The sequence below is a fragment of the Pinus tabuliformis genome, chromosome 1_1, assembly GCF_031772625.1.
Source record: "Pinus tabuliformis cultivar Carrire ecotype Pingquan chromosome 1_1, CPIR1, whole genome shotgun sequence".
Taxonomy (NCBI): domain Eukaryota; kingdom Viridiplantae; phylum Streptophyta; class Pinopsida; order Pinales; family Pinaceae; genus Pinus; species Pinus tabuliformis.
The window spans coordinates 878,944,010-879,016,098 of record NC_142297.1 but is presented as its reverse complement, the minus strand read 5'-3'; the positions used below and the strand labels follow the sequence as shown (position 1 = coordinate 879,016,098).

At 34.6% G+C, this 72,089-nt stretch overlaps 4 pseudogenes; all 4 read right to left on the bottom strand.

The window, feature by feature from the left end:
• Positions 1 to 22,671: 22,671 nt before the first annotated feature.
• Positions 22,672 to 24,025, bottom strand: LOC149217145 (E3 ubiquitin-protein ligase RZF1-like; annotated as a pseudogene).
• Positions 24,026 to 42,466: 18,441 nt separating this feature from the next.
• On the bottom strand, positions 42,467 to 43,437 carry LOC149217144 (signal peptide peptidase-like 1 pseudogene; annotated as a pseudogene).
• A 1,342-nt stretch (positions 43,438 to 44,779) lies between these two features.
• Positions 44,780 to 46,678, bottom strand: LOC149217143 (putative receptor-like protein kinase At1g11050 pseudogene; annotated as a pseudogene).
• Positions 46,679 to 64,725: 18,047 nt separating this feature from the next.
• LOC149217142 (putative receptor-like protein kinase At1g11050 pseudogene) lies at positions 64,726 to 65,148 on the bottom strand (annotated as a pseudogene).
• Between the last annotated feature and the right edge of the window lie 6,941 nt (positions 65,149 to 72,089).

The following is a 72,089-nucleotide window of genomic DNA, read 5'->3' as shown; positions in this document are numbered from 1 at the left end:
ATTCTAGACAAGAACAAGTGTTCGCGATTCAAGCCACTGCCTACACAATTATCTAATTTATATTTATGACAAGAACAACTATCAACTTCTCTAGAGCCCATCATTGAGTTTGCAAATCAACCTTTGGTGGTAGGCATCATAATATACCTAACCAATAAATGATCTCAAACTCTTGTTTGCAGCGGATGTACTCTGATTTTTATATGACAACCAAAAAGGGACATGACATTTTGTTCATGAAAGGTCCAGTGTGATGTGTCAGTTGTGTTATGACTAGACATGGTTAAATGTATGGGCCATTATGAATATAGGTTGTGTCTACATATATATCTTATTTTAACAACTACTTTCAAAGATGGTTGCTGGAAGCATCCTATATTTTTACATACATGCAACCATGTATAAAACGCTTCTCCAAATGAAATATTGAACTAACTGACTCTGTGGCTACTGCAAGGACATTTTATTATTCTAGACAACTTTACAAGAAATAAAGTGGTTCAAAACTTACACACCATATTACTTTTGCAAACTTATTTTTGCCTGTCACAAGGATTAGACAAGTAGTCAAAACCTATAAACTAATGCCTTCTTTACCTATATCAAATGACGTTGCAATTTATAGCCATTTTTTATCTTCATGACCCTATCTTTCTTCCTTTATTATAATATTGTTGTGTTGTCGATGTTATCAAAGTTTAAGAACACTGGTTTTCCAAAAATAAGTTGATTAATGACCTAAGGAACTAGTGACAACCAACAATTGTAGCCAATAAAAAGACAGGAGGGAAAAAGAAAATCCCCTTTAAAATGAAATGAACAATGAGTACAAGAGCAACATGAAATGAGATAAACATAGATGTACAAGAGTGTTGTCCCAAGAAGGAAACCCTAGAAAGTGAAGAAGGTGTAGTAAAAGAAGCATTGCTTGAACTAAGGTGTCACTATCACTAGAGGAGGTAGATAGTCCTTCTCATCATCCAACTTAATGGTATGGACATCAACACCATGTGTCTGCTAAATAATTTCCTCTAGAAACATGCATGGACTAATAGGGTTGTGGTGAGTAATCCTGACCGACATCAAACTAGTCTTGATTGCTGGTTGAAGTGGAGGCGGAAGAAGAAGTAGAACCACTCCTCACATATAGGGTTGAAGAACTCCTACTAGATGGGGATAAACGGGTAATGCTTCTTTGAGTAAGCGCTATGCTGTGGTGATGCTTTTGAGAAGCTTTGTTTCTCATAGGGGCCTTTAACGTGGCATAGTCTGGAGCCTCGATGTTGCAAGCCAAGGAGTAATCTTGGATGATTCTTGCATTGTCCAACCAAGTTTCATGAAAAAATTAAATCCCCCATTGTCCTGGATCTTATGAAAAGAGGAGGCGTTGCAGGTAGCTGCTCTGTAATTTCTCTGAAATAGGCACAATCTGAGAGAAAATGTAGCTCTAATTTTCAGGGCGTTGCTGATTGAATTGTTTGAAGAATGTTGATAAAATTATGCCCAATTCCATGTAGATGCAATAAAACCTCCCTCTTATCTCATCTATATTGTATTTTAAACATAAAGTGCTCCTTAGACTCTACGTCACGCAAAGAGCAAAGTCTGCAAATCATTTCTGCCAAGGGAAGATGGTGATATGACTCAACCCTCAACTGATGTGAGCACATCTGAAGCTGCCAAGAGGAAATGGAAGCCCAACAGATGGAACTTGAGATAGTATGGCCAAACAAAGGAGAGAATTGCGTCTTCTATTGTTTAGTTTTTGTCCCATATTTCTGACAAATAAGTGATTAAAGATGTATAAAGGAGATAACTATAAATGTTTATATTAACTTCTTGTTCCATATTCCCAACTCATTCCTGGTTGAGAAAGACATTTATTATGTCTCATGATTACCCTAATAATCATGACTGTGATGGTTCATTAGTGCCACCATACCTAAGCATTCTTTCTGTTGTCTGTTATAAGTTATGATTTGGTTTCAGTTGATGGGGCCCCCATCTCATGGGTTGTTGAAACTGAATTTGCATTCATTGTCCACTCATTTTCTATAAGATCCATCAGAAATGATAGGCTATCCACTTTTTCCTCTATGCCAACTTTACCTCTAATGCGCACATCCCCCATTGGGCATCAATGTCCACGCTAGTATGTGGCATTTTCCAACTAGTGCCTGGATATGAATGAACTATGATCTATGTGATATACCTTGCAACTCTGTTTGAGTGTCTTGTTTTTTTTATTTGATAAAAATTTGGATGGATTATTTTCTTTTCCCTTGTTACCCTCTCTCTTTTCCATAGCATTGAATGCATTGGAGAAGCTTCTAGACTGCGAATGAGATTTTTTGTAGCCCATAAGGAAAAATGAGAATGCTACTTGTTGATGACACTGAAGATAAACATAATAAGAAAGACTTTCTAGAGAAGAACAAGTGTTTGAGATTCAAGCCACTACCTACACAATTATCTAAGTAATATTTATGTCAGGAACAACTATCAATACTCTAGACCCCATCATTGAGTTTGCAAATCAATTTTTGGTTGTAGGCATCATAATATTCCTAACCAATAAATGATATCAAACTCTTGTTTGCAGCAGATGTACTCTGATTTTTATATGACAACCAAAAAGGGACATGACATTTTGTTCATGAAAGGTCCAGTGTGATGTGTCAATTGTGTTATGACTAGACATGGTTAAATGTATGGGCCATTATGACTATAGGTTGTGTCTGCATATATATCTTATTTTAACAACTACTTTCAAAGATGGTTGGTGGAAGCATCCTGTCTTTTTACATACATGCAACCATGTATAAAATTATGCTCCAAATGAAACATTGAACTAACTGACTCTGGGGCTACTGCATGGACATTTTATTATTCTGGACAACTTTACAAGAAATAAAGTGGTTCAAAACCTACACACCAGATTACTCTTGCAAACTTAGTTTTGACTGTCATGAGGATTAGACAAGTAGTCAAAACCTGTAAAATAATTCCTCCTTTACCTATATCAAATGACGCTACAATTTACTACCCTTTGTTATCTGCATGACCCTATCTTTCTTCCTTTTTGATAATATTGTTGTGTTGTTGGTGTTATCAAAGTTTAAGAACATTGGTTTTCCAAAAATAAGTTGATTAATGACCTAAGGAACTAGTGACAACCAACAATTGTAGCCAAACAAAAGATATGAGGGAAAAATAAAATCCCCTTTAAAATGAAATGAACAATGAGTACAAGAGAAACATGAAATGAGATAAACATAGATGTACAAGAGTGTTTTCCCAAGAAGGAAAACCCTAGAAAGTGAAGAAGGGGCAGTAAAAGAAGTGTTGCTTGAACTAAGGTGCCACTACCACTAGAGGAGGTAGACAGTCCTTCTCATCATCCAAATTAATGGTATGGACATCAACACCATGTGTCTACCAAATAATTTCCTCTAGAAAGATGCCTGGACTAATAGGGTTGTGGTGAGTAATCCTGGCTGACATTAAACTGCTCTTGATTATTGGTTGAAGTGGAGGCGGAAGAAGTAGAACCACTACTCACATATAAGTTTGAAGAACTCCTACTAGGTGGGGAGAAACTGGGAATGCTTCTCTGAGTAGGCATTCTACAATGGTGGTGCCTCTAAGAAGCCTTGTTTCTCATAGGTTCCCTCAACATGGCATAGTCTGGTACCTTGGTGGTGCAGGCCAGGGAGAAATGTTGGATGGTTCTTTCATTGTCCAACCAAGTGTCATGAAGAATTTTAATCCCCCATTGTCCTAGATCTGATGAAAATAGGAGGTGCACATGGTTACAAAAGGATAATAGTGACCTCGTTATTTGCAATAAATTAAAAACTATTTCCTTAGCATGCCCAACTTTCTCGATCTTATCCTTATCTCTCTAACACAGATCTTCTTTGGTATCCAATCTCACATATTCGAAATATATTATTTCTCTAATACAGTTTTGGGAGATAAAGTTAGCAGATCAAGAAACAGTGTGATACCTGATTGTGCAAAAATAACCTATAAAGGAAATAGAATAAGAAAGATGAACCTAGAAAGACCAACTTAGTTACATTTTCCAACATCATGGTGTCTGTCCACATATTTTAGTTTTAAAGGGGAAATCAAAACAATTCCAAAGAAAAAAGAATATTAATAAAATAATTTGGAAGATACGGAGGGAAAGTTTTAAAGGGGAAATTGCAAGGAAATGAGTAAATCATTTCATAGCACTATTTCAAGACCCTTTAGAAACTAACAGAGCAGAAATCCTAAAGGTCATAACCCTCTTATCCTAGATTTCTTGAGAAACAAAAAATTGAAGACTTGAGTGTTGAGGTAAGTAAAGAGAAGCTTAAAGTAGTCGTACAATCGTTTAATAAAGCAAAGAGTCCACATCCAGATGGATGTAATGTATATTTTTACTTGGGGTTTTAAGATTTTTTGTAAGATGAACAACTAAGGGTTATTGAAGAGTCAAGAACATTAGGGAAGGTAATGGGGGCTCCAAATAATACTTTTACAGCTTAAATCCCAAGAAAAATAACCTTGGAACTTATGATGATTATAGGCCCATTTCATTGTGTAACTCTATACTAGCCAACAAACTAAAAGGGGTCTTTCTAGAATATATATCAAAAGAATAATTTGGCCTTTTGCACAATACAAAAATTCATGATATAGTGGGAACAATCTGAGAAGGATTTCATTCAGTAAATGTTAAAAAGTTCCCAGAAATGGTGATGAAATTGGACCTAGAAAAGACTTACAATAAAGTCAATCAGTTGTATCTGAGACAACTGATTATTCAAATAGAAATGAAAGTCCAAGTATTGGACTGGATGGGTCTCTGTGATAAGCCAGTTTTGTAGTATTGATAAATTGCCACCTTCAACATTCTTCTATGCTACAATGGGGCTAAGGCAAGGGTGTCCCATGTCTCCTTTTCTTTTTTACTGATCACTATAGTGCTAAACAGGATGATAAAATATTGTAAGAGAGAGGGTTATGTTATAGGTATATGGGAACCAGATAATTTTAACCCTCTTATAGTTATTACTTGTAGATAAGATCATACTATTTTGTACAGGACTAGTAAAATAAGCAAATATATTTAAGGAAATTCAGGGGTTGTTGAGTAAATCGACAATGATGGAGGTGAATGTCTATTGTTTTGTTTAATGGAATTGAAGATAATATAGAAAGAGAGTCTCAACAGATTTTCTCTTTCCCACCAATCCCCTTTCACCAGAGTCTAATATACTTGGGTTTCTATCTAAAACCTATGTTTGTCAATTTAGTGTCCTAAATTGCTCTACATAAATTATCAATCCAGGTATCATAAATTGATGAAGTGTAGTGCACTATATGTGCTAGATGACCCTTCTTACTTCATTATTTTTGAGTTTTATGTTGTTTTGGGGGTTTTTGATCCTTTAATCCCTAATGATTTACAATGTACTTAACAAAATCTTAAATCTAACTTCTGTAAAGACTGTTAAAAACCTAAAGAAATGAGAACTAAAAAGAGCTTAAGTAAGATTTGGAAGCAAAGTTTAATCAAGAAATGAACTAACAGGTAAAATTGCAACTATTATCTATTCAATTACAAAAATAGGATTAAATGAAATACCGAAAACTGAAAGTGAAATTGCAACTATCTATTATGGAAACAAAACTAAATGAAGTGCTTAAAGACTAGTGAAACAGTAAATAAAACAAACTACATTACACTACTGAATTTCAACTTCCAACCGCTGATAAAAACTAGAAAGAAATTAAGCAAAAAGAAGCTATTCTATACTAGAAGAAGCTATTCTACATTAGTAACAAAATGATAAAGATTGCATTATAAACAGGGTTAGTATGAAAAATGGTTATGAACACTATGGAAGAAATGATGAATTTACAGTTAACTAGACAAGATAAAACAAAATGAAATGAAACCTTAGTCAACGTAGGGGCCCTCTATAACTGATCAAGTTATGCGTACTGAATCAAGACTCCAAGAAACTCCTTCACATATACATGAAACTTGTTGTCTTTATATTTAAAAAACACAGGAAATGAGTTTTCAAAATTACAGAGCAATAGTCTAAGCTTAATATATTAAGAAATTCGAACTGGTTCTGAGTTCTTTACACAGGTATTTATAAGAAAATTATGCAACTATTTATGGAGAAAAATAAGCTACAGCCAGAAACACGTAGCAGACAGGCAGATGAAATTTTCTTCCTTGGCTATTGGAGACATAAATCTAAGATGATGGTTGTTGGATTTGGTTGCAAAGATGGCTATTGGATTTAGTGGGTTCAAGAAGTTGTTTCGGATCCCATCACTGTGAAATGTGTTGATTATCCACAAAACAGAGCCCTGTTGCCTTTGGTATCTACATTTGACTTCTCCATTGACCGGAGTCTTGAGCTGGTTTCTTTGTCGATTTGGGCTAGTTGAATAAGATAGGATCCATTTCGTGACCATTCTAGAGATGCCCATGTGGCCTGTTCCTCGTTTGACACTTGTAACCTGTCGAAGCATGAAGATAGCTCTGGAACAACCAATTAGCTACAAAATGGGCTGCGTTCCGTAGCTAAAAGACAAAAACTTATTCAAATAGAAAAACATAAAATCATAACATGTAAATCACTAAAATGTTCTCCTTAAGGCAATGTATATTGGTTATTGATGATAGGTATGCATTTTCTTCATGGAAAAACAAAGAAAAGGGATGAGAAAAGTTGCTAAGGAAAGGGTAGTTTTGAGGCTCAACATACCCCCACTACAAAACCATTGCAAGTCCCCATGTAATCAAAATTGTGAGCTTCCTCCTCCTATTACATTTGTTCTGATACTTCAGCCAACACATCCAACTTCCTCTTCTTGCTTTTCTTTGCACTGACTGCCATCCTTGGCTTCCTCATAAGAAATCTATATTTGAGATTAATAAGTGTCCTGTTCAGCTTCTTATTTTTCCTTTTCAGTTTCCTGTTCTTTTTGTACCATAATCCCAAGTGTAGCATTGTGTTGTCATGAATAGCTCTATCCAGCTTATTCTGTTCCCTTAAAGTTTCATTTTCTTTTTGGATGTGCCTGTTCAGAATTTCTAGCTCATAGATCTCCTGTTTGAGGGAGCTAGTTAGAGTTTCTTGTGAGGTGACAGGCTACTCTGGATTAGTTGAAGTCCCTGGGTCTACTGAGGTACTCTTTTTCTCTAATGACTCTATGTAGTCATAGATTTTCTGTTGTATTAGATCAATGCCAGGAGAAGCTCTACTTGGGCTGCCTTCAAAATTTTGTGGAGGAGAGTTCTGTGGACTTTGTTCATATGGAATATTGTCGGGGGACTGAACTGGAGTTTCTTCCTCTAAATCTATAAACTGGGCTTCTTTTGATTTCACCTTCCTCACCTTGCCTCAGAGTCTAGAGCTCCTCCTCAAGTTTTGGAAGCTTATGGTTTCTTCTTTTGTGTCCTTTTTCCTCTTTCCTTTCTCCTTATTTTTCTTGATTTTCTCTTTGATCTTGGTTAGTCTTTCAGAAAGCAGTTGTTCATATTCTTGAGGTGATGAAGGTTCAAGAATGTCCTCACTGATTTCTTCAGCCCTCTCTTTTATTTTCTTTTGTTTGGTCTGCTTCCTAACCTTTTGTTTAGGAGCTATCTCTGCATCATCTTTTTGTGAGGAGCTTTTAATGCTGATATTTCTTCTTCTGCTTCTTTTAACATGACTTCCCTCAAATAAATTTGGAGCATCTTGGAAGAAATTCCTTACCAAGAAGTCCTCCCATGTATCCCCTACACTTCTCAAATGAAATTCAACTAAAATCTTCACTAATCCATGGTGATATAAAGTTGTTTCTATTGATTCAACTTTCTTTTGGACATTAGTTTCCATTCTTCTCAGACTATTCAGAAGGAAAAAGGGAAGATTGAGGGTTCCATTCTCTAGAAAATTCATTAACAATCTTATATGATAAACATACATAGACCCAAACCTTCCTTCACACGTAATGAATTTTTGCAGTATTAACAACATGCTACTCCATTTGTTTTTGAGTGCAGAAATTGGAATCCATTTTCTAAAGACTGAAACATCCATACCTGGGTTTTTAAGAATCACCTTCCAAGATTCATCATGAAACTCTTTGTTTTTGAACCACCTTTCTCCTAGCCTTGGGAGTTCTGTTGCTTTTGCTATGAAGGACTCAGTAACTGCAAATTTGATGTCCCCTATTTCCACTTCCATGCCATCAAATGACCTAGCAAAGGATTTAGTGATTTCCTTATGGTAGCCATTAAATTTTTCAATAAAACATAGCCAACCTGCCTTCTGTAACATTCCCTTCAGCTGCGGATACCCCTCCATGTATTTTACCCCTACGAGCTTAGTTCTAACAATAAGCCCCATATCCTCTGTTCTTGGTTACCCTTCAAAACTACTCTCACTGTTTAAGAAATGGAATGACTGCATATATGGTAATGGAGTGACTGGGTATATAGAAACAGAATGATTATGGAAACAGGATGACACGGTATATGGAAATAGAATGACTTTGAATTATGGAAACAGAACGATTGTATATACAAAATATATGGAAACAGAGTGACTGTATACACAAAATGGTTGTGTAAATATGAGAGAAAAACTTAAGAGTTGGCATATAATAAATAAATAGTCAGGGTTTGAAGAGTCGTATATAGGTAGGTCACGTCATTAACTTAACCGTTAACAAATGTAGCTATAGAGGACCGGTTAAGTACAAGTTATGGAGTTTAAAATGGAGATCAGTTATGAAGGAATCATTGACCATTTGTCATTGAAGGCGGAAGATATGGCGGAGACATCGTGGTAGCCAAATCATATAATGATTAATTAAGGAGACATGTGATCATACATGTTATATAAGCTTATGTTTTTGAATTGATTTTTGAAATAAATTTTTGTATTTTACCTGTGGAACCTTTACCTTCTACTCGTTAATATTTTGATGATTTCTCCATAGGTAATTTAGGCATGATTGGTCTTCAAAGTTGATTTTTCTTCAATTACCTGCCTACAAGATTTTATTATGAGCTTGACACTTGTGCTTGTATTGATAATCAAATTGTTGTTGCAGAATCAGATTAGCTGCAGAACACGATCAGCTACAGAACAGAATTAGCTGTAGAATGTGGAAACAGTTGTAGAATGTGAAAACAACTGCAAAATGTGAAACAGAGTGTAAAATATGGCTTATGAATGAATGAAATGGAAATGGATGTGTAAGTGAAAATAAGATATAGTGATAAATGAAGAATGGATATGAAAGAAATACTGGGAAAGGGAAAACTTTATTGGTGAAATATGGCAATGCAAAGAAGTGAACTATAAAAGTAAAACAGAATGAAATGAAATGAGAAAATGAATTTTGCAGAAAGCAAAGTGACTGTGGTTTTTTGTCACCACTTTTTTTTAGAAAGGAAATGGAAGATATAGGGTGTCAGAAACTTTTGATTTTCACCCTGTATTTTCTGTATAAGCGTGCCAATCAATGATTGGTTTTAAACCTTATACAATTTATTTATTTTTTTTATTTTATTTTTTTTAGATAGGAAAAATAAAGACTAAGTTGGTGGAGAAGAAGGAATCTTCTTCACTAACTTCATTTCAGAATTGTTCTAGAAGATCTTGATGAACTCGTCCTTTGAAATTGGTTTCTGGTATATTTTCAATCTATGACCATTCACAAGAAGAGAAGTTTGAATTTCATCTATTTTTCTGATTCTCACTGCTCCATTATTAAAAACTTTTTCAATCTCATATGGCCCAAGCTAATGAGTTTGAAACTTCCCTTGAAAATCTTTAAACTTTGAATCAAATAACAATGCCCAATCTCCCTCTTGAAACCTCTTATCCTTGATGTATTTGTCATGCCATTTAGCCCTCTGTTGTTGAACTATACCAGTCCTTTGAACTACTTTTTGCCTAATTTCATCAAGTTCATTTAATTTCTCCAGCCTATGTTTTTGAGCCTTTGATAAATCCATCCCCAACTGGAGTGCCATCTTGAAAGTTCTAATTTGGAACTCTATAGGGAACATGACTTGTTTACCATAAACAAGTTCATAGGGTGTATGTCCCGTTGTGTTCCTCCATGTAGTTCTATAGGCCCATAAGGCTTCAGGAAGCCTTCTGCCCAATCTCTTCTATGTAGATGCACAGTCTTAGTGAGGGTTCCTTCGATCACTTTATTTGTAGACTCCACTTGACCATTTTCTTGTGGATGATAGGGAGTATATTTCTTATGCTTGATCTTGTACTCCTCCATAAGCCTTTCCATCATGTTGGATGTGAATTGAGATCCCTGATTCGTCACAATTTCTCTTGGAACACCAAAACGAGTGAAGATGTCCTCAAAAAGAAAATTAACTACAGATTTTTCATTAGCAAAGAGTAATGCTTTGGCTTCTACCCATTTGGTGACATAATTAGTACATACCAATATATACTTTTTCTTCTTAGATGGAGGATTAATCTGTCTAATAAAGTCTAAAGCCCACTTTTCAAAGGGCTCAATAAGTACCTGAGTTTGTAATGGCATTTCATTTGAAGGAGCAGGTTTCCCTACCCTTTGGCAGCTGTCGCACCTCCTGACATATTCTTTAGCATATTTGAAGATGGATGGCCAATAATATCCTAAAGAAAGGATTTTATAGGCTGTTCTCTTGTCAGCAAAGTGTCCACCACATGGCTCATCATGACATGCTTTGAGAATATCAGGCATTTCATCTTCCCTGACGCACCTTCTGATCATAAGATTTGGCCCTGTTTTATACAATTTGTTAGTGATCCATGAATATCTTGCACTTTCTTGAATAATTTTTATTTTCTCTCTAGGAAACAAATGTGAAGGTAACTTCCCTGTAACCAAGTAATTAGTGACATCTACAAACCAAGGAGTTTGAGTAGTTACTACAAAATGGTATTCATCAGGAAACTTATCTTCAACCGGAGAGTCTTCTTTGATATTCTGAATCCTGGACAAGAAATCAGCAACTATGTTTTTTTTTCCAGGTCTATCTAGCACAGTAATGTTGAATTCTTGCAAAAGTAAAAGCCATCTTGTAACTCTGTCATTAGTAATAGGTTTATTCATCAAATATCTAATTGCAGGGTGATCTGTATGAACAAAGGTTTCATAGCCTGTTATATAGTGTCTGAACTTGTTAATTGCATGAACAACAACTAAAAATTCTTTTTCACTCATAGTATAATTCAACTCAGTGGGAGTCAAATTCTTGCTTATATAGTAAATGGCATAAGGAATCAAATATTTTTGTTCCAATATAGCTCCCAGAGTTTTATTTGAAGCATCTGTGGAAATATGGAAAGGAAGTTTCCAATTTGGACCTCTTAAAATAGGTGCTTCAGAAATTTTTGCTTTCAAGGTTTCAAATGCTAGTTGGCAATCAGGATTCCAACTGAATTCACGATCTTTTGTAAGCAATTTGAAAAGTGGAGATGCTATTTTAGTGAAGTTTTCTATAAACCTTCTATAGTATCCTGTAAATCCTAGAAAACTTCTAACATCCTTTTGGCAATTTGGAATTGACAACTTAGAGATGACTTCAACTTTAGATTTGTCAACTTTAATCCCATCTCCTGAAATGTGATGTCCTAAAACAATACCTTCTGTAAACATCATAAAACATTTTTCATGGCTTATTGAAAGGTTTGTTTCTTTACATCTTTTAAGAACTTTTTCCAAATTTTCCAAAGCTTCTTCAAATGTGTTTCCATAGACTATAAAATCATCCATATATACCTCTACAGAATCATGTATTAGATCAAAAAAAATTCCTAGTACTACTCTTTGGAATGTTGTAGGTGCATTACACAATCCAAAAGGAGGTACTCGGTAGGAAAAATTTCCCCATGGACAAGTAAATGTGGTTTTATCCTGATCTTCAGGTGCTACCTGAATTTGATTATAACCACTAAAACCATCCAAGAGCGAGAAATACTTCTTACCTGTTAATGTATCTAACACTTGATCTATAAAGGGCAAAGGAAAGTGATCTTTAAGGGTTGCTTTATTCAATTCTCGGTAATAAATGCACACCCTCCATTTACCATTCTTTTTAGGCAAAATTACAAAAGGAGAAATCCATTAACTATCTGAAATTGGGTAAATGAAGTTTACATTGAGTAATTTTTGGAGCTTTTCTTTTACAATTTCCCTAAGATTTGGATTTATTCTTCTCTGAGGTTGTTTGATTGGTCTACTGTTTTCCTCAATATAGATATGATGGATACAAGTCTTAGGATCAATGCCTTTCATGTCGATGTACTCCCATGCAAATGCAGCAGAATGTTTTTGTAATGTTTTGGTTAGCTCTTCTTGTTGTAGTTTCTTCAAGTTTTTGTTTATGTTCAATGTCATACCTGGAAAAATTTCAATTGTAGAGCTATCAAACTCTTTCATAGAATAGAGAGACATCTGCCTACATGACAAGTATTTAACATTAGATTTTTCTTGAAATATCATATTCTGAAGATGTTTCAAAATTTTCCAATGTATGCAAAATTTGACTATCTTCACTAATTTTTGAAATAGTAAAGAGAGGCTGAATATCGTCTTCATCATCAATCCATTCCTTGTCATCTATTTTTGTGATTTATTTTGCTAGAGGATACAAAGTAAATTTCTTTCTTGAATTACCATCAGAAATATACATGTCACCAGATCTACAACTAATAAAAGCATCAGGTGTGGCCAGCCAAGGTATTCATAATATGAGTGGGTGTCCTCCTAGATTATTCTTGGGAGTTAAGATGATGAAATCAATAGGATATTCCCAAGAATCTAAGGAGACTGAAATATCTTCTAGTACACCATCCAGTTTGATTACTGATCTATCTGCAAGTTGCAGTAAGGTAGGTGTGTAAAGAAGATTAGGAAGTTTAAGCTGCTCCATAGTTTGTCTACTCATGATGTTTATTGTTGCCTCGAAGTCAATCAATGTATTTGGAATTTCAATTCCATTTATATGTGTCTTGACAATTGGACTCCCTAGATCCACATACTTCTGTATGGAAAATTTTCCCATCATTATGTCTGCTATCTTTCCTACCAAGTGAATTCTTTTTGTTTCTTTTGCTTTTCTTCCTAGTCCTTTGATGCTCAACTCCTTTATTGTTATGGCTAGAATTGGAATTTCTCTAATGGCTTGTAGCAAAGGAATTTTGATACAAACATTCTTCAATTCATCTAGAAAATCATAGTTGGGCAACAAGATCTGTTTTTCTACTCCTCTATCAAGTTGTACTCTCTCAGGAAAAGGAGGTGTAGAAGTAGATGTTGGTTGCTAAATGATAGGAGATGTGTTCACTGATTTTTTTTGTTTTCCTTTTTCAATGTTTTGGTTTTGAAGAGATGTTTCCTCAAAACTTTTATTGACTTTTAGAGAATCTTCCTCGGAGGTGTCTTTTTCTTGAATAACTACAGAAGGTTTTTCTAATATCCTACTAGATCTTAGTTAAACATCATTAAGATCTAGAGGAGTAATCATGTAAGTTAGAAATTGTTGGCCTTCTACCATGTAAGCATTCTGAGGGTTTTTATTGTTGGGGTTTGGTAATGGTTGGGCAGGTAGTTGATTTGGTTTCTGTTGAAATGGTAGTAAGAGTTGAGGATTTTGACTTTGTTATGGGGCTTGTTGTGGAAATGGAAATGAAAGTTGAGGGTTCTAATTTTGAAGTTGTGGCTGCTGATTTGGTTGCTGATTTTGTGGGGGAGGATAATGATAGGAATAGGATGGAGGATATTGATAATATTGAGTAAATCTTCCATAAGTATTTTGTACCCCTTGTGCCCACGGTTGAGATTGATACTGAGATTGAGGTTGAGGTTGAGGTTGAGGCCAAGGTTGCTGCCAAGAATTCCAGTTTGGTGGGGATTGAAGATACATTTAATTGTTAAATCCCTGATTTTGTGGCCCCTGCCAAGGTCTTCTTGTAACAAAACAAAGAGATTCTGTAGAATTTGGGACTGTTTCCTCTTGAAAGACAGCTTTGAGACCTAGGATTGAAGGACAACCCTTGGTTTCATGGCTTTCCTAACAGATCATACAAGTTTCTACAATTTTTGCATCTAAAGGGCATTCCCTTAGAGCATGTTTATTTCTGCATTTTGGACAAAAAATGGCTAAAGCATTAGCCTCTGTTTTCTGCTTGTTTTGAATTTTAAGGGTGTCTAGTTACTCACTAAGGCTCCCTAAAATGTCAATTTTAAACTGATCAAGCATATTGCCAATTTCTACCTTGCTTACAGATCTAGTTGTATATTTGTTTGTTCTAACAAGAGAAAGATCTCTCGGCCCTTTCCCTATTTTAGATTTCCCTCTCGAGAGATGAACACACAGTTCTCCTATGTCACTCAATGGAAGTTGAGAGATATCTCCCTTCCCCATCATGTTAAGGATATCTATCCACTCATCTCTAACAGCTTTTAACAAAATAGCTTTCAAAGTTTCTTCATCTAAATTGTTCATCTTTGCTCTTTTCAAATTATAGTTGAATCTCTCAATCAAATCTTCTAAGTTTTCATCCTCTCTTTGCATCATTTTGAACACCTCATCTTTATGATTAGTAGGCATACAATAATCCAAGCATCTATTCAAAAATGCCTTTTTCATGTCATTCCATGTTCTAATCGATTGAGTAACTAACCTCATGAACCATTTCAAAGCAGCCCCTTTCAATGTTGAAGGAAACAATTTAAGTTTTTGAGAGTCTTCTAGATAGTCATAAATTTTGCACAAGACTTCAAACTCAAACAAAAATGTTTCAGGGTCCTCACTTCTCAACCCATAGAAGTTTGGGAGGACAGAATGTGAGATATTTTTCATTGTGGTATGTGTTACCAATCCACTATAGGGAATCCAAAAGAGTTATCTACTTCCATATTTCCTCTGCCTTGTCCATTATTTCATCTACCTCCTCCATTATCTCCTCTACCTCTCCCTCTACCCCCTCCTCCAAACAGTGAGAATTCTCCATCTTGTTCTTCCTCTGCCATTATAGTTTCTTTAGAGTCAGTATAGGGTTCAACTTGCAAGGTTATTCCCTCCTCCTCTGGTTCTTCTATTAATGGATTATGGGAGAGAGTTTCTACTTCTTCTTCCTCACCAGGTATTCCTAATTCTTCAACTACAATAGGCTCTCCTGTGGAGGTGAAAAAGGTTATCCCTGCTGTTGGAGATTCAAAATTTTTCTCTCCTAAGACTGTCTTGATAGATGAAGTAGGAGATTCTTCTGATTGAGTTTCTGCCCCTTGAATTCCAGGAATCCTATGGCTGGGAGTATGAGTCTGGGATGGAGGTGTGCCTTTTCTTACTCTTGGTGGAGTAGGTGGAGTTGTGGGAATTGAACTTCTGCCCCTAGCTATAAATCTACCCCTAGAGTCTCTTTCTCTATGCATGTCATTTTTTTATTTTATTTTATTTTTAATGTAAGAGATAAGGCTACCTAGTTACACCTCCCTGGCAACGGTGCCAAAATGTTTGGTCAATGTAGTATCCTAAATTGCTCTACATAAATTATCAATCCGGGTATCGTAAACTGATAAAGTGTAGTGCATTATATGTGCTAGATGACCCTTCTTACTTCATTGTTTTTTAGTTTTATGTTGTTTTGGGGGTTTTTGATCCTTTAATCCCTAATGACTTACAATGTACTTAACAAAATTTTAAATCTAACTTTTGTACAAACTACTAAAAACCTAAAGAAATGAGAACTAAAAAGATCTTAAGTAAGATTTGGAAGCAAAGTTTAATCAAGAAATGAAAACAAAGTTTCTATTTCTAATCACATCATTATTTCCAAATCATGAGCTACAAACTAATAGGTAAAATTACAACTACTGTCTATTCAATTAAAAAAACAAGACTAAATGAAATACCGAAAACTGAAAGTGAAATGCAACTATCTATTATGGAAACAAAACTAAATGAAGTGCTTAGTTACTCTTCCTCTCAATTTTGGGAGAAAAACCTCCTTGTGATGACATTTTGAGGAATTACATACTTTATTATTCTAAGAGAAGATAAATACAAAAATGCAGAAAAGACTCATTGCATGAATGAAGTATTCAACCACTCAGTTTAAGATGAGTTATCAACTAGAAGGGCTCTTTAGAAACATTCATCTACACCATGAGTCAATAAACTAGTAACAAAATGGCAAGAACTGTAATGGCACTGATCAGTCTAATTGAAAACTTAAAGACTAGTGAAACAGTAAATAAAACAAACTACATTACACTACTGAATTTCAACTTCCAACTGCTAATAAAAACTAGAAAGAAATTAAGCAAAAAGAAGCTATTTTGTACTGGAAGAAGTTATTCTGCATTAGTAACAAAATGATAAAGATTGCATTATAAATAGGGTTAGTATGAAAAATGGTTATGAACACTATGGAAGTAATGATGAACTTACAATTAACTAGAAAAGATAAAACAAAATGAAATGAAACCTTAGTCAGCGTAGGGGCCCTCTACAAATGATCAGGTTATGCGTACTTAATCAAGACTCCAAGAAACTCCTTCACATATCCATGAAACTTGCAGTGTTCATATTAAAAGAACACAGGATATGAGTTTTCAAAACTACAGAGCAGTAGTCTGAGCTTAATACATTAGGAAATTCGAACTGGTTCTGAGTTCTTTACACAGGTAATTATAAGAAAATTATGCAACTATTTATGGAGAAAAATAAGCTACATCCAAAAACACGTAGCGGATAGGCACACCGAATTTTCTTCCTCGGCTGCTGGAGACATAAATCTAATATGATGGCTGTTGGATTTGGTTGCATAGATGTCTGTTGGATTCCCTGGGTTCAGGAATTTGTTTCGGATCCCATCACTATGAAACGTGTTGATTATCCACAAAATAGAGTCTTGTTGCCTTCGGTCTCTACATTTGACTTCTCCATTGACCGGAGTCTTGAGCTAGTTTCTTTGTTGATTTGGGTTGATTGAATAGGATAGGATCCATGTCGTGACCATTCTCGAGATGCCCATGTGGCCGGTTTCCTCATTTGACACATGTAACATGTCGAAGCATGAACATAGCTGCGGAACAGCTGATTAGCTGCAGAATGGGTTGCGTTCCGTAGCTAAAAGACAAAAACTTATTCAAAAATTAAAACATAAAAGCATAACATGTAAATCACTAAAATTTTCTCATTAAGGCAATGTATACTGGTTATTGATGATAGGGATGCATTTTCTTCATGGAAAAACAAAGAAAATGGATGAGAAAATTTGATAAGGAAAGGGCAGTTTTGAGGCTCAACAACCTAATCATTGCAAGTTAGGATATTGGCTTTGGTTCTATGAGAAAATTTACAAAAAAGTGACAAACTAGTGCCATAGATGAAAAAGGTTGAGACTCTGAAACCAATATTGGAAGGATTCCAAGCCTATTGGTTATCCTTAGCTCATAAAGAAATGTTGGAAAATATTATAAAGAAGTGTTTAAGTTTTTTGAGAACAAGGAAGAGAGAGAAAGAAGGTATCCCTCTATGAAAGAGGGGGGAAATAATAATTAGCATTGCTAAAAGAAGCTGGAGTGTAATGACCCACTTATAGTAAATTAAAATTTATGAATTTAAATAAAATTAATAAAATTATAAATTAAAAATTAAATAAATTAAAAATTAAATCATTAAAATAAATAACTAAATTTTATTTCAAATTAAGATATTCAAATAAAATAAAATAAAATTTTCTTTATAAAAATCAACACGTATCATAATTTTGACACGGTGATGGAGGATGTCGGTAAATGGCAACTTATAGGAAGGAAGGGATGGTTGGAGACCAGGGGGAGAAAGGAAGAGGAAAGTTTATACAAAGAGAGTTTGTTTATCATCAGGAACAGTTGTGCCTTGATTGTTCTGAGGTTTCTAGGCATGGGGGAACAGTCTGCTTCAACTGAGAAGTTTACTGGACTGAGTAGCAAGGTTATGCTCAGTTTGGTTGGGTGGTTTCGGTCTTTTGGTAACCGAAGCAGGAGTAGTTTGAGGCATTATCGACCGTAGGATTACAGGTAAATACTTTCATTGATTCTGTCAATTAAATTTATAATATTCAGGAATTTTTATCACAAGATCATGATGTGTAATTTTAGAAGCCTTTACTGTCTCTGCAATGGATGTAATATTATGTTATTTCATATTCTATTCATAGGGAATAGTTGTTTAAATTATTCACAGTTCTTACATGGAGGGTTGGGAAGTAAAAATATCTGTCTATTTGGGCAAGCTCTAATTATAAATAGTATGTGGATATTGATGCATAATGAAGGATTGTGGGTAAGGTGATGATAGAAAAATATATATCTCCTAGACCTTTGAAGCGCTGGATCAAAAAGGAAGTAAAAGGCCATGGTGGGGCTTTTGTAGTTCAGAAAGAAATGAATGCTTTTCTATTGGTGGGAAAGTGGTCAGTATGGAAAATAGGATGAGGTAACAAAGTGAAAATAAGGGAGGGCCCCTAATCATGGGGGCCTCAAAGATGGTTATAGACTCAGAAAAGGGTATCAACAAGTTGGAGAGCTTGCTGCTTTCCCCAATCATGGAAAAAAAATGAGGTAAGGAACAGGCTTGAAGAGGTCTTCTTTCAGCATGAATATAGAGAACTTAATGAGAAAGCTGATAAGCTTTCAACAGAATCCCTAACTCTACAAGAATGCCTATGAGTGTTATCTCAAATTGATGAAAGGGGTCCTCTTCCTGAAGAGGCCAAATCTCTATATTTAGATGAAGCTGATTGAAAGAATGTTTTTTTGTCATTTTTTCTTTAAAAGAAAAATTTGCTTTTTTGTTGTGATATTTTGTAAACTGGAAAAGCAAGCTTAAACCTTTGAAGTGGACTGTATTTTCAGACATCATTGGACTTTAAATGGTGTAACAGGCACTTTATGCCTAAGAGAAGGCCAAGGTATAACTAGAAGACTATCATAACGTACTCTCTTTAGATAGGTTTCAGATTTTTGTTTGAAAAACTAGTAGAGTAATCAGATCCTCTATGGTTTCAAGGCATAATGGCATGTATCTTTTTATTTCTCCTTGAAATATCAAATATACAGTTTTTTCCATCGATAAAAAAATCATAATGTCAATCAAGAGTAAAGGGACATCTTTCCCATCGTATTCTTATAACAAGAAGTTGTTCTTTAAATAAATTATAAAAGGATGCTTAAATTCCAACATATGCCTGTAAAATATCTAGCCATTGGACACTAGAAACAGTAAACTTTCCAATTACATAACACCAACCAAATTACCAGCTAGTTCATACATGCTAGAAAATAAAGTACTTAATAAATAATTTTGTAATGTCCATCAAGATTTAACAGATGGAAATGGTCATAGATGAATAACTTACTTAACGCAGTTGAATCCCAAAAAAGGATATCTAATATAATGCACTATGAAAACCCCTATACTTAAATTCAAAAGAGTGAAGGGAACTCTACTTGAATGATTCATGAGGCATAATACTTGCCAAGGTTTTGCAAATGGGGTAGCAAGCTAAGTGGGCTTGATTGTGGGGAAAACTCCACAGTTAAGCGTGCTTGAGCCAGAGGCGATATGGGATGGGTGACCTCCCGGGAAGTCCTGGTTACCGAGTGCAAGCCTCAGAAGTGATGATTGATGCTATGTGATTCATTTCACTAGTTTCAATCCCACTTCTTCACCCCGTGAGCATCACCCGATGTAATGAGTGCTAAGTGGACTACTCAAAAAATCATGAGAAATTAGTCAGTTATGACTACCTCTCATGGAAATGGTAATAGATGAGTGACTAAATTAACGCAGTTGAATCCCAAAAATGATATCTAATATAATGCACTGCAAAAACCCCTATACTTAAATTGAAAAGATATTATGCCCTTCACATTCTAGAAACAACTGAAAACTGGGCCTTCAAGAAGAAAATAAAAAAAAAAATCCCAAAAATTGCAAATGACTAATCATTCATTAAGGGAAACTAAAAATATATACAGAAACAAAGAACAAAAGGATAATAGTGACCTGGTCCCCTGCATATGTGATTGTGTCTGCAATAAATTAAAAACCATTTCCTGAGCATGCCCAACTTTCTTGGTCTTTTCCTTAGCTTTCTCACACAGATCTTCTTTGGTCTCCAATATCACAGATTCCAAATATCTTATTTCTCTAATACAAGTTTGGGAGATAAATTTATAAGAACAAGAAATAGTGTGATGCCTGATTGTGCAAAAATAACCTATAAAGGAACTAGAATAAGAAATACGAACCTAGAAAGACCGAACCTAGTTACATGTTCTAACATCATGGTGTTTGCCCACATACTGTAGTTTTCTGCACCTGAAATTTTCTCTGTCAAATCATTTGACACACCATGGATAAGGGATGATGCCATTTGCACACAATTTCACAATTTCAATTGTGTCAGTTGAACTCAACACCAATTTAACTCTGATTTGTTACCAAATGTTAGTTTTCTACAGAGACATAACTGGAAAAATCATGGAAAACTATAATAAAAATCAATCAATCAAAAGAATACATAACACACTAATGTTGGGTATCATATACCCTATAAGCGCTTTTCTTAACTTAACTTTGCTTCTATTGATAAAAAATATTTCCTGAGCATGCCCAACTTTCTCGGTCTCATCCTTAGCTCTCTGACACAGATCTTCTTTGGTCTCCAATCTCAGAGATTCCAAATATATTATTTCTCTAATACAATTTTGGGAGATAAAGTTAGCAGATCAAGAAACAGTGTGATTCTTGATTGTCCAAAAATAACCTATAAAGGAACTAGAATAAGAAACATGAGTGGAAAGTCACATTAGTTCTTTATGCCGGGTGATTCTTTGTTGATCAATTTGCTCAACAAATGAAAATTTTAGAAAAAAAAAAAAATCTCATATTTCAATAAGAATCATTGTTTCTAGATACACAAGATCTTTGAATGAGATTTGGCATTTTGGTCCTTAGGCGAAACCCACTAAGGGAGACTCCAATTACAACCCTCTAGAGGAGACTCACATAGCTTTACTTCTTTGCTCTAATTTACAGAACTTAAGAGTTTCCTCACTTACGAGATCGAGTATATCTCTCATCAACTCTTTGTTGATGGCACAATTCTCCTTGGACAAAATCTGCAAACAAACGCTAAACGATGTCCTTATAAAAGCAGGATGGAGTTGATTGATAGAAAATGCCACTATCTATGCCTGAAATAATCTCCATTTCTAGGAGAGAACCTTGCAACTTTGGGATTTCTATTTAAATAAGGCCTCGAGACCTTTTAGATCTCTAGGAATGCCTATCTGAAACAAAGTAAAAATAACTGGGAAGCAATAGCAAAGAAAAAAGAATCAAGGAATCAACCCTTACAAAAGAGATGACTATACCAGGGAAGGATCCTCCATCTCTTGAATGCATATTTTGGTGCATGCTTTATCTTTTGTTGGAGAATCCCGGTACCTATAAATGTGTTCTTCAAGAGATAAGAAAGGTTATCAAAGAAGATGCCCCTTTTAAATTGGTGTAGAATTTAATAGGAGGAAATAGTAATCCATCATTTAACAACAACTAAGAATGTTTGGGAGTATAATGGACCATTCAGTATCTAATTGTACATGAGGGTAAAGGCTTGTGTTCTATTGGAGTTGAGGTTAGGAAGAAGGTACTTGAAAGTCTAACTTCCCCAAACACCACAAGCTATGTTGAAGTGTAGTTCCATATAAGATCTTTCATACACACATTATAATTCTAAGTGAGTCCCTGGAAACTAAATTTTGTAGAAGAATGCTTACCTGAACATATATTTATGTTAAAGGCTTGGAGTTCAACGGTTCATATGATGAAATTCCATCTTGCTACATTCCCATAAAATATTTATTTTCGTTTTTTCTAATTGATATTGACAGAAAGTCTTAAGAAAGTAATTCATATTCCATAAAAGAATTATAGAGATGATTGAACTAGGTTGCAAGAAGTCATAGTTCATTCCATTGATCAAAAGAACAACTTCTTAAGGAGGCATGGAAAAATTTCATGCTTAGAATTGGTGTGTGGGATCATCTAGGTAGCAAAGGTGCTTACATTCAATTTTTGATATTGGAAAGTTTAACCAAACTAGATTCTCAATTAAAATCAAAGAATTATCACCATTATGTTGTCATCATTTGCTATTGTCATTTCTCATGACTGAATTATTTTTCCATATTTAGAACAATATATTTTTGTTATTGTAATTCTCTGTGCTTTAACGGTTTTGCAAAGAAAGACGCATTGATCTAATGACATGTAAAATTTTCCTAAAAGTTACCTTAAAATCCCTTAACAGTAGAGAATTAGCATCATTCATCGAAAAATAACTTGATCTATTGATCGTCATTGCAACCTATTCACTGTAGTAGTATTCCACAATAACGAAAACTAAGGTGATGAATAAAATTGCCCAAGATGTAAATAACTTTTCCGTGTGGGGAAAGGAAAATATCTGAACTATTCCTTATTTCATTCTTTACATGGAATTATTGAATGGCCTGAAAATCATACCTTTAAAAAAGTTGAACTCTAGCTAGCCACAGTTGTGTGATATAAGTTACAAACCATCATTCAAAGTCTCCATTTCTTACTTTAGACATAAGAGTATCACCATCATACTCTGCCCTCACAGTAGCTAATTTGTTACCCTAAACATCATTTCCCTTGTCTAGTCTACTAGAAACAATCTCTCCACTGTTTACATGACCAGAGCTTGTTTCAGCTTGAACTTGTTGAATTGTTGAAAAGGAAGCCTTGAATGGCCCTGCAAGAGACACCTCGAAGTTCCTTCTTGTCCCTCTACCACTACCATTGACATTAGCTACTTCATGGGTAGGAAATATAACAACAGAACCACCACCAGAAGCTTCTCGTTGATTTGGGGAAATATTACTATTACCAACCATGGTATTTCCAGAGCTCATTTTAGGCCAAAAAAGATTCATTATTATTTTTATTTGATGTTCCCAAAATACCCCATGAATAAAACCCATCAAGATTTCCATCTTTCCCATTTGATGTGCTGCCAGAATTCTAAACCCAAGGAGAGCTCTTCCCACGGGAGGGAGCAGGATCATACTCTACATCATCTATGGCAATATCATATCGACAAACTAGAGAATAATTATGTTGTTCAAGCCACAAAAGAATGAAAACATAAGGGTACATGTGTTTACAGGGAATTTGTCTTACTTCGCTGCCCACTTCAAATTCATCCTTGCATACTGAACACTGTGTAGACTCAATAACAAGAAGTTCTTGGGTAATTGTAATGGTGGGCATAGTTCCTATGGAAGCTTTGGAGTCTGGAGTTGTACCATACTTGTTGGGGTCATTTTCTACGAGTTGCTAAATAAGCTTACCCAAACCAGGTCCAAGGAAATAATCCCCAAAGTTACCATGTAATCTGGTTATCATGCCCCTGTGCTGTCATCAACAAAGAATTCCACATTCCCCCTACCCAGACCCATCAAATTATTCATCATTTGACCATGAGTAAACATCATAGGATTGAACCCACTAGGATCCATCCAAATTTGTACCCTTCCTCCTCTCCCTCTCTGCTCCTCATCATTGGTATTACTATTGTTGTTGTTGTCATCATTTTTCCCATGTTGGAAGAAAGCAGCAAGGGATTCCATCATTTGGGTTATGCCATGATCAGCTGTAAGAATTGTAGAACAATCCCGGCAAGACCTAGTCTAACTTTCCATGGCTGGAATCGCAATCCCCCTTGCTCCTGCCCCTACCCTCACCTGGGTGTATATGGGTGATACCTAACATTGGGTGTTATTCTCTGCGTTTTCTCAACAAATCCTCCACTGAAATGGGGAAAATGAGGCCCTCCTCTCGCACATCAGTTCTGATGCTCCTCTCGCATTGATGACACCAATAACTCTGCCCTTCTCTTTTGGATGACATCCTTATCTATATCCCACCCAATTACTCCCTTCCTCCTCCCCTTGTTGTTTCTTAGAGCATGTCATCCAATAGCATTTTCCTGCTGGTGACATGCATCATCATGACTCTAGCAAAATGATACGCATCGAAATTATTTATTTAGTCCACTAAAAATGGACCCAATGCACCTTGATACCTTGAATCTCAAGTCTGATTATATCTGTTCCCGTGTGATCTGCTTCCTAAGAAGCACAAAAATTGCTCAGCTTTCCACCTGAACACGTGACTGCTGGACATGAACGAGCTTGAGGGCCAAAGCATCTAGGTGCTTCTCTTTGCCGATGTTTAATAATACCTCTTCCTAGCCTCTCTGCTCATTTTCTGCACTCATGAGATACATTATTAGGGATCAACATCACAGAAGGGTTTTTATAAACTCTCTTGCAATATTAAATATCTATTAACTTCCCACTTAAATCTCATTAACATTTTATCCCAATGACTGTAATTTCTTTTTCTTTGTTTTGGGTTTGGTTTGGTTTTTTCTGTTCATAGTGTAAGCCCTAAAAGTTGTTTGGGTCTTATTTTTTTCTCGACATAAAATGGGGCTTAAAATAACATTTAGTTTTTAATACATATTAAATCAACTGAAAGATATTTGTATTTAAAGGTGCAAAGGAAAATAAAGCAATCCACTCTCATATTCTTATGGTACATCTTTTTCAATCTTTGTGATGATTTATTAAAGCATACTTTCGTAAATCTAACTTTTTAGTTATAATATAATTATATTTTTTTAAGAATTTAAATAATATTTAACTTTTAATATATTATCTTATGATAATATATTTTAAATGAGATTGGATATGATAATATACTATAGATGAAATTGGATTAGAGTTAATGTATTTTTGTAGAAATGAATATTGATTATGTAAAATATGTATAAATTTTACTTTCAAATATTAATGGTGTTTTTTTTAACTATGTAAGCCAATAGGTGGTTTAGAGATTCAAGTATTTAAAATAAATGCACATTTTTTAAAGAATTTGTGTAAAATATTTTTAACATAAAGAATGTATTTTTAGTATTTTTTAATAATAAAAATATTATGATATTTTTTTATTATAATTTTTTTTTTATATATTTTCAAGTTTGTTAGAAATTTTTTAAAGAGTTGTATAATGTTTGTGGATGATTGTTGTTTTTCATAGTTTTACATAATTTTTTAATCTTATTCCATTATCCTTATGGTGCTAAATCCATAATTGGGTGGAGTAATTTGCAACTACTACTATAACAACAAGAGTATATCCAACAACCAATAAACTATATATACCAAGAATTTATCCGACAGGCATGACAAAGTCTCCCAACAATCCTCAACAACAGTATTCAGTTGATAACAATGGCAATCGTGAGAATCAGGCAAATGTAATGTGTGTACATCAGGACAAATGTCAAATGGATATGAAAAGGGTATTAGACAATGCTTAGCCTTACCAATTTCAGAAAGGGACACCTTTGATGTAATTAAGTATTTTCATATACAATGGATTAAAGTAGGGAGGGGAGATTATGGTATTGAACCAATTATTTTTAATTAAAATTTATAATCATGTAAATAGAAGAAAAATATCTAAAATAATTAGTGGTAATTTATGTCCATGGGGCATAAAATAGATGATGACAAGGTGTATTCTTAAGGCATTCCGTGGTGTTAAAGTCACCGATTTGAAACTTCATAGGTAAAAAGTTGGTCATGTTAAGGGCAAGTGTGGTCTAGGCTAGGTGGTCATGTCGTGTTGCAAAGGGAGGTGTTGACCCACTCCCATTTTCGATAATTTTTTAACCTTTGAATTTAATTCCCCGTGAATGTGATCAAATAATATAACCTTAAAGATTATAATAAGCTCCATAATTATAATCATCCTCTGATCCAATAAAGAAGTGTATAAAGAAGTACAATGTTTCATCCACTCTGTAAAAGCCTTCGAATCCCCTATCACTTGTAAGTTTATATTGTTGAAGTGACACAATTAAAATGACAGACATAAACGACTAATTCATATTATTGTAGTTCTTGTTAGGTAGTCATATTTTTGTTCCTAGACTAAATTAGTCATTCACATTAGTCATTTTCAGTAGTATTACTTAGTAGCTAGTCATATATTTTAACTCAAGACTAAATCAGTCATTTATTTTAGTCGTTTTTAGTTGGGTCTCTTAATATTTCTAATTTTTGGTAGTATTTCACTTGGAAAATTTCTGGTGACTAATTTTTTTAGTCACTTAGTCACTAATTTCAACATTTTCTACTAGTGATAATTCAACCTAGTCAAATTTATTTCTATACTCCTGTAGTGTTGTTGCACAAGAAGGATGGATCATGGCATATGTTTCTAGATTATAGTGAGCTCAAAAAGCTCACTATTAAAGATAAATTTCTCATTCGTATGATTGATGAATTGTTAGATGAATTCCATGGAGAAATTTACTTCACCAAGTTGGATCTTCGTTCAGGATATCATCAAATTAGAATGAAGACTGAATACTTTCCAAAAACATTATTCAGAACTCATGAGGGTCATTATGAATTTTTTATCATGCCTTTTGGCCTTACTAATCCACCTTCCACATTTCAAAGTTTGATGAATTCCATTTTCAAACTCTTCCTTAGAAAATTTATGTTAGTATATTTTAATGATATACTAATTTACAACAATCCTTGTAAAGGTCATGTTCAACATGTTGATTGGGTGCTCAAACTATTGGAGGAGAAACAATTATATGCAACAAACTCCAAATGTTTCTTTGGAGTACAAGAGGTGGAATATTTGGGTCATATTGTATTTGATGAGGGTGTTAAGGTAGGCCCTAACAAAATTAAAGCCATTAAGGAATGGAAAATCCCCACAGCCATAAAGCATATTTGAGGATTTCTTAGGTTGACAAGGCGTTATCACAAGATTGTTAAGAATTGTGGGAGAATAACAGCTCCTCTAACAACATTATTGAAGAATGATGCATATTCTTGGACTGTAGAAGTGACTAAGGCCTTTGAACATCTTAAAGAGGCAATGTGCCAATCACTAGTCTTAGCTACACCAAACTTCATAAAAACCTTTATTGTAGAATGTGATGCCTCGGTAAATGGAATTGCTGCTATCTTTAAAGTCATCCAATAAAAGGAAATTATTTACACAAACCAATTTATGAGAAGGAAATGTTTGAAATACTACATGCACTAAAGCAATTGTGACCTTACTTAATGGGAAGACACTTCAAGGTAAAAATAGATCATGACAGTCTTAAATAATTGTTGGAACAAAGATTATCTTCAAAAGAGCACAAAAAATGGGTCACAAAGATGTTGGGTTATGAATTTGAAATCATCTACAAAAAGGGAAGAAAAATGTTGTTGTAGATGCACTTTGAAGAAAGGATGAAGATGTGCAAGCATTTCTTTGTGCCATTTCTATTATCCAACCTGATTGGATAACCGAAGCAAGGGATGAATGGAAGAATGATGAAGAGGTGTTGACACTCATTCAAAAGTTGCAACAATATCCTAGTACATTTGATACATTTCGCCAGAAAAATGATTCGTTACGGTATAAAGATCGCTTATATCTTTGTAATAAATCCAAACTCAAGAAAAATATTCTTTTGGAATTGCATACCTCCCTCTTAGGAGGGAACTTAGTATTTTTTAAAACTTACTGTAGGGTCAAGAAGGAATTTTTTTGGGATGGCCTTAAATCTAATATTCAAAATTTTATGATAGAATGTTTGGTTTTCCAACAAAATAAATTTGAGATAATTCAAACTTTGAGTTTGTTACAACCTTTAGCCATTCCAAGTCAACGTTGGCAAGAGGTCTCAATGGATTTTATCACAGGTTTACCTAAGTCTGAAGGAAAGAGTTTCATTATGGTAGTAGTTGGTAGACTTACCAAGTATGCACACTTTTGTGCATTATCTCATCTTTTTAAATCCAGTATAGTTGCTACTGCATTTATGGAAACAATTCAAAAGCTACATGGAAACCCAAATATTATTGTAAGTGACAAATATCCCATTTTCATTGGAAATTTTTGGATAAAATTATTTTCTTGTCTTGGTACTCAATTAGCTCATAGCTCATTTTATCATCCTCAATCTGATGGGAAAACTAAGACAGTAAATAAATGTTTGGAAGGATATATCCACTGTTTTGTATCTGATAAATAAACACAATGGGTCAAGTGGTTACCTCTAGTTGAATGGTGGTGTAACACTTCCTTCCATACTGCAACAAAAATGACCCCATTTACGGAACTTTATGGATATCATCCACCATCCATCACATCATCTTTAAGATAAAATTCTAAGGTTCAAGTAGTGGAAGATCACATTGTGCATCAACAAGTTCTCCAACTCTTAAAGGATAACTTCACTCTAATGCATAATCAAATGAAACAACAAGAATATTAGCATCGCAGTGAAAGAAGTTTTGATGTAGGTGACTAGGTATTTTTGCTGCTACAACCATACAAACAAATGTCCCTTGAGCAAGCTAAAAAGGATAATAAATTATCACCTAACTACTATGGTCCTTACAAGGTGTTACAAAATATTGGTACTATGGCATACAAATTGGAGCTTCCTGCATCTTCCTAAGTATACTCAATTTTCCATGTTTCATGCTTAATGAAGGTTATCAGTGACAAGATCTCAGTTCAAACAGTGTTTCCATAACTTGACGAAGAAGGAAAAATCATATTTGAGCCTGAAGTAGTCACAGAAAAAATAACTCGGTAAGTACGAAATCAATTAATTTTAAATTACCTAATTAAGGGGAAGAAATTATCCATTGGAGATTCCACATGGGAGGATGAGCATTTTATATAGAAGCATCTGAAACTACTCAAGCGTTGAGGACAACATTTTTTTTAGGGAGAGGGGCATGTTAGGCCCCTATAATACTAGTGTGTCCCCCTTATTGTTATTGTTAATGTAGCCCCCTATTGCTATTGTTATGCCCATGTATCCCCCATGTTGTTATTGTTGTGCCACGTAGAAGCCCACTATTTTTATTGTTGTGCCCTTACATTATTATTGTTATGTAGGCTTTGATTATATTATGACCCCTTAGACTCCTATATATACCGAGGAGGAATTATCATTTATCTCATCCAATAATTGTTCATTTATGTGATGTAAAGGAGGTTTCCCCCTTGAAGAGGATATTTCTCAGGTTTTTGATATATCTTTTCTTCTATTTTGTGAGTTGGTTGCATAAAAAATAAGAAAACAAGGAAAACTGGAAAATTCTTTAATAGTCTTAATTGAGAACCAAGACCTTAAAGAGTTGGCCAAGCTCTAAGCAATCCAAATAACATTGCAGTTGAGTTCATGCTAGATGATCCCGACCACATGGGAAGCATAAGCACACCAAATGAAAAGATGACTTGAAGATTCCTCCTAGAATTTACACAATGAACACTTACTAGGACTAATCCAACCACGTTTGAGACTAACCTCCCACGTTAGCAATTTTTTTTATTGAGGTCTAACAAAATAATATTTTGGACTTTAGAGGTGCACAAATATTCTAGATTAGACTCCACCACCATTTGTTATGTTCTTCAAATTTTTCTTCAAACTAGACTTTGTACCCTAGCTTGACAATAAATTTTGTAATACAAGATTTCTTTTACCAACACAAAGAATCATAAAACAAACACAAAAAATGTATTATCAACATTAACTTAAAAAAAATACATAACACACGAGGCATAGAATATATTGTGACAGGGTATTTTGTTAAGACACTTGGTGGTGAAAAGGTCATCGGTTCGAAACCCAATGGGTAAAAATCTAGCCATGGTAATGGTTGGTGTGACCGCGTCCATGTGTGATTCTCGAGTGATTTTGATGGCTTATATGCCCCTGGGTCACAACTACTCAAGCCACATGTCAGGCGTGCTAGTCATCTCAGGACTCAGATTACCTAACAAAAAAAATCAATACAATTCAAAATGATGTCAACCATAAGTTTACTTACATCTTTATAGTTTTAATTAAATCTTAAGTGTATGCACTCTAACTAAGTTCCGCATCTATTAAGTAAATATGTAACGACATTACTCTAAACTAGATTAAAAATTAGTTTTCATTTTTTGCCTTTAAGAATGAATATCTCTTATTTTATTATTGCTTGTATTTAGGGAAATTGGTAATTAGGGAAAGCTCATACTTGTGTGAAATGAGATTGATTCCATTTTTTATCGCTATAACCTACAAGTGTACCCATGTTGCACCAAAAGTGGCAAACCTCCAAGTCTACATATGTTATCCCACATAAAACACATAAAGCTACTCAAAATTTGGATGAAGAATATATAATACAATACCTTGACAATGCACTCTATCACCAAATAATTTACACTCCCAAAAACATATTATTATTTCAACAATTATTTAACTATTTTCAATTAAAAAATTCACCTTCAAATTTATAATTTTTAATCTAAACTTTATATTCATTTAACATCCCTATTTTATTATTATTATCTCATATTCTATCTATTACATAAATTTTTATTCTTTATTTCTTCAAAATCAATAAAATTATTATTGGAGAATGTATCATTCTTAACTTGTAGTTTTTATTAATATGTTTTTCTTTTTTCCTTTTTACATTATAATTACACCGGAAGGTTTGGCTAGGTAAATCTAGCCAATGACATCTTTCAATTTTTGTCCTCCATCCAATAAATTTTTACAATGTGGCATTCTGATAGCGCTTGATCCAACATGGTTCTGAGGGTTGGTTAGTGTGACAGAGCTCAACTTCAACTATTGGTTCAAGTTCAGGTTTTAGTCGTGCGGGTATCTAGGTGAGGGCTTCGAAAGAATCTGTGGGTTTGGCTTTGGTACATGGATTTGAAACAAAGAGCGCATTGTCGGTGAATGTGTTGTCTCTGTACTCAGCTTCTGAAGGGAAAATATGGGTTGTCGCTACCAAGTTCAATGAAGAGTAAGGGACTTCAAAAGTGTTGTGTCGTTGATTGCAATGACCCTATTTACTCAATTTGGCTTTCACTTCAACATATGTTGTTGAGGCAGGACAATGGGGTCAGAGTTTGGCCCCTGAGGTCTCTGGTAAGGGCAAGGAGAAGAAAATTGTCCACGACAGGGTTTCCATGTGCAAAGGGAGCATAGGTGAATTTTTGATGAATCCAAGAAGAGTTGGGGATTTGGATGAGAGTAATTTGTAGTTGATTTTGACAAAAATTGTGACAAAGAGCATCAAGGGCGAGACCAAAGGCACTAAATTGCAAGGGGATGTTGTTCTGAAAAAAATGAATAGTGTCCCAGATGATATAATTTTGTTGAGTGGCCAGTGGCAATGAAATGGTTGTTGCTGATATTGTAAAAGGTGTAGAGTTTAGCAATGCCTGCAAAAAATAGATCAATGGTTCAGCGTTTGTAGATCGTTCGAAGAATAGTTTGGACAAGGGGGCTCGATGATGGTGAAAGAGGGCCAAATTTGAATGGGTGAGCTTGAAATGGAATGATAAGAAGTGTCAATGGAAGCGCTGTTTTCAAAAACAATGGCGAAATATGGTCAAATTTCGCAGGGTCCTTGTTTTCGTCATTATTTTTCTCATCGTCCTCAACGTCACTCTTTGTGCAGCTTCTGCCAACACATCTCTCGCGGACAAAGACGATCGGACCAGGCTTCGCACTATACGCCCGCCACACAGTCACATATTAGAAAATTTGGCTCACAAGCTTTGACAATGCCATGCCACCAGAAAAATTGCACTGTGAAGTTTGTCATCGCAGTCCCAACAGAGACTCGCTTTATCCAACTCACGATACAATCTCGCAGGAAATTCACATACCTCACATTCCTTCAATGATTCAGCCATTTTCAGATCTATGAGAGACCCCCCAAATTATCTAAGACAAACAAACCCTATATTTCTTCCCTCATTGTGTTGATGATGTGTGGAATCAACATAAAAAAATTATAGAAGCAAAGGAGATTTTCTTGTCAAAGCCTCAATAATAATCCTGATAACTTAGTTCTAGTCATTTTATTCCAAATCAAAAACGATAACCAAAATTTAACAGTGCAATGATCATTATAGTCCACCCTATTAAACAAAAATATATCCATCCTAGTATACAGAGACATGTTTTGGTATTTCCAATATTTTTGGTGTTGCCTTCAGATGCTTTGGTATTTATAATATTTTTGGTGTTGCCTTCAGTCGACTTTTTGGTTAGTTTAAGCTCTGGCTTCTGTGCTTTGTTGGGAATTTCTGATGATTCCAAAACCAAAAAAAAATGAACTGAACAGAGAATAGTGCTCTGTTTTTATCATAGGATTTTAACACAGGGAAGCAAAATTATGTTTTGGGAGAATAGAGTTTTACACACACAAAACAAACTTTGCATTCATTAATAAAAGAACTTTTGTTACAAAGATCTTCCTCTCTCAGAGGGATTACACCAGGAACACTTCAGTTCCACAAAAAAAAATTATTCTGTCTCCTTGCAAATTTACTCTGTCTCTGCTTTGAAATTTTACACTGTTGTGTGTAAAAATTTCTCACATACGCGCTGCTGAATGCTACGTATTACATTTCATGTTCAACAAAAAACAGAACATTCACATTGCTGTGTGTAAAAATAAATTTCTTACATTCGCTCTTCTACGCTGCTGCGTATTCTTTGCATTACAACAAACAACAAAACTTTTCTTTTTTCGTTGTTGCATGCTCCCCCTCACATATGCAATCAATAACAAAAAAAACATAACAACACTATATCCTATGCCCATACTTCCCGTGAATTAAAAAACTAATAAAATTAAAAGCTTTTACCAACGTTTACCATTCACATTAAATTTCATTAATGTTTCTTTTCTGACAAAGCTGACGGTCAACAAGAATTGCACTTCACGTCAAGTCATGGTGCAGGCATGTATCAACCATTGATCTCATCGGACGGTTGACAAATCATATCGTGCGGCCTTTTCTGTTGAAGTTTACGCTCCGGGAAAAAACTTCTTTGGCAAAACTGTTGTTCATGTGTCTGCTGCTGGGTGTTATTGCTGCCCCTCCGGAAAATACCACTGTCTCATGAAAAGCGGTGCGATGAACACTGGTGCTTTTCTGGAATATAACGCGGCAATGGAAATTACATTTCAACACTCCCCTTTAATTTTAACTGCTGGGTTATCAGTCATACCCAGACATTTCCTTAAAAACTCAAAACTTTTCTGCTTATTCGTATCAGCTTTCCTTTCATCACTTTTACTACTATGCCCAGGCACTCCAATCAATCCCGAGCCACAAAACTATGTCTAGTTACTGTTCTGGAGAATAAGAGTACTGTCTTTGCAGTTGGCTATATCCATTGGGGCATGATCTGCACTTGTGCTTTCTGGGAAAATCAGTGGGTCATTTGCTCTCAATTCCTTAGATGTTCCTTCAGATAACATAGCAGCAGCAAAAATATTCTGATCATCATGTAATATCCTCTTTATCTCTGCCTCAAACAAGATTTCCAATATTTGCATCTCCAAGCTATCCTGCAACCTTTTCTTCTCTGCTCTTATGGCAGATTTAATTCCATATCTCTCCCCTATAAGAAGATCTTCAAAGGACTTCAATTCCTTTCTCCCATTCATGGGAAGAATGACTTCCTTTCCTTTTGGTAGTTCAACTAAATCCCATGTCTTGTTTCTTTCTATGGCGTTGATCTCCTCATCCATAGCTTCTATCCATTTCCTATCCTTAATTGCTTCTTCGAAATGAACAGGGTCATCAACATGACAATATAAAGCAAACAAAGAATTCATACCTTCATTTGTTGCCTCTTGTTCATAAATGTCACTTAAATTTCTGAACTTCTTACCTCTTTCATTTGGTGTACAAGTGCTTGAAGAAGCACTTGAATTTCCTCCTTGTGGTGTGCTTGTAGAAGCACTTTCATTTCTCCTCAAGGGTGTCCCTTGCTGTCCTTGTGTTGGTGTTGTTGTTTGGGGGATGTATTTCAACCGTCTCCTCATCATTTTAATCATGTGAAAAAGAGTTTTTAACATTCATTGTTTTCTCTATGCTTCCATCCCAAACTTCCTCCTCAATGAACTGAACATCTCTACTCACAATAAGCTTCTTGGTGGATGGGTTATACAACCTATAAGCTTTGGATTCCTCACTGTATCCAATAAAAATACGTTTCTCCCCTTTGCTGTCCAACATCTTCCTTAGTTGATCTGGAATGTGTGCATAGGCCACACATCAAAAAACTTTCATGTGGGTGACTCCTTGCTTTGTCCCACTCCATGATTCTTCTGGCACTCTGTTCATGACTGCTTTTGTAGGGAATCTATTCAAAATGTACGCTGCACAGTGTACAGCTTCAGCCCAATAATCATTTGGCAAATGCTTTGCCTTTAACATACTCCTCGCCATATCCATGATTATCCTATTCTTCCTTTCGGCAACTTCATTTTGCTGCCGAGTGTACCTATTGGTAAACTGCTTATGAATTCCATTTTCTCTACAAAAGCGTAGAAATTCTTTGGAGATATACTCACCTCCTCTATCAATTCTTAAAACTTTGATATGCAGCCCACTTTGGTTTTCTACAAGTGCTTTGAAATTGCAAAATCTTTCAAACACTTCACTTTTGTTCTTCAGGAAATAAACCCAAGTTTTTCTAGTGAAATCATCAATAAATATTAGTATATAGTGGCTGCCTGCAAGTGATGGAGTTTGCATCGGTCCACATAAATCTGAGTGGACAATCTCTAAGGGTGTTTTTGCCCTTATACTTTTTTCAAATGGAAAAATTTCTCTGTGTTATTTTCCCAAGATACAACCTTCACAAAGGCTGTCTGGTTTCTCTATCAATGGTAATCCTCTTACCATTCCTTTTCTACTCAACAAGTTAAGACCTCCGAAGTTGAGATGTCCAAATCTCAAGTACCACAACCAATTTTCATCTTTTGGTTCGCTTTGGAAAGCCTCTTGTGTCACTGCTGCTATTACTTCTTTATTTTTCAAATTTGCTTTCATTCTGAGAGGGAATATCATGTTCCTTGTCATCTTTACTTCAGCAATACATCGTTTTCTAGGTGCTTTATCCATGATGGTGCATACATCATTCACAAAGAAAACATTGTACCCCTTTTGAACAAGCTGTCCAATACTTAAGAGGTTACATTTCATTCCAGGAACATAATAAACATCTGCTATGGTTTTCTTTTCACCTTTCTTTGTTAAGACTTTTACTTCTCCTTTTCCCATAACAGAAACATTGTTATCAGTCCCTAGTGTGACTTGTGACTTCACATTCTGATGTAACATAGAAAACAGGGCTATGTTTCCTGTCATATGGTTGCTGCAACCGGAGTCTAGGAACCATACATCTTCACTCTTTTCTTCAGCCATATTACAAACTAAAAACAAATTATCTTAGCTGATATTTTCTCTAGCGAAATTTGCACTAGTTCTATTACTCATATCATGTTGCTTCTTCCTACATTCATTTGCAAAATGCCCATATTTTTTACAATAGTGACATTGGACATTGGATTTATCATACCTTTGTCCTTGAGCATGATGTTGTCCACTTTGTTGGCTGCTGCCTTGGCCTTGGTTCTGATTTGGATTGCTGCCTCTTCCTTTCTTATTTCCTCTGCCTTTACCTCTTCCTCTTCCAAAGAACATCTGGGTCTTGAAGGCATGTTCAAGAGATGAGTTTTCATTTCTACTCAATCTCTGCTCATGTGTTATCAGTGATGCATGTAGCTCATCAACTGAGAAGTTTGTGAGATCCTTTGTCTCTTCTATGGTGGTGACAATCACATCAAACGTTGAGGGTAGGATCCTCAATAGTTTCTCCACAATCCTTCTTTCTTCAAGAATTTCTCCATGAGACCTTATCTATGTGACCAGACAAATCACATGTGTGAAGAATGATTCAATATTATCTGACTCCTTCATGCAAAGATTCTTAAAATATCTCCTCAGCAACTGTAGTTTTGCTCTCTTAACTTTCTCCATGCCTTGATAGACTGTCTTGAGAGTTTCCCATGCTTCTTTGGATCTCTTAGCTGCTGCTATCCTTGGAAACACACTCTCATGCACTGCTTGATACAAGAAGTAGAGGGCTTTAGAATCCTTCTTCTTATTGCTCTTCAACAGATCTTTCTCTTCCTGAGTTAAACTATTAAACTCATTTTCATCTGCTGGTTCTTCAAAACCATCTTCAACAAATTCCCATGAGCCTTGGGAAGCAAGCAAAGCTTTCATAGTTATTGCCCAATAGTCATAGTTTTTTCCATTAAATTGTGGGAGCTGAGTATTACAAATACCCATGCTAGTGCTGGCTCCAGTCATTCTTGCACTCTTAACTATGCTTCAAAATACTTGAATGTGTATTTAAAATAACAGATTGTCCTCAGCAATAACACAAAAAACTAACTTGAGAAATACCTTGGATTCTTTCTTAACTGAGTCTTCACTCTGCTGGAGAAGCTGCTGCAGCAAGAAATCTTTCCTTCAACTTCTTTGACACCTTCAAAGAGCCTAGACAAACTCTGATACCATGTTGGGAATTTCTAATGATTCCAGAACAAAAAGAAAATGAACTGAACAGAGAATAGTGCTCTGTTTTTATCACAGGATCTTAACATAGGGAAGCAAAATTATGTTTTGGGAGAACAGAGTTTTACACACACACAAAACAAACTTTGTATTCATTAATAAAACAAATGTTGTTACAAAGATCTTCCTCTCTCAGAAGGATTACACCAGGAACACTTCAGTTCCACAAAAAAAAATTACTCTGTCTCTGCTTTGAAATTTTACACTGTTGTGTGTAAAAATTTCTCACATACGCGCCGCTGAATGTTGTGTATTACATTTCATATTCAACAACAAATAGAACATTCACACTGCTGTGTGTAAAAATAAATTTCTTACATTCGCTCTTCTACACTGCTGCGTATTCTTTTCATTACAACGAACAACAAAACTTTTCTTTTTTCGCTACGCTCCCCCTCACATATGCAATCAATAACAAAAAAAACATAACAATATTATATCCTATGCCCGTACTTCCCGTGAATTAAAAATCTAATAAAATTAAAAGTTTTTACCAACGTTTACCATTCACATTAAATTTCATTAATGTTTCTTTTCTGACAAAGCTGGCGGTCAACGAGAATTGCACTTCACGTCAAGTCATGGTGCAGGCATGAATTGCACTTCACGTCAAGTCATGGTGCAGGCATGTATCAACCGTTGATCTCATCGGACGGTTGACAAATCATATCGTGCAGCCTTTTTTGCTGAAGTTTACGCTCCGGGAAAAAACTGCTTTGGAAAAACTGCTATCCACGTGTCTGCTGCTGGGTGTTATCGCTGCCCCTCCGGAAAATACCACCGTCTCATAAAAAGCGGTGCGATGAACACTGGTGGTTTTCTGGAATATAATGCGGTAGTGGAAATTACATTTCAACATGCTTCTTCTTCATTGGAATGTGGGCATCAAAACTTTGGTGAAAATTTCCATTAAATCTCTACTGTGTATTTTCAAGTATTGTATTGTCTACTTTCAAGTATTGTATTGTCTACGTCATGGACTTGCTTTCCTCTACCAACGTATCCATCCTCCCAATAATCTATTGAACCTGCTCATCATGGAAAATACGGTCAAATACAGAAAAATGAAAGTCATGTCCTACTATACAATTATCATTATTCTCATCATCTTCTTCCATGAATTTAGGTTGAGATGAAGCATGAGCAGCCTGATGTGAGACTTCACTGGTATTTGATCCTTTGTCTGTTATCAAAATGCAACATTTCTTATTCATGTTCAGATTTACAATGTCATATTCTTTTGATTTTTCATAATTCGTACTTTCTTTGTCTCCCATCTTACAATATCGCAAATAAATATCTCTACATGCCCAGCGCTCTTCTTCTCATTAGTAGATTCCAGTAATGGAATTAAGAAGGCATGGTCATTTACTACCTCCTTAACCTGAAAAAATTCATCAACGGGCCACAGTGATTTGATCTCATGATTTGGACAACACCCAACTGCTTCAAATATTGAATCTCAGATTCTTCGGTATTTTCATTCATCATAACCTTATGCATCCAACCCATTTCTATTGCTGCAATTTCACTTATTGCATTGATGCTTTTTTGAATTCAAATTTAGGAAGCACTCACTCTTTGGCATAATTATTTAATTTATTTACCATTATTATTAATAATAGCATAATAATATTGACAAATATATTCTTTGTCATAATGATTTAATCTATTTATCATTATTATTAAAAATATTTTTTGTCATTTACCTAATAATTATTAATAATTATATTAAAATTTTAAAAACTTTATCTCAAAATAAACACACTTATTAATATAATTAAAAATTATTATTTACTTAAATTAAAAATACATAATTTAAATTTCAGCCATGGTTGACCATTGTTAACCATGATCAAGGTCTCTATGGTTAAACATGGTCAACCATGATCCAACATGGTCAACCATGGTTATCTTTTAACAACAATAGTCAACCTAGAACATTAATGGCCAACCATGGTTAGAATGGTAGGACATGGTCAACCACTCCTAATGGCCAACCATGGTTAGAATGACAGGACATGGTCAACCATGGTCTCTATGGTTGAATATGGTCAACCATAATGGTTAATCAAGATCTCTATGTTTGAATATGGTAAATAATGGTTAACCCTCTTCAACCATGATCAACCTTGATCAACCTCATCAACCATGGTCAATAAATCCATCTGATCCACGTAACTAGCACAACCACATTTACTTGTGTAATTAATTTATGCCTATGCGCAGCATATCAATATATGAAAATAACATCATATGTATTAATCATATTAATAAATAAAATTGTCCTAGTTTAAATTTGAATGCACATATAAACAAATGTCATATGCAATGTTGTTGCTTAATAATTGATAGTTAATTTAGATTAATTTAAATGTTTAGAGTTTTAAATCTCCAAAACCATGTAATTGATAGTTATTTTAGATTAATTTAAATATTTACAAAGTTAAAAACATCCAAAACCATGTTTATATAAAGTATGCTATATAATAATCATAAACCTCAATCTAAAACAGTCTTACATATAATATCAAATTTACATCTCTTAAATGTAAATTATTATTATTATTATGTAAACAATTGTATTAAAAATGTATAAATTTTGAAATGCAACATCAATATTTTTCATATAAAAACATAAAAAAATAAATAAATTAAACACCGTGTAAATAAATAAATTATATTTAAAAAGAAATCTAAATGGTTTATGCAAATAAATTAATTTAAATGAATGCTCTAACTAAAAATACGTTGTTATTTATTTTTTTATATTAAGTTGGTTATCCAATTATTAATTAAAAAAATTTGAAAAGTCAAGTTAAAAATAATATGATATATATGAATGACTATATTTACATTTTTATTAGCAAAATTATATAGTAAAAATAAATATTAAAAAAGTGAGGTGTAAAAATAAATTACTAAGCATAAATATTTAGATTTGATATGTGTACTTTTTATTAAATGTTATGACAAGTGGCTTGGTACTTTATATAATGACAATTCATTTTAATAAATATTTAGATTTCATAGGTGTATTTTGTATTAAATGTTATGACACTTGATTGTATATAAGAATTTTTTTTAATTTTTTGTGTTTTAAATCATTTTTTTTTTAAATTCAATTTTAAACACCATAAAATTAGTGATTGTATATAAGAATTTTTTTTTATTTTTTGTGTTTTAAATCATTTTATTTTTTAAATTCAATTTTAAACGCCATAGAATTAGTCATTCTATATAAATGAACCAATCAAAAAATAAAAATTCATAAATAATTTTTAATTTTCAAAATATTTATTTTTGAATAAAAACAAAAACAATATAACTTACTTTCAACCCATTTAAGAAAATTGTCAGAATTTAAATTTGAAAGCACCTTATATTTAAAATTCAATTCTATGACCCTCAAAATTTCATGTCCAATGTCAAATATTAAATCACGTTACAACGTACAATAAGATAGAAAAGGACGATTTGAAGTGCGAAAAGAAATTTCGGAGAATCTTCAATTTTTAGCAAGCGTGTGCCTATGTGTTTTATCGATTAAGTGATTTTTTTTTTAATTTGATAAGTCAGTGCTCAAAATTTATTTAATTTATTTATTTTGCAATTTCGCAATTTTGACTCTGAATACATTCAGAAGGAAAAATTAAAACATGCAGTTATAAAAGGACGGATTTATATCTTTTGCTTTTCTAAACTACAATTTCAAATTTAATAAAAAAATATTTAAACTGACCTTGTCTATATATATATTTTGGATTTGCTAATTTGAATGAGTTACAGTGTTTTGGCAGGTTAAGAATGAAAAATATCTTTTAAAATTTAAAATTAAAGTATGAGACATTTAGGTTTGATTGATAAAATTGATAACATCTTACAAATAAAAAATCATTTTTGTTTATATAATTTTTCCCTTTTTAATTAAAAAAATTGAGAATAAAGAGCTTAAAATTATTATTTGAAATATCTAAATTTAATTAACTTTTATTATAAAAATTATTTCTTAAATAACAAAAATAATACGTTATTCTTTTATCTAATATTAAAATAAATTCATATACTTAATTAACAATATTAATTAAATAACCATCAATTATTACTAACAACATTTTTACATTATTTCTTTAAATACTGGGTACTGTCAGTCTGCCGTCACGAAAGCATAAAATTCGTGAGGAATATTATTTTTACATTATTTCTTTAAATACCGGGCACTGTCAGTCTGCCGTCACGAAAGCATAAATTTCGTGAGGAATATTATGTCCTGAGCGATAGTTTTTACCCATTATATTATATATTGATTTTGACCGACAAATCCGCTGAAATACTGGGCGACTGTAAATCTGCCGTCCGTCACAAATTTGTGAACACGGTGGGAACACTGTAAATTTATTGACTATAATACAAAAGAGTGAGCATACGACTAGTAATTGTCTTAGTGGTAAAGGTACAAAGAGAGGTAGTCAGATTTATGAAATTGGAATTGTTGAATTTTTATAAAAGGTCGGTCATTTTCTGGGTTGCTATTGATATTGTACAGCGTATTAAATCTGAAATAGAGTAAAAGATATATGAGACAGAACAGACTGGAAATGTAAATCCTTTATACTGGAAGCGAAAAAGAAAATAGAGCAGCATGTAAACGCAGAAGAACATAAAGAAAACCACAAACTTTCTTGTTCAACATGTGTTTATTGGGATCCAGATTCATTCACATGTATTTAAAAATGCTGACATGCTTAAACCAAAAAAAAGAAAATTTGAAAATTTCATGTAAATGTATTTTAATTTAAAAACAAACAATTAACCCCTCTATACATGTCATCGCAGAAGCCCATGTCATTACAGAAGATAGTTACATGCTTTGCAATGTATTTCTTGAAATTCTACATATAGTCTACACATAGAGATATGTTTGGTAGATAGTAACTAAACATATATACAATGAAAGTATTCTTTGGCTTCTAAACATATGTACAATAAGCGCATTCTATTACATATAGATGTAATTGACAATGAGTAGCTAATCATATATGCATGATGGGGCATGGCATCGGCAACGCCAATTAATGTTTATTGTGGTGCCAATCTGTGCGAGTTGTTCCTGCAATTGACTGCCGCATTTTCTTGTGTGCGTCCCTCTCATGGATGTGAATTGTTATCTTGATCACTGATATGTAGACTTCTAGTAGGCAAGTGGCCCAATAGTTCATAGCCTCATTGATAATGTATTTTGCTGCCTCATTGAAGATAGTCCATAGCCTCATTGATAATGTATTGTATGCAGTGCCATTTTGATATGTTCAACCTTACATGGCATATAGATAAGCAAATTTTGCATATTTTGTCTCTAATGATTTAGAATCGTGGTTTTAAATCTTAAAATTAATTATTTTCATCCCAAAAAAAATAAATTCATATATACTTTTCTGGTTCATTGAAATCTGACATGTCCAGTTTTTTCGGTTCTGATTCAATAACCGGTTTGATAGGTGGACTGGACGGGGCCGGTTCCCTGTTCCGGTTTCAAAACTATGTGAATAATACAAAAAACGAGTGACCACTGACCAGACATATCCCAAACAAAATTCCAACATCTTATAAGGAAAAATTCATGACAGAGGTGGTGAAAAAAAAATCAGTCTTGTCACAGTTGCAGCAGCTAAGAAAAAGCCCAATTATACTTAAACACTAGAACAGTCAAAACAGACACCAATCATACCGAATTCTGACCATAAAACAATATCTTAGGCATTGACGTATGAAAGATTCCAGAGAGTTCCATCAGATTGAGAAAAAAATACAAACCATGTCACCGAGGCCCAACATCATGAATTCTATTGCAGTATTTCCAGGCACCATACCACCTAGCAAATTTCTTGGGAAGACAAGTTTAACAGGAAGCTCCAACTTCTTGGTTATTGATCGCAAGCCCGGAAGATTAAGCGTGTTTGCAACTGTGTGAACTGGATTTGAAGCCTGCTGTGTGGCAACTGAAACCATTACATTGGTTCCAAAAAATCGCTCTGAAAAGAACACCCAGAAAATGTCGTACACAAATAAACAGACGAGAAGCAGCGAGCAGATTTTGATATTTGGCAACCGAACATGGCTAACAAATGCGATACATATAGAAATGCCCAAAAGGTTGTTTAATATCCAGTGTCCGGATACAAGCCAGGCAATCACTAAAGCTGAGCTCACCAACACCAAAATTCCCTGCATCCTAGTGAACGGCCGGCAGCAGCATCGAGTAACCATGGGATCGACCGACCCAAGCTTAGAATTTATGTAAAAAACATAAGGGGAAAGGCAGAATGCAAGGGAAGATGCCGAAGCTACTGCAGTAAAAGCTGTCACAAGATGTGACATTGAAGCAAATAGATAGAACATCAAAAGCAGACTGCACGAGCTCGCGATAGGAATCATGAGTGCCTGAGAACTGTCCAAAGTGATTGAAGATTCTGAAAAATCGTGGTTCCTTTCCATCTCTTTCTCATAATTAAGCGCTCTCTGAGCCGATGCAAACACCACAAGAACAGCGGTAACAATAAGCGCAAGCGATGCAGGCTCCAGAAGGTATGCAAGCTTCCATAAAGGCTCCATATGGGATACAAGTTGCAGTTCAGATGACAACTTTACACCTAGAATTACATATAACCTCAAATTCCTGTTTCCGGTATAGAGAATGCCAAAGTCATGGAGACATAACCAAATTGTTCAAAGATATCAACTTGACTAGATAATAATAACAAATAAATAAATAAAACACCCGAATGGATTTCTAGGTTTTGAAATAAAGGTCAAGGAGGTCCAATCGGGAACAACACCAGCCCCCAACCTAAGGGATTTTTGCGTATAATTTTCACCAAAACATCACCAAAAGCTGAAATTCTTGCTTTCTGGCACAGTGAACTTCTTCTATGCATATCCCCCAACAATTTATATTTCTGCTTTGTCGTTTTAAAATAGGACAAGCAGGTCTGCTCAAAATAGAACCAAAAGCTTTGAACAGATTTCTGGTAGCTCAATAGTTGAGAGTATTAAAAAGTTAAAATAAATAAAAGTTCGCCTAATTTCCATTTAGGCGAAATAGAAGGTGCATAGATGGCAGAAAATTATAGATTCTGAGAATCGTTCTTAAATTTTGAAAACTATTATTATAGAGTGGAACTTGATCTGAGATTAAACATTTAAGAGAAAGCGGGAGACTTAATGTTTAACGGCTAAACAGTGAGGATTTAACGGAGGATTTTAACGTGCTCAAGTTTAAGATGCAAAAACATTAAAGCGCAAACACAAAATATGAGGAGATCCCACAGCTTTATATTTCGGGATTCATACTTTTAAACTATTTCCAATATTGGCGGAAGGATTCATGGCTTTATAGGTCCTTCCTTTAAAAGTCGATCAGATGTTTTATAGAAATTTGATTCCCAGACGGTTAAAATAGAAAAGATACAGAAAGAGCCGTAAATAGCTATTATTTCCAATACGCTGAGACTCTGTAACTGAGAAAACCATTCGAACAGGAGGTAATCTTCAGAAAAAACAGGTAACTTCCTGGCCAACAATCAGCAGAATAATCCGACCTACGCGCATTGAGAATTTTGACCCTCCACGCCATCAGTATATTCGGTTCCATATCTTAATTACTCAGCGCTGAAGTAGGTGTATTTGAATCGTAGGTTCCGGAAACATGCGGCGCCACCTAATGAAGGTTACCTGGACCACAGCTATTTAATTTTCGCAGTTTTCGCAGACGGACAAAAATAGTAGGAAACCATGCCAGATGTCAACAGGAAATTGAAAGTGTTGACGACTGTGTTGATGCAGAGGAAGGCCTATCGGACAATTAAGCATGGGATTTTTTTAATTCTTAATTAATTTTTTTATAAAATTATATATTTTTGTTATCTTAAATATATTTTTGATTATATAAATATATTTAATTCATAAAAAAAATAATAAATATGTTCGAAAAATATTAAAAATAAAATTCCAGAACATCTTAACAATAAAATTCGAAAACATCTTTACACTGGACTACTACGCTTAGTCCAAATTGCGTCAGAACTCTCTACTGCATGCGATCCACAAAATACAATTACGAACCTCCTCTACTGCTTTAGCAAAAGGAATGCAGAGACTTACATCAGCTAAAGCCAGGCCCAGAAACGCGATCAGATATTACGAAGGAACCGCTTGCGTCGCCTGCGAGAGATGGACCATGAAGCAGAAACGGCAAAGGCCTGTCTCGGATTTCAGGAATCTCAACCTCTCCCTCCAGCATCCTCACCACTTCTGCCATTCGAGGTCTGAATACCACCATAGCATGCGCACACAGAATACCCACCAAAACAAATCTCTCCATCACACTCTCTGCCCCGCTCTGCCGGATTCTCTGGTCTATTATTTCATTGGTCCTGCCTTGTTTCACTAGGCTCCATGCCCAATCAGTGATGAGGTAACTGGAGGCCGACTCCGCAGAGGCGTCCAAAGCCCTTCTGCCGGTCATGATCTCGAGCACCAGAACCCCAAAGCTATACACATCGTTCTTGTCTGTCAACTGACCGTAGAGAGCGTATTCAGGGGCCATGTAGCCATGCGTCCCTACTACTCTACTCGTCCAATGGAAGCCTTCTGCTTTACTCATCATCCTCGCCAGACCAAAATCGGCCACACGGGCATTCATATCGTCATCAAGCAGAATGTTAGTAGCTTTGATGTCTCTGTGATAAATTGAGGACTCAACGGCATCGTGCAGATAAGCCAGCCCCTTGGCAATCCCCATGATGATGGTCCTACGCTGCGGCCAGCTCAGAAGTCGGACCTTCGACTTTTCTCCGAAGAGATGCTCATCCAGACTTCCATTAGGCATGTAATCGTATATTAGAAACTGTTGATACTCTTCTCTCTCGTTGCTGGCCACGCAGCAACCCCTCAAAACAGCCAGATTCCGATGCCTGATGTTATTGATGATCTCCGCTTCGTTCAGGAATTCAGAATCTCCTTCCGGTGTGGAATTTATAATTCTTTTCACAGCGATCGGCTGAGAATCCATAAGCGTTCCCCGGTACACCGTTGCGAAACCTCCTTGGCCAATGACGTTGGCATCGCTGAAATTATCGGTGGCATCCCTGATTTCTTCAATGTCGAACCACAATGCCCCGGTGTTAGGTCTGACGGCAGAGTTCATTAGATTTCCGTTGCGCCGCACGAATTGCTTGTGCAGTACAGTGTTATGCTCATTTTTTGTTGCTCGCAGACAGTACAAAATCCCGAGAGCACAGATCAAGAGAAGGACCGTGGCCGTGCCGATGAAACTGGAGGCCAAAACTCGACTATGCGAGGCGGTTTGAACAAAGGGCAGGCGGAAGATACACTGTGCAGTACTCCTGCTCTTGGGACCGAATTCATTAACTACTCCTGCGGCATACTGAAGCGTTAAATAGTAGCATTTCAAGCTGGTCGCTTCTGTCAAGTTTCTGTACCCATCTGCCAGCATCTTGTGAACGAGCTTTCCACTATCGGTGCATTCATAACAGGCATCCAGATCTGAGAGGTCGCCTCTGCAGGCTAGGTCCATTGGAGTAACCCCCAGTTTGCGAATCCAGTCCTCCTTGCTTTGTATGCCAGAGCACAGATGGGGGCCTGAAACAAATTGTGACGTTATATTCTTCAAACAGATTGCAACCAAGTCCGGCGAGAGAGCCAGAGAGTGGAGCTTCTGCTGATAGAGTCCGAGACACGAGACTGCGGAGGCAACGCTGGGAAGCTCGAACATAGATGCATCTCTCAGATACTGAGCTAATCCTATGCCAAGCAAGCCCTGCAATGTCTGGCAGCAATCGGGTCTAATGATGGCGGATTCACACGAAGACTTGTCCCACGGCAACTGGCGGACATAATCAAAGTTCATCGGACACTCTACATCAGCACAAGCCCAATTCAACAGCCACAGAAGCAGCAACATAATCATCATCTTTATTTTTCTTCTGGTAACTCCGGTGAGTTTACAAATCGCAGACACAGATAAATAACATTAATGCATGCACGGACACTGCCCCTGCAAAGATATTTCCCCGAAATTACCAGCGAACCACCTCACAAGGAGAGCGATTTTCTCGAAATTAATGCTTTAAATTCTGCAACTTCTTCTGAAATGTCAATGGATAGTAGGTAGAGTGTGAAAGGAATGACCGGAGCTGCTAAGTTGGTCTCTGAGTCTCCTGCACCTCCACTTCTTCGAAGATGAAAGGAAAGACCGGAGTTGTTTCGGGGTATCCCTATTTCTTCCGAAAGACGGAAATTTGAGGGAAAACCAGAGTTACTTTTCATCATACTTTATTATAAAGGTAAATTAATTATAATTAAATGGATTATTTTTCTAAATATACACTATCTCCTAATTATATTATTAAAATTAAATTAGATCAATAATTTAAGTAAACAGATTACACTTTCTACATATTTTTATTACTGAAAGGCTTATTAATCCATCCTTAAAAATCGCTGAAAGGGCAAAAGTTCTGGGCGAGAAGGTCTAAGCCCTGCCACCTGATCCCGCCATTTATCGGAACCTATAAGTGGACTACCCCATTACTAGAGAATGGCAGAGAATGGCAGTGCTCAGACCCGGCAGGGTTACCCAGGCTCCTTTTACGTCTCTGCCCAAAGACCGGCAAAAACCGCTCTTTCTTTCTTTTTTTGAAGTTAAGAGTCTTTACCAAATGTTTAACGATATAATTGAGGCAGTAATGAGTCAGTGGACACTTGAAAGAATTATTTTTTTAATTAAAAACTATTTGTTTATAAATTTTTTAATAAATATTTGAAAATAATTAATAAAATTATTTAATATTCACAGATTAATTATATATTTAAAATAGACATTTAAAACATTATTATTAATACAGCATTATAGATTAAAAATATTATCTAATTTATATATTATTACTAGTAATATACGCAAAATATATTTTCAATTATTACACAAATCACAAAAAATATTTTAAGTTTTATGTCACAGTTTATTTTATACTTTATACATTGATGTTGTAATTTTTCCAAAATTTCATAATAATGCTATATTAACCTCAACGCTTATTTTTATTTTTATAATCTATAATTTTCCATTACCTCCATTTTATAATATACTAATTATTTATAATTAATATGATATACATCCCTCATATATACCACTAATATCATATATATAGAAATAATAATATAATATTAGTTATAACAATATATTATCTCTCTCTTTTATATATATATATAGATAAATAAATTAATTAATTATTAATATTATTAATTAAGTATTTGAATTTATTTTACGCTGCTATGATTTTTCATTACCTCCATTTTATACTATACTAATTATTTATAATTAATATTATATATTTCCTTTATATATAACATTAATATCTCTTATATATAGAGCAATAACAATATAATATTATGTAATACCCTCTTTTGCACAAATATTTACTTTTGTTTTTACCAAGGTTTATGCAGAATTTTAGAAACTTTTAATTTTGCCTAACACAGTTGTTAAAGAATTAAAGTTGGAAAACACAGAACATAATGATATTTTGTTTAAAGAATTTAAACAGTTTTTATTAAGAAAACTGAATGGAAACAGTTACATAACTCCTTGGAAAGTTAGAATCAGTTGCCATCTTTCTTCCCCCAAAAAAGGGGAAAAGAACAACCAATGGGAAACAATACTATGGCTATGGCAAACAGTCAAACTAGTGTGTGACTTGAGGCTAGACAATAGTCATAAGATACCAGACTGTGTATGTCTACTGACATTGTCAGGAGCAGGAAGTGCTTGAGGTTGGACAATAGTCCCGAAGCCCAAGATACCAGTCTGTGTATGCCTAGTGACACTGTTAGGAGCCCAAGATACCAGCCTGTGTATGTCTAGTGACTGTCAGGAGCAGGAAGTGCTCGAAGGGGGACGCTGGACGTAATTGCCAGGTCCATGGCTGGGTGGTGAGACCTTCCAAAAAATAGGAAAAGTATTTACACTGTTTGTTTTGTTTACCAATCATAAACAGATAAGTGATCAAGTCTATGTTTATTATCTAGTCTATAAGAAGGTATTATTTTTAATCAGAAGCAGAAAACATTTAAATACGTTATGCTACTTAAAATGGAAAAATAATAAGTATATTTCTCTTTCATTAGGATTATAATTTCCTCGTTAAAGTCGCGCTTTAAAACAATCTCTCAGACAAATAATGGAAATGTAGGTACTCTGTTAATTTTATTCTAGAATGGAAAAACTATAACTATCCATTCATATGAGCATCAGATAATTAGAATGCTATTGTTTTCAAATTATAATAGAGTAAGATAAATCTCAAAACCCTAGAATATAGCTTCTTTTCATCACATATGAGATTATAGCATTATAAATAGGTTTCACAATATTCAGGAATATGACCATCTGAGTGTCGAACCTTAAACTATAAAGCGAAACAGATGGAAATCTATGGCTACAGCTAAAACAACATCAAAACCCATTCAATGCGAAGAAAAACATTCAATTCCAGTGGTCAAACTGTTCCACTTAAATAACGTCAAAAGCCGAAACACACACACACACACACACATATATGTATATATAATCTGGAGAAGCGGTTATGATCTGCTTCACCCAACCTTGAAAGGAAGGGTCGAAAGCCAAACCAGCCGCAACATCCGAGTCAAAACAAAGCATTGAAACTTAGAACTTCAAAATAGGAAACAGAGAAACAGTATGTTGAGCACAGTATGAAACTTGGAGATCATTCAATGTCATATATACAAATTACACTGTAAAACTATAGCGCAGCTAAACTGCGTAGCCATATATGTCTATAAATTTAAATGACCAAGCTAGGCCTCATGATAAACCATTAAAAAGAAGCTAGAATTGTTGTATACATCGAGGGTTTGGCTGAGCTGAAAGCCAACAAACCCTCTCAAACGTTTAGTCATCAAAACCCTTAACTACTCTAACTGTAGACAAGCAAGTAAGTATTATTTCCTTGTTCAATGTCATCGAAAGGTTCATAACAAACCAACCTGAAGACACAGAGGAAGGGTATGTTGTTAGGACACCTTCCATAGCCAGGGTGCAAGGGAAACGCTGGGCAGAGGGTTACCTGCAAGGACAAACCAGAAGGTTAAACCTTGGAGTTCATAAACAATATATATATATATATATATATATATATATATATATATATATATATATAGATAATCTCAAATAAGGCAAAACCTTAAATCCTATTCACCTGGGAATAAGACGTTCTAGATGAGGGAGAGTTTCCAACCTACATCACCATTGAATAAGTTAAATCCCCTTCTAGATCATGTAGAGGACGAGCAGAGGGTTTCTTAGTGCAACCATGAAGCCTCGAAGGTCGTCCTCGTACTGACGATGTGGCTGGAAGATCGAAGTCACACTCGTAGAGCATATCTGCAATAGAGTGACTATCAAGAGATGCCCATTCAGAGCTAAGGAAAGGAAAATGAATAATGAAGTTCAAAGTCTAACTTAGAACCTTACCCTCTTACCTGAGAGCTCACCTGAGGACGACACTTCATGGAGGTCGAGTGCCGGCATGGTGCCCTTATCGGCCCGATCAATTTCACCGCATAAACATAGCATTTCTTATCAAGCTGAACCAAGTTACAGAGCCATGATAACTAGACAAAACTACATTCAAACCAGGAATGAACAATTTTGGGTAATCGAGGGAAGGCTTAGGGTTAGCAAGAAGGACTAGAACTGTTAGATCCATTAAGTGACAGTCAGTGTGAATACCTCAGCCCACGAGGAGGTGCCAAGTGGGGCAGAACCATCGAGACACGTAGACCATCAGACAAAGATGAATCCCACCGTCAGATAGAGATGAATCCCAACATTATAACCTTTCTAACGAATCGAGATATCCAAATCATATGTATAGGCCTTCATTCAATTGAATGTAAAAATTAGGATAATGATACAGTAAAACCTTCAGTAATAATTCGCAATATATTTTTTTATATTTATAATATAACGATAAGTGTTACAAATGGTATCAGAGCCCAGGCTCGCACACTGAGACTTCTGGGATAAATATTACACATTTAATTAAGTTTTAGAATACTTATACCTATGCAATAAACAACTGAGTTTGGTAAATGTGAACACAAAGACAGAAGTCAGCACCAATGAACAGAAATGCAGAGGAGCCCCAGATTATCAAATCAGCTAGAAGTGCCTTACATTGAGGCCAATCCAGATATATGGATATAGCTCGCAGAGGAGTCCCGACAAGCTAATGTTGCCCTGCCTGAAACTGTACAATAGCTATGTATAGAAATGATGAATTTAAGGACAGATAATGAATGCCTAAGGCAGGAGCAAGAAAAGATTCTCAAGACTCTGTCTGACCGCCAGAATCAGTGAGGACTAGACCCCAGTACGAAGGACAGAGAGAGAACACCAATAGCCCATCATGGTGAGGAAAATGCAGAATCTGAAGGGGGGCATAAGGAGGATGAAGAGGGGCGTTCAAATAATGCTTCTGACTAGAGGAAGACCAAAAGATAGAAGATGGAGTTACAAGGTGAATTTAAGAAAATAAAACGGTCACTTTTTGAAGGAGAATATGAAGAGGCAGCTGAAGAATGGCTGATTGACATGGGTAAATATTTTCAGATTTATGAATATACTGACAAACTTAAAGCACGATTGGCAGTTTACCAATTAAAAGGAAAGGCCACTCTTTGGTGGGAAGAAATTAAAACAGTGATAAATATTGCTAAAGAACAAGTGACGTGGCAAGCATTCCATAAACATTTTAAGGACAAATATTTGACTGAGTGTTACTATGATGAAAAAGCTAAGGAGTTCCATGAGCTAAGGTTGGGGACCTTGACCATGGACGAATATGTGAAGCAGTTCACCTCCTTGTTACAATATGTCCCATACATGCAGGAGGAAAAAGCCAAAATTCAGCAGTTTATTAGCAGTTTGACCAATTTTATGAAGGAAAAGTTAGAATTTGACTATCCTAGAACGATGGATGATGCAGTACGAAAGGCATGTATCTGTTACCAACAAATGAAATAGAAAAACGAAGCACCCAAAGGAGCTTCAGGCAAAATAATGAGGAATTTACCACCAAACAGACAACAAAAAGTAGTAAATGGTCGGAGAAATTAGCAAAGAACCTTTGGGAAGTTTACCAGGAATCTGCCCAAGTTCCCAGCATACACTGAAAGTAAACAGACAGAGGGAATTAGTAAACCTGCAACTGATCAACCGCCAAAACAACCTCTGCAATGTTGGGGATGTGGGGAATCTCATTATTATAAGAACTTCCTGCACAAAGCTCGAATGGAATAGCTTTCCAATATGCATGAAGCCTCCACAGTCAGAGATATAGCAAGAAGTATGCCCAGAATTAATGTCGCTCTGGACAATCATCAAGCAGAATATCAGCCCACCATGATCAAGTGTGAAGGTATGATTGTTGATCAACCTGTTTCTGTTTTATTTGACCCGGATGCTAGCCTAAGTTATATTAGCCCCAAAGTGGTAGAGAAATGCCAACTTCCAAGCAACAAATTTAAGAAATCTTGGTTAGTTCAACTAGCCACCAGAGCTAAGAGAAAGGTATCTGCAAAAACAGAAAATTGCCCGATAATAGTTTCAGGATAGCCCATCCATGTTGATCTAAATATACTACCCTTAGGTTCATATGATGTACTAATAGGAATGGACTGGTTGGAAGGGCGTTGGTCCATGGTAGATTGTAAGGAGAAATCTGTAAGCTACCTTACAGAATCAAGGCAAAGAAAAGAAATTCAAGGAATCAAGAAAAGCATGAAATTACGCCCTATTACTGCTAACCACCTAGGAAATGCATAAGAAAAGGTTGCCAGATTTACGCTGTCCAAGTAGGATACTCTAATGACAAAAACAAAATGACTTCATTAGAAAGTATTCCTATAATTCAGGATTTATTGGATGTATTTCTTGAATCCATCCTTGGATTGCCACCTAGACGTGATATTGATTTTATCATTTAACTAATACCTGGAGCAGCCCCTGTTTCAAAAGCTTCCTACCGCATGAGTATTTTAGAGTTAACAGAACTCAAAATGCAGCTTCAGGAACTTCTAGATAAAGAGTACATTCGCCCTAGTGTATCGACTTGGGGAGGCCCTGTGTTGTTTATTCTAAAGAAGGACGGGACCTTAGGACTATGCATCGACTATTGTCAGCTAAATAAACTTATCATAAAAAATAGGTACCCTTTACCTCGTATTGACTATTTATTTGATCAAGTGCAGGGGGCCAGCATATTCTCTAAGATTGATCTAAGGTTCGGTTACCACCAGATCTGAATAAAGGATGAAGACATTTGCAATACTGATTTTCGAACTTGTTACGATCATTATGAGTTCGTAGTACTGCCTTTTGACCTTACCAACGCCCCAGCCACTTTCATGAGCCTGTTGCACAGCATATTTTAGCCTTTTCTAGATAAATTTGTACTGATTTTTATTGATGATATATTAATTTATTCAAAAAATCAGGAAGAGCACAAAAAGCACTTGAGAATATTCTTGCAGACTTCACGAGACAATCATTTGTACGCTAAGTATAGCAAGTGCAACTTTTACAGAAACAAGATTCAGTACTTAGGCCATGTTATATCAGCTGAGGTTATAGTGGTAGATCGAGCAAAGATCAAAACTATAATGGAATGGACAACCACGAAAAATGTTGTTGACATTAGATCCTTTTTGGGCCTGGCAAGTTATTACTGTCGATTCATTAAAGGTTTTTCAAAGATAGCTTTTCCTATGACCTCACTATAGAAAAAGGTGCGTGCCTTTCACTGGACAGTGGATTGTCAATGAAGTTTTAAGCAATTACTCACCACTGCACCAGTGCTAAAGGTAGTAGATCCAAAAAAATCATTCGTGGTATTCACATATGAAAGTAAAGAGGGGGTCGGTGGTATATTAACTCAGGAAGGAAAGGTCATAGCTTATGAATCGCATAAATTGAAAGACTATGAGTAGTGGTACTCTACTTACAATCTGGAGTTAACTGCAGTAGTGCATGCACTTAAAATGTGCCGGCACTACCTCCTAGGAAAGAAATTTATGTTGTTAACTGACCATAACTGTTTAACAAATTTATTTAATTAGTCTAGTTTAAATGCTCAGTAGGCCAGGTGGACCGCATTCCTGAGCGAATTCGACTTTGAAATGAAGCACCATAAAAGAAAATAAAATCGAGTGGCTGACACATTAAGCAGGAAAACACATTGTGTCTATGAAATATAATTTAGTCAAATACAATCTAACCTTCTTGAAATCATTAGGGAAGCATCACTCAAGAACCTTGAAGACACATTTCTTTGGCAACAAGCAACAGAGGATCGAAACAAGGGACAATAGTATGACTATGATATAACTTCTGATAAATTTTTAACATTCTGAAACAAGATTTATATTTCCAACCAAAATTCTGTCAAACAATTGTTACTGGATGAATTTCACAAGAAGCCTTATGCCGCTCACCTAGGATACCAAAAACTTTTGACAGCTATCAAGAAAAGTTATTTCTGGCCAGGTTTAAGGAAGGATGTTGCAGAATACTTATCAAAGTGTTTGGAGTGTCAGTTGGTGAAGGCAGAGCATCAACATCCTGCTGGTCTATTACAATCGTTACCCATTCCCGAGTGGAAATGGGAGACAATCACTCTAGATTTTATTACAGGACTACCCCGCACTAAGAAGCAGCATGACTCAATTATGGTGGTAGTGGATAAGCTAAGAAAAACAACCCATTTTATACCTGTGAAATCCACCTACAAGACTATAGAAATTGCAAATATATTCATGAGGGAAATCTTCCGATTACATGGAATACTCCAGGTAGTAATTTCCGACAGAGATGTAAAATTTACATTGGCATTTTGGAAAACCCTCTTTACTAGGTTAGGTACTCAAATTGGATTCAGTATTGCTTACCATCCACAAACAGATGGTCAGACAGAACGAGTGAATCAAGTCCTGGAAGAAATGTTAAGGATGTTTGTTATGCAACAACCGTACAAGTGGGAAGACTGCCTCCATTTGATGGAGTTCACCTATAACAATGGTCATCACCAATATTTGGGCATGAGCCCTTTTGAGCTGTTGTATGGAAGAAAGTGCCAGGTACCCACAAACTGGAATAACCTGGTTAATAAGTTAACATTGGGTCCTAATACGTTAGCTGAAATGGAGGCCACAGTGAAAAAGGTTCACCAGAACTTAAAAGCTGCTCAGGATAGGCAAAAAGTTTTATGCTGATAAAAAAAGGACTCATAAAGAATTTCAGTTAGGGGATCATGTGTACTTGAAAGTTAAACCCCGGAAAATCACTTTACAGTGGAAGGGTTGAGCCAAGTTGGCACCCCAGTACTCTGGGTTGTTCCAAATACTGGAACGAATTGGACCAGTGGCATACAAATTAGCACTCCCCGGCCACATCTGGGTCCACAATGTTTTCCATGTCTCTTTGCTAAAAGAATATTTATACAACCATCAGCATATAATCAACGTAAACTTTGAAACATGAACTGATACTATTACCCGTTTTGTAGAGATAGCAAAAAAGTGACCCGATTTTTAAAAGGGATGATGCAGAACAGACATGTTTTTTTTAGAGCATAGTTTTTGGCACTTTTTTTTTTTTTTTTTATGTACATTGAGTTTTAGAATGGTAGTGATTTTCATGTTGATTTTAAAAAGTGGTTATTCTGCATCAAACCCTTTTTTTAAAAGACCTTTTTTTTTACTTTAAATTTTCTAATGTATGAAATGTAAATAATTATTTTGTAAATTTAATAATTTTGGAAGTGGTATTCTTCTTCATATTTTCTTGTTTTTATTTTTATTTTTTATCTTGTTTGTAGTGAGGTTTTTATTGATTTGCATATTTAAAGAAGAAGGTTGATATTTGGCATTTTCGATATTCTACATGTTTATACATCATTAGTTAAATTTTCAATCAACATGAAATAATTGTCTCTAAAAAAACAAATATAAATATATATATATATATATAAAGACAAAAATAAAAAATAAAAAATGTTAAAAAAAATTATTTCATAAACCATAAAAGAATTTGGAAAAAAAAATAAAACAAAACTATATATATATATATATATATATATATATATAAGTAAGTAAAAATTGAGAAATTAAAAAAAAAACATTAGAAAAAACTAGGAAAAACAAATTAGTTTTAAAAAAATAGAAAATTAATGAAAAAAAAATTAAAAACTAATAAACTTAATATTAAAAAATACAAAAAATGTTTAAAAAAAAATTATCTCACAAACCCTAAAAAAATTTGGAAAAAAATAAAAATAAATAAAAACATTAGCAAAAAAAAAACTAAAAAAATTTGGAAAAAAATAAAAATAAATAAAAACATTAGCAAAAAAAAAACTAGTTAGGAAAGAAGAAGAAGAAGAGAAAATTAATGAAAAAATTAAAAAAGCTAGTAAAATTAATATTAAAAAAAACAAAAAAAGAAATAAAGAAAAGAAAGAAGAAAAAAGAGGAGGAGGAGGAAGATGAGGTGTATTTTTTATTAAAAAAAAAATTGGTAATTATTCTTTATTAAACATACATATTTTATTAAAAAAAAAAAAAAAAAAAAATTTAAACAATTTTTTTTTTAAATTATAATTCTTTTTTTAAACAATTTTTATTTTTTATTTTTTAATTTAAAAATACAAATTATTAAACGTAACTTTTATATTAAAAAGAAAAAAAAAAAAAAAAAACTACATTTTTTTTAAACAATTTATTTTTTTTTTAATATAAGTCATTAAAAAGTATTTTAATTTTTTTAAACAAATTTATTCTTTAAATTTAAAATTTAAAAAATTATTAAAAAAAATAAAAATTAACATTGAATTTTTTTTTTAATTAGATTACCAAAAAAAAATCGGTGGCCCTCCACCCACCGGCCGCCCGTGGTGGCGCGGACGTGGGCGGAGGGGCCTGCACGCAGGCCCCCAGAATAGCCCTCCAGCCCCCCGACCGCCTCCCGCCCCTCGGCCGCCCGTGGTGGCGCGGCTGTGGGCGGAGGGGCTGAGCGCAGGCCCCTCCACCCACGGGCGGCGGGGGGAAGAGGGCCACCGTTTTTTTTTTTGGGTTTAAAAAAAAAACCAATGTTAATTTTTATTTTTTTTTAACTAATTTTTTAAATTTTAAATTAAAAAATTAAATTTGTTTAAAAAAAATTAAAATATTTTTTATGATTTATATTAAAAAATAATAATAATAATAAACATATATATAGATTGTTTAGAAAAAAAATTAAAATTATTATTTGTTCTTTAATATAAAAGGTAGGTTTGTTAATTTGTATTTTTAAATAAATAAATAAATAAATAAAAATTGTTATATATATATATATATATATATTTTTAATAAAAAAAAATAAAAATTATTAAAAAAAAAATAAATTTTAAAACCTTTTTTTTCTTAATAAAAAATACTTTTTTTGGTTTTTTTTAATAATTTGAATTTATTTTTGTTTTTTTAATATTAATTCTACTAGTTTTTTAATTTTTACGTTAATTAATTTTTTTAATTTTTTATTTTAAATAGTTTGTTTTTAATTTTTTTTTCCCAGTTTTTGCAATTTTTTTTTTTTTTACTTTACTTATATATATATATATATATATATATATATATATATATATTGTTTTTTTCCAAATTCTTTTATGATTTGTAAGATAATTTTTAATAAAAATTTTTTTAACATTTTTTATTTTTATTTTTGTCTTTTATATATTTTATATATTTGTTTTTAAAGTAATCAACATTTTAATTTTAATTTTAGTAAACTTTTTTTTAACATTTTTTATTTTTATTTTTGTCTTTTATATATTTTATATATTTGTTTTTTAAGTAATCAACATTTTAATCTTAATTTTAGTAGTTTTTATTTTTTTTGGTTAATTTTTTATTTTTTAAGATCTAATTTGTTTTTAATTTTAACTTTTACTTTTTTTGTTTTTTTCTTAATTTTTCTATTTTTTACCTGCTTAATATTTATATTTATATATATATATTCTTTTGCTCATTCTTTTTCTATGGTTTAGAAGATATCTTTTTTCCTCATTTTTTTTACTATTTATTTGTTTATAATTTTTTATCTTTTATTTTACATTTTTATGATTTTTTTTTGTTATTTTATTTTTTTTTACCATTTTTTTGTGTGTTTTTCATTGTTCTAAACTTTATTTTTATTTTTATTTTATTTTATGTTTTCATTATTTTTTAAATTTAATGTTTTTCGAGGTCATGATAAAATATTTTATGCCATTATTTCGAAAGGTTGAAATTTTACTTTTGATTTAAAAAAAAAAAAAAGTGTTCTCCTTGCATTAACACTTTTCTTTTTCAGAGTGTTTTTTTATAATTTTTGCCCAAAAAAATGGTTTTCATCGCCATTTTTAAAAATGTTGAAAATTTACCCCAAAAAAAAAAAAAAAAAAAAGGAAGAAGAAGAAAAAAAAGGTGTTATTCCAGCATCAACACTTTTCATTTTTAGCACTGTTTTTAATGTTTTTCGGGGTTTTTTGGCCAGAGTTCCCGTTTTGAGTTTATAGTTCCCGTTTCAAAGTTTACATTGATTATAATTAACTGGGAAAATATAAAGGTAATAAAACAAATGAATATGTGACATTAAATTGTTGTTTTGATACAATTCTAACAACCAATTGTAAATTGTGCAGGGCAAACCCGAGGGAGAGTTTCTCGAAAAGCCTCTTCGTATTCTTGATCGGAAAGAAACCACCTTACGGAGGTAAACCATCCCTCAGGTTAAAGTTCAATAGAAGCACTTTGGCCTGGAAGAGGCCACTTGGGAAGAAGAGGAGATCATTTAGAAAGCCTATCCGACATTATTTTCTTAGAAGAACACCAGAGACGATGTTCCTTATAAGGGGGGAAAACTGTAACACGCTCTATTGCGCAAATATTTACTTTTATTTTTACCAAGTTTTACGCATAACTTCAGAAACTTTTAATTTTGCTTAACATAGTTGTTAAAGAATTAAGAATGGAAAATCCAGAACATTATGATGTTTTGTTTAAAGAATTTAAACAGTTTTGATTAAGAAAACAGAATGGAAACAATTACCTAACTCCCTGGATAGTTAGAATCAGTTGCCATCTTTCTTCCCCAAAAGAAGGGGAAAAGAAGGAGGAAGGGTTGCTTGAAATTTTCCTGGCGCTGGGCAGAAAGAACGAGTGGGAAACAATACTATGGAAAACAATCAAACTGGTGTGTAATGTGAGGTTGGACAATAGTCCTTAAGCCCAAGACACCAGACTGTGTACATATAGAGACACTGTCACGAGGAGAAAGTGCTCGGAGGGGGACGCTGGACGTAATTGCGAGGTCCATGGCTGGGTGGTGAGACTTTCCAAAAAAGGGAAAAATATTTACACAATTTGTTTTGTTTACCAATCATAAACAGATAAGTGATCAAGTCTGAGTTTATTATCTAGTCAATAAGAAGGTATTATTTTTAATGAGGAACAAAAACATTTAAATACGTTATGTTGTTTAAAATGGAAAAGTAATAAGTATATTTCTCTTTCATTGGGATTATAATTTCCTAGTTAAAGTCACTCTTTAAAACAATCTCTAAGACAAACGATGGAAATATACCTACTCTGTTAATTTTATTATAGAATGGAAAAACTACAACTATCCATTCATATGAGCATCATATAAATAGAATGCTACTGTTTTCAAATTATAACAGAGTAAGATAAATCTCAAAACCCTAGAATATAGCTTCTTTTCATCACACATCTGAGATTATAGCATTATAAATATGTTTCACAATATTCAGGAATACGACCATTTGAAGGTCGAACCTTAAACCACAAAGCGAAATGGATGGAAATCTATGGCTATAGCTAAAACAACATTGAAACCCATTCAATGCGAAGAACATCATTTAGTTCCAGTGGTCGAACTATTCCACTTAAATAACATCAAACGCTGAAACACACACACATAATCTGGACAAGCGGTTATGGTCCGCTTCACCCAAACTCGAAAGGAAGGGTCTAAAGCCAAACCGACCACAACAGCCGAGTCAAAACAAAGCATTGAAACTTAGAACTTCAAAACAAGAAATAGAGAAACAATATGCTGAGCATGGTATGAAACTTGGAGATCATTCAATGTCATATATACAAATTACACTGTAAAACTATCACGCAGCCAAACTGCGTAGCCATATATTTGTATAAATTTAAATGACCAAGGCGGGCCTCATGATAAATCATTAAAAAGAAGCTAGAACTGTTGTATACATCGAGGGTTTGGCCGAGCTGAAAGCCAGCAAACCCTCTCAAACGTTTAGTCATCAAAACCCTTAACTACTCTAACTGTAGACAAGAAAGTATGATTTCCTTCTTCAATGTCGTCAGAAGGTTAATAACAGACCAACCTAAAGACAAAGAGGAATGCTATGATGTTAGCATGCCTTCCACAACCACGCTGAAAGGGAAACGCTGGGCATATGGTTACTTTCAAGGACAAACTAGAAGGGTAAACCTTGGAGTTCGTAAACAATATATATAATCTCAACTAAGCCAAAACCTTAAATCCTGTTCACCTAGGAATAAGTCGTTCCAGATGAGGGAGAGCTGCCGACCTACATCACCGTTGAATAAGTTAAATCCCCTTCCAGGTCATGCAGAGGACGAGCAGAGGGTTTCTTAGTGCAAACCTGAAGCCTCAAAGGTCGTGCTCGTACTGGCGATGTGGCTGGAAGATCAAAGTCACACTCGTAGAGCATATATGCAACAGAGTAACTGTCAACAAATGCCCATTCAAAGTTAAGGAAAGGGAAACGAAGAATGAAGTTCAGAGTCTAACTTAGAACCTTACCCTCTTACCTGAGAGCTCGCCTGAGGACGACACTTCATGGAGGTCCAGTGCCGACATGGCTTAGGGTTAGCAAGAAGGACTAGAACCATCGGATCCATCGACCATGGATATAGCAGTGGAAAGACCTTTCATTGAATGTCGAATCCTCTGGCAGTAGTCGGACTGGCGATAATTAAAACCGAAATTAAGTGGTAGTCGGTGTGACTACCTCAGCCCACGAGGAGGTGCTAGGTGGGGCAAAACCATTGAGACATGTAGACAGCCAGACAGAGATGAATCCCAGCATTATAACCTTTCTAATCAATCGAGATTTCCAAATCATATGTATAAGCCTTTGTGCAATTGAATGTAAAAATTAAGATAATAATACAATAAAACATTAAGTAATAATCTGTAATATAATTTTATTTTATAATAGAACAATAAGTGTTACATATTAGTTATAATATATATATATATATATATATATATATATATAAAAGTAATAATTTTTAATATTTTTTTTTTTATTTATAATAGAACCAAAAGTGTTACATATTAGTTATAATAATATATTATTTTTATTATTTGATCATGATGATGATGGTGGTGGTTAACATCTATTGAGACCAAATTTTGGTGTACCAGACCTAAAGAAATGTATTTAGTTTGATTTAAGATTTTATTCCTATGCTCAAAAAACTTGGCGAGACGCCTCTAGCTCACTGTAATCTGCTAAGAAAATCAGTTTTCTGCTAAGAAAATCAGTTTTGCAACAAAAATTTGGTTGTATTTGAATTTATTTTAAGTTAAATTTTTCTAATATTAAATAAAAGATTTGTGAAATGTTTTTTTAATAAAAAATCAATTAAATATAAATATCTCAACCAATAATTCTAAGCTTCCTGGATTATTTTTTCTTTTACCTCTTTCATAATTTTATTTTATTTTTATAAAAAACGATATTTTATTTATGTGTGAAATCTCGTTATCAACATTAACGACCAATGTTGATCAAACCTGAATTTCTCATTATATAGTTTTAAGCTTCATTGAATATTTTCATCCTCAATCTCTCTCATAAAAATATGTACGAATCTAACTTATTCATTGAAAAGAAGTTTTAAAAGAATCTGTTAAAAGTGAAAAGGAATGTGCGCATGCTTTGGATTCCCATTAGGAACACTTTTAGTAACGCTAGATAGATTAAAAAATGAGAGAGACATTGTTTCAGATATCGTTTGAACACCATTGATATCACTTGATATGTCTGCGTAGCTTTAAACCAAATAACATGAAATTACAGGAAGAAAAATTTTAGAAAGCATTTGGATAAGTGTTCTCTGGATTAATTGGTTTTTTTCTAATTGATATTTGATAAGTTACTGAGTTAAAATTTATTTCGCAATTTTGATACTGTGAATACATTTAGAAAGGAAAGAATAAAACATATCCGTTATAAATGTATGGATTTACATTTTTACCTTTTTTCAAACTATAATTTCGAATTTAATGAGAAAATCATTGTCTGAGAAGTTTTCCTTAAAACCAAGCTTTGTTCAGGTTTATCCATTCATTGTCTTTTGCAAAACATCTTGCAGATAGATTATATTTAACAGTGCTTGGTTTATCCATTCATCGTCTTTTGCAAAACATCTTGCAGATAGATTATATTTAACAGTAGACTACGCTTAACACAAATTGCCTCCAACATGTTCACGGCTTCATAATTCGTACTTTCCTTTTCTGCCATAGTTACATTATAACAAATAAATATCACTACCTGCTGAGGCCTCTTCTTCTCATTAGTAGATTCCAACAGTGGAATTAAGAAGGCCTGGTCATTTACTACCTCCTTAACCTCAGAAAATTCATCAGCAGACAACAGTGATTTGATGTCATGATTAACATTATGGTTGTTGTAATGTTGGACAGTACCCAACTGCTTCAAAGATTGAATCTCCGATTCTTTGGTATCTGCATTAATCATAACCTTCTGCATCCATGCCATTGATATTGCTGCAATTTCGCTTACTGCGTTGATCCTTTTCTGAATTCAAAATTATGAAGCACTAACTCTCTAGCTAGCCAATCCCAATGCATCTCCTCATTTCGTCCCTCTAAAATCTTAATCTGGTTTGCAATTGGTTTGTTAATTTTCAAATTTCCTGGGATTCTACGCTAGCAACGAAATTTTAAAATCCGAAAACCCAAATTCGGCTACAAAGCTCTCCAGATTTGATAGTATTTATACATTTATATAGAGATATGTATAATCAGATTCATTTTATATATTAATAAGCATGTGATGTCTCCCGAGACCTTATCTTGAGAGACAATTTGCATTTTTTATATTTGTTGAGAGAAAATAAGAGAGATTTCAGTAGAGTGAAATACATCTATATTATTGGACCGAGAAAAAACTAGATCAACTCACTGAAATAGTGGAAAATATTTTGAACTATATTAATCAATTTAATCCAAATTATGCCAACCGAACAAAACACCCCATGGAATCCAGACCATGTAAACAAAAAAAACACCAGCAGAGTCATTTTAAGTCATACAAATTAGAGTGAAAACATAAGCTATCAAAACCATACAAACTCGAGTCAATAAGATATGAATTAATAAGGTTCCACAAAAACAACCCGAGATAACTAGAAACTATTTCAGAATTCCAATTTCAACTAAGTTGGAACAAAACCTAGAGCTTTAATCGTAAAAACCATAAAATATTTTAACTTCAATTTTAAAATAAATTCCATTTCCCACTTGCAATAAAAACTTTAACTTTCTCGGTTTAAATTCTCATTTTTAATTTTTAATTATGGTTTAGTGTTTACCATAATTGCTCATAACTCCATTTTGAACTAAGGTGGAACAAAACTTAGAGTTATAATTTTAAACACCATAAATAGTAGTTTAACTTCAATTTTAAAACAAAATTAATTTATTTCTCACTGGTAATAAAATTTAAATTTTTGGGTTTAATATTTTATTTTTTAATTTTAAATTATGACTTAGTGTTACTATAATTGCTAAATATATGCTATATAATTTGAAATTATAGATGTAGTTATAAAAGACATTTAGCATAATATCTAAAATGGGAGTTTAGGACTATAATCATCTCCAGTGGGAATGGATAGCTACAACCTTTTAGTTAATCATAATAAAATTGGTGAAATATTTAATTTATTTTAATTAATATTTAGTAATTCACTATAAACTATGAAATATCACCAAATATTTACTTATTTTAATTAGAGTTCACTATTAATATTATTATTTATTAATTTATTTTTAAAAATAGCTTTCTCAAATTTTCTATTTTTTATAGTTTATAGTTTAAAGACAATTACTTATTAATTTTTTGCTATATATTAAAAAAAAAAAAACATTACCAAATAAAATTATTTCTTATTAATATATTTTCATTTTCACTTCTTCCATTATAATTTAAAAAAAAGAAAAAGCATTACCAAATAAAATTATTTCTTATTAATATATTTTCATTTTCACTTCTTCCATTATAATTAATTTGCATAACCACAATACCAAATACCAAATGGAATCTTAGGGTACCAAATTTGCATAACCACAATACCAAATACCAAATGGAATCTTAGGGTACCAAAAACAACCACATGTAGCAGTTGGACCAAGCTATTACAAAATGGAATTTGGAATGGAAAAGAACCTCAAACGATATTCGATTCACGATATTTACTTGCACTTTTTATAAAATTATTTAATTTTTCCATTCTACTTTCAATTCCACGTCTCCTTACGCGTTTAGGCTACGGGAGTGTCTCGCAAGGCATCGTACATTACAACGTGATAATGACATGACACAACATTTCGTTTACCTTTGACTAAGAATCATCCGAAGGATTCGCTCTCTCCTTTTGTGAGAAATGGACCATGCACCATAACCGCCAAAGGTCTCTCTCGAATTTTAGGAATCTCGACCTCTCCCTCCAGCATCCTCAACGCTTCCACCATTCTAGGTCTGCATGCCACCATAACACGCGAGCACAGAATACCCACTAAAACAAATCTCTCAATCACACTCCGCTCCGCACTGCCGGATTCTGTCGTCTATTATTTCACTGATCTTGCCTTTCTTCACCAGTGCCCATGCCCAATCCGCGATGAGGTATTCGGAGGCTGAGTCTGCCGAGGTGTCCAAAGCCTTTCTGCCGCTCATCATCTCTAACAGCAGAACCCAAAAACTATACACATCACATTTGTCCGTCAGGTGGCCGTAGAGAGCGTATTCTGGGGCCATGTAGCCGCGCGTCCATGCTACATTAGTCGTGATATGGGATTCCCCTTCTTTAATCACGGTCCTCGTCACACCAAAATCGGCGAGACACGCATTAATTTCGTCATCCAACAGAATGTTAGTAGATTTGTTGTCTCTGTGATAAATTGCGGGCTCGATACCGTCGTGCAGATAAGCGAACCTTTTGGCAGTCTCCATGACAATGTTCCTGCGCGAACCTTTTGGCAGTCCCCATGACAATATTCCTGCGCTGCGGCCAGTTCAAAGGCCGGGCATTGGACTTTCCTCCAAAGAATTGCTCATCCAAGCTTCCATTGGACATGTAATCGTATATCAGAAGTCACTGGTGCCCTTCTCTCTCATCGCTGGCCACGGAGCAGTCCCTCAAAACGACCAGATTCCGGTGCCTGATGTTGTTTATGATCTCCACTTCGTTCAGGAAATTGGAATTCCCTTCAGGGGCGCAGTTTCTGATTCTCTTCACGGTGATCAGCCGAGAATCCGGAAGCCTTCCCCTGTACGGTAGCGAAACCTCCTTGGCCGATGAGATTGTGGTCGCTGAAATTATTGTTAGATCAGAGCATACATAAAATAAATATAAAAATAACCAGCAACAACCATAAACACATAAACACAAATGTTTATCAAGAAAACCACAAATATAGAGAAAAACCCAACTTAATAAAATCTCATTAGCATTGGCCAAAACTCTTGCCAATTCGATCAAGTGAGCCTTCACCGCTCACCTCCAGGTCTTGCATTACAATGAAGTGTTTCCAGCATTTTATAACCTCTATTACATATAATACCACGGGCAGAATAATATGGGTGCACAATACCATGTGCCCAAAACCATCATTATTTAACCTGGTCAACTTTGACTCTATCCCGAGTCAAATTTACTTAACAATTATCAATTATCGGAGGCGTCCCACATCTCTTGAATGTCCAACCACACTGCGCCGGTGTTGGGTCTCACAGCGGAGTTCAAAAGATTTCTGTTTTGCCTAACGAATCAGAAATTACATTTTTTTTCCATTTTTAAAATTGCAATTTAATGTCTTCACGGAATGGTAAGGATTTAATTCGCGTATTAATGATTCTGTGAACATTTAATAGAATTAATCGAAATACAATTTTTTATAAATTATTAAATAATTATCTGAGAATATTAATTAAAATTATTCATTAGTTATAAATTAATTATATATTTGATAGTTAAAATGTGAATATTCAATAGAATTAAATTATGGATAGAAATGCAATTTTTTTTTTTTTATTATTTTTAGTAATTAACTGAACACATTAATTAAAATGATTTATTATTGATAAATTAATTATATATTTAACAATTAAATTTAATATTAATAATTAATATTTTAATTTTTCAATATTATTCTATATAAATGCTTTTTATATTAAATATAGGTTATTGTTTGTGAGAGATTTTTCGGCGAAAATCACATCGAATACCATTTGTTGACACCTTTCGAACCAATTAGTATGGTTAAAAAAAACACTCAAATAACTAAAATTTCTAAATGAACAGAATCATAACAAAATGCCCCTACATAGTCTTCCTCTACCCATAGGAAGGCATCCTCTTCATAATCTATGAAAAATTCCACATAAACTGCTGAGAAAGTAATCCACCATTCCAGAAGTATTGGATCCAAGGCATCACTAAATATTATTTTCTGAGTTCAAAATATTATATTCTGAGTTATAGAGGCGATTTTAGGCAGTGAACAGAAACAGGAGCCGGGGAATTTAAAGAACTGCATCTGGCAAAATCTTAATTTTTTCAAAATATTATTTTCTGAGCTTTAATTTTCAAAATATTTTATAATCGCATTATGTGAAAGTATCTGAAACAATAGATTTTTACTATATAAAAAATCATTTCAATTAACTCAAAATTAGTCTAAATCCAATTTTTATGTAGGTTAACCGAAATCTAATCCACATCTAATTGCCAAAATATTTTATTATCAATGTTACTTTCAAAGGTCTAAAACGATATGATTAGGAATGAACGATGCTCAGCGAAATTTTATCCAACAGAAATTTAATCTTATTCTAATTTCCAAAATAAATTTGCAAAACAATGAACAATGCTCATGTGCTAGGCAAGTGAAAATCCATCACAACTGACCCAAATCTGATTTCCAATTATTTTTAATACAAGGTGGTTAAAATTTGTTGATCAAATCTGCATTACTCTTGGTTGTCTCAAGTTGCTTTTCTTTTTGTGACGAGGCTTGCTGGGTTGAGTCAAAATTCTTATGCACCTTCTTGAGTTCTCACTCTGAGAGTTGGAGCTCAGTGAGGGTCTTTGTGGGTTGTTCTGTAGGACTTTGAGGGTTTTCAGGCACTAGCACAACACAAATGTGAGTGTCTATTCTCCACTGAAGTTCAGTGACTTGTTGCTTAGGAGCCACTACCTCATTGTTTCTGTCTATCAACTCCTTTGCCAGGATTGTCTTCTCCTCCTCCACCTGTGCAAGTTTTTTGGATTGTACATGCTCGCTGGCTGGAATCTTCAACTTGTGTATCAACTCCTGAACCTCTGCTTGTGAGCTTTGAAGGGCCTCAAACGCAACCTTATCCTCTGGATTCACCACTAATTTCACAATCAACTCCTTGAAATTTTCGTTTTTCATGTGGAGCGCTCTAGAGTTAGCTCTTTCCTCTTTCAATCTTGTTATGGCCTTCTCTAGTAGCTTCTCCTCTTTACTTATGGTGATCGTGCTTCTATTAAGCTCACTGTAAAGCATCTCTCCCACTTGCCTGTGGAAGTTGATCTTATCGGGTAGAGGAAAACTTGCCAAACCTAAGGAGACATCTAGGGCCTTGAACTGGGAACCCGAGGGTAATGATTGTGCTAGTGGGTGATGCAATGAGAACTTCATTTGATTTCTCTCCAAATCCATAGCAGCCAGAAGTTTGGTTTGGTATGGCACTGAATGGGAAGCCATTTTCTGCTGCATATCCTCCCTTATTTTCTTGTTCCTTTCCTCAATGGTCTTTCCAGCAGGCCAACTGAGTTCAGTTGTAATTGTACTTCCTGTTGAACTTAGAACAACTACCTATGAGGATAATGAGGCAACTTCTTGTAGTGGGTCCTCCAAAGTAACTTGGAAGCCTGGCTGGTCTGATTTTGTCTCTACCAACCTAGTCTCAATTTTTGGTTCTTCTTCTTGTATCTCTTGAGTCCGAGGCTTTTTGTTGGTTTGTATATCCTCCATCTCTACATCCCTTATCTCATTGATGATCCTTTTTTGATCCTTGTCCTTTGTTGCTAAAGTTTCGACCTCCATCTCTGTGTTAATAGGCAATGAATCGAAGTTTGCTTTCCATTCAAGCCCAAGCATATCTTCATGCTCATAAGTTGAAGCTTTAATGCTTTCTCTTTTCTTTGCAATGACCCGATGAGGAACATAATGCCAAACATCTCCCAAGTCAAAATTCATTTCTTTTAACGATTCCTCAGTTGCCAAGAAGGCATGTCTGGAGTTAACAATAAAAGGCCCTATAGGTTTCCCCAACTTGAATATATATCCCTTCTTGGCAAAGACAAAGTTGATATGGTCCACATTCAGGGTTCGTCTCATGAACTCAAGGGAAAATATCCTCATAGGTATGAATACAGGCAGGAAGTAGGGAGGAAGCTCACAACCATAGACCTGAATCTCTGTGTAATCCTCAAATAGGTACTAGTCTCCCACCCTGGTGTCCTTGCTCAGTTGAAGAATATCATTCTGCAGAGGGAGAATTCTTGGGCGGGACACATTATGAATAATTTTGTAGGCAATGGCCATATAGGAGGAGATGAACTGTGAATAACCATCGCCCTCTGGTTTTCTCCTAATATCAGTATCCCAGCCAAAAACAAACTTCCTCTTTTTGTCTAGGCTACCAAACTGAAGCCTAGGAATTAAAATTCTTCCACGTGGGTGTATACAAATAGATAGAACAACAGGGAATAATACCTAAAGTAGGAAGTGGTGGAAAAATGGGATAAATGGAATTTTATTGACTCGGCCAAGTAAGCAAGTATATCATATAGATGACTTGCTTGCATCATCTTTGTGAGAAACCTTAGGTGTGATTTGTTGGCCATATTAGCATTGTCATCTCCAAACAGGTGGGAAATCACAAACAAGATAGGCTTCACAGACTCAAAAAGGATAGTTATTGGGAAACTATCAGCAATGGGCAAGGAATGTAAGTCATGGGCTAAAACCATTGACATAAAATATTGTTGCTCAGTAGTTGGGAGGGTAGCATTTTTGTAAACCATGATGGTTTCTGTAAACTGCTGGGGTTCAAGGGAGCTTAGTTAAACTAGAGCCTTTTGGATTAGGTCTGGGGTCACCTCTAAGATTTTAGCTCCAGTGGGTGAAACATTTTTTTTTTCTCCTCAAGATAAGTCAGATTCAACCAAGACATGAACTCGGGGAAATGATGTATAAAAGGGGCGATCTGATAGTACAAGCCTGAGTCAACTACACAAAATGGGTCTTCTCCTCAGACGTGGTGGCCATACAAGTCAAACCAGAGGTCTAACAAGTGGAAAGAACAAACAGGGTTTGAAATTTGAGCCTTAGTGTCCATGAGAGGTTGACCATTTGATGAAGATTTGGCTTCCTAGATTTTAAGGGTCTTGGGGGTCGACTTCTTCATATTTGAAAAAGAAATTCAAATAATATGTAGGGGTTGGGGACCGACTAGTTACTTGTTAATTGTGGTGATAGTTGAAAATTACTTCAGAAGGGAGTTCTAGATTGGCTGAGTACTCGAACGATGTTTCGGAGTATAGGAATGGTGGAAGGAGACTGTACCGGGAAAATGAGACAAGGTTTTAAAAATTTAGAGTGGGAAGGATTTTTATAGGTGAAGAGAATACAACAGTCATTTGACATAGGATGACGTCATGCGGCAATACCTCTAAATAAAGAAGATAATCAAGCTCCACACCCAACAATCTCCCTCTTAGAGACTGATTATAGCAACTCTACCGCTGCTTCATTTACTGGAAAATGACTTCACTTTGGACCTAGATGTTTCTCATCTTCATCATCATACTTGAAGACCACTTGAAACCAAGCAGAATCTCAGTTTCTCTCTGGTTACAACTTTTGTTAACATATCTGCAGGATTCTGGCTAGTATGTATCTTTTCCAGCTTTAACTGTCCATCTTCCAACATTGGTCGTATGAAATGGTACTTGAGTTGTATATTTTTAGTCTTGGAATGAAATGCAGAGTTCTTTGCAAGGTGTATGACACTCTGGCTGTCACTGTATAACCTGCCCAACTCCTGCTTCTTACCCAATTCATCCAAAAACCTTTATAACCAAATCATTTATTTACTAGCCTCTGTAGTAGCAACATACTCTGCTTTCGTCATTGAGAGTGCAACAACACTTTGTAGTTTTGAAACCCAATTAACAGTTGTTCCGCATACAGTAAACACACACCCTGTGGTGCTCCTCCTCTTATCTCTATCACTCGCCATATCTGCATCAACATATCCCTGTAAAGCAATGTTTGAACCACCAAAGCATAATGCTTGATTTTTGGTACCTCTCAAATACCTGAGAATCCACTTCACCGCCATCCAATGTTATTTTCCTAGATTGTTCATGTACTTGCTTACAACTTCCACTACATGTGCAATATCAAGCCTTGTGCATACCATTGCATACATTAAGCTTCCAACTGCTGATGCATATGGAATTTTAGACATATAAGTCATTTCTTCCTAAGTCTTGGGACACACCTCCTTACTTAGTTTGAAATGGCTAGAAAAAGGTATACTAAATGGTTTTGCATTCTACATATTAAATATTTTCAACACCTTTTCTATGTACTCATTCTGAGACAATGTTAATTTTCGATTCTTCTTGTCTCTAGTTATTCTCATACCAAGGATTTGTTTTGCCGCACCCAAATCCTTCATTGCAAATGAGTTTGCCAATTTTCTTTTGAGCACATTTATTTCCTGCATGTTAGAACTTGCAACAATCATGTCATCTACATACAATAACAATATAATATAGCTACCATCATTTTGCCTTTTGAGATAAAGACAATGATCAGAGTGACATCTAGTATAACCTTGTTCAGACATAAACCTGTCAAATTTTAGATACCACTGTCTTGGAGGCTGTTTTAATCCATACAAGCTCTTTTTCAAACTGTACACTAGTTTCTCATTCCCTTTTACCTCATATCCTTATGGCTGCTACATATATATCTCTTCCTCCAAATCCCCATGGAGAAAGGTTGTCTTTACATCTAACTGCTCAAGATGAAAATCTTCAGCCGCTACTAGATTTAAAATAGTTCTAATTGAAGTCATTTTAACAACAGGGGAAAATATCTCATCAAATTCTATACCCTTTTTCTGAGCAAACCCCTTCACCACAAGTCTAGCTTTATACCTTTTTCTACCTCCATCTTCTTCCTTCAACCTATAAACCCATTTATTTTGCAATGTTGTTTTACCTGCAGACAACTTGACTAAGTCCCAAGTCTATTTATGTGCTAATGAATCCATCTCTTCTTTCATGGCTTACAACCACTTCTTCCTGGTTTCCACCTGCACTACTTCTTCATAACATTCTGGTTCACCAGAATCAATCAACAATACATAATATAATGAATGAGAGTGTTGTTCAGGGGGTCTACTTATCCTAGTAGATCTTCTAACACCACTTTCAGGTGTTTGAGGTGCTTGTTGATGTTGTTGTTATGCCTGTTGATCATTATGATTTTTAGGCACCTTCACTTTTCCAATGGTCTCATCAAGCACTATGTATTCTCTGTTTTCTTTTTCCTGTTTCTTTTCCTGCATCTAATCCTTATGCAAAACATTTTCATTGAATATGACATCTCTACTCCTAATGATTTTTTGTATTTCATAATCATAAAAACGATAACTAAAATCATTAACACCATATTCAATAAAGGTACATTTCTTTGATTTTGCCTCAAGCTTTGTTCTATTTTCTTTATTAATGTGGACAAAGGCTTCATATTACCTTTTTACCTATCCATGCCTCCTCTAGAATACCACCATCAAAGGAACTTGAAGGCCCTCTGTTTATTAGATAAACAACAATATCTACACCA